This window comes from Puma concolor, chromosome C1 (assembly GCF_028749965.1).
Source record: "Puma concolor isolate L17-30 chromosome C1, mPumCon1.1.hap2, whole genome shotgun sequence".
NCBI classification, from domain to species: Eukaryota; Metazoa; Chordata; class Mammalia; order Carnivora; family Felidae; genus Puma; species Puma concolor.
The window spans coordinates 144,791,750-144,863,838 of NC_141674.1; positions in this window are offsets into that span (position 1 = coordinate 144,791,750).

The following is a 72,089-nucleotide window of genomic DNA, read 5'->3' on the forward strand; positions in this document are numbered from 1 at the left end:
CATTCATGTTCTTTCATAACAGCGGACTCAGCACCTGGAACATAAGAAACAAGCCAGAAATAAGCAAAATATGTCACCAAACCACCAGAATAAATATATGCATTTAGGTATTTAAAAAAGCCAACTTTTCTTCCTGTGTTTTTACTATGCGTATTTTGACTTAGTCTTGACCATACGGTAATGCAATTTAGACTTTACTTTTTCCCTTTAATCCTATATTTTCCCATGACATTAAAAAATTATCACTTGCACATTTTTAATGAGCATATAGCACTTCATTATGTGAACATACCCTTGTTTATTAAACAATTGCCCTATAGCTGGGCAGTTGCCTTACTCTCAAATACTGTTACTGAACCAATTACATACGAGGAACATTTTTTGTTCACAAATGTCTTCTATATTTAGATTACAAGGATAGGAAATTTACAAAATTGCCATTTTTACTGAAAATTATGTTATTTTTTAAAAAGCAACACACAACCAAATTGTAAAAATGGTTGTAACCAATCTGCACTCACATTTGAAAAGCATATGAATACCAATTTATCATGTCCTCTATACTAGGTGTTAAAAATGTTTAATATCCAAATGGAATCCGTAAAGATTAATTCATAATTTCTGAGGGCAGGACCCAAGCATATGTATTTCTTAAATTTCCCTAGGTGATTCAATAGTCCACACATGGTTGAGAACCACTGCTCAGAGTAATATTTTCAAGCTTGCCTTGAGATCACCTAGGACAGAGATGGGAACTTTCTGACTCCCAGGTCCTACTGCAAGTCAATTGAATCAGAATTTTTTTAACTTGCTTCCTGCATCCTTCCACTGGGACTTTGCTCTGGTAGGTCTGGGATGGATCCTATAAATTTGTATTTTTAGCAAGTCCCCCAGGAAATGCTGTTCTTGAGCACCAAATATTATGATTGAAAAAATTAAATTACCATTGCAAGTTTGAAATTGCATGTTCTCATTGTGGACGGATAATATTTTCACTTATGTGTTATGGAACTGTATGCCCTACTTTGTAATCTTCAGGTTCAGATTCAGGTGCTTTGTCTATTTCTCATTTGACATTTTATCATTTGTATTGATTTACTGATTTATAGTAAGTCTTCTGTATCAAATATATTAACTGCATATATGAAATATTTGTAAATATTTTTCCAGTTGATTTGCCTTTTGAATTGGGCTGTAGTCTTCTTGGGTATGTGGAATTTTCATGCATCGACATTTTTATCTGTGATTTTTTTCATTGCTTTATTTATTTAATTTTTTTAAAGGGGAAAGCACATATTTATTACCTTACCAGAGAAAGTTCTTTCACATAAGACCCACCTTAGGGACACAGGTTCAGACATGTCTCCAACACAGCTGCTTTTGGTAGGTTGCTCACTGGGGATGTACACTCCAACCTGGCTCTGCCTTAATCTTGTAGAATGCTGCCATAACATCTGTCAGGGCATTGAACCAGGGTATGAAATTGTTGCAAACTCTTCCATAAGTTTTTCATCTAATAAACAGTCTCGAGTTGCTATCATAAAATTAACCGTTTCCCTAATAAAATACAACATCTACATTTTACATGCAACATCAGACAGGATTGCTTTCTCTTCCTCACTAGGTGCCAGCTACAGGAAAGCAGTTCTGAGTCTCAGATTATATAGATTATACACCCATCTACCAGAAGACATTTAGAAAAAAACACCCCCTACCCCCCCCCCCCCAGGAGACCTTTCACATCCACCTTGTAAATTGCCTGGTTAATTCTGCAAAAGAATGGTGAGCAGCGGATGGTGGAGGCTGATCATCCATTCACACTGGCGAACACATCTAACTCTCATTCTTTTGGTCAGCCATAAAACCCTAGCATAAAGAAGGAAGCAAAATGAGATAAAAAAATTTCTGTGAAATACAAAGTTAAGCCAGCCCTATCAATACATAAAACCCACTTGGACTAAGTGAAATAAGCTACTCACAGAGGACACATACGATATGTATACAAGGTATCTAAAGTAGTTAAACCTATGGAAGCAGCAAATACAATAGTAGCTGCCTGGGGACCCGGCATGGTGAAAATGAGTGGTTCAATAGTTACAAAATTTCAGTTATGTGAGATGAGTATCTGTGGCAAGGCATAGTGCCTATAGTTAGCAATATGGTAATGTGCACTTGGGAATTTGCTAAGAGGATAGATCCCATATTGAGTGTTCTTACCACAAAACAAAAACCAAAAACCAAAACAAAGGGACACAAGAAAACTGTGGAGGGGGGTGGATATGTCTATTACTTTGATTGTGGTGATGGTATCATGGGTGTTTTTATATGTCCAAACTCATCAAATTGTACACATTAAACATGTGCAGTTTTTTCTATAGCAATTGCACTTCAATAAAGTTTTTTTAAATTTTTTTTTTTTTTCAACGTTTTTTTATTTTTGGGACAGAGAGAGACAGAGCATGAACAGGGGAGGGGCAGAGAGAGAGGGAGACACAGAATCGGAAACAGGCTCCAGGCTCTGAGCCATCAGCCCAGAGCCCGACCCGGGGCTCGAACTCACGGACCGTGAGATCGTGACCTGGCTGAAGTCGGACGCTTAACCGACTGCGCCACCCAGGCGCCCCAATAAAGTTTTTTTAAAGAATGAATTAGTTGTCTGAGAGATAGAAAGAAGAGTGTCTTCCAGAATTCACTGCAGAAGGAAAAGTAGCCTGAAGTGCTTTGCATATTAGCCCCTTACCCTATCCAAAAATATTATCTGGGTTATCACTCCCATCAGTAAAGCTAGTATGTGCTATGTATTCAGAAAGCTATGGACTAAGGAGGGATTTTTTTCTTTGCTTCTAAACTTAGAAGGTTCATCCTCATTCAGAATTATACTTGTATATTATTCTTTATTTTTTAAACATTTTAAAAATATTGGCATTGCTTTACCTTTAACACAATGCTCTATCTGGAAGTTATTTTGGCACAAGGTAAGTTTGCCCCTACCTTAAGTAGTCCACTAATAGGTAAATAATAATACTGACCAAGTTTTAGAGTTTAGAACTGAAATAAGAGATTTCAGGTATCGATTTCTTTACAACAGATAATATGTAAACATTCATATTTAGTAAAATATTTAAACTTTAAGTTTCTAAAGTATAAAGACTGCATCTGTCTAATTTATCTTTTGATTTTTGCATCGATTTTGTTATAGTTCAGAGGAAAAACAGCCAGCAGTAAACAATAAAAATTAAACCAAGTGCTTGCGTCTTCCTCTTTTATTTAAATGGACTCCCTGGATTTCTGACCTGATGCCATCTGGTGACTGTTGACTTCTTTCTGTAGGAGGAGAGTGAACACTGTCCTTGTGACCTCTTTGAGTCAGAGCTTTCTGTCAGTGCACAGGCACGTGGAAGAAGACAATGAGTAGCAGCCATTATGTTCTCATCTGTTAATACCTTTTTACTGTTGTTGAAATAAAGGTCCAGGAAAAGCATGTAATAACTCACCCCCAAGTTTGATTAAAAAGCCCTGACCACTGAACTTGCCGAGAAGTTTTCAGAATGATACATTATAGACCTATAGCATCCTATTTTTAGATGTGCAGCATAGACAATTTTTGCCTCCATGAAATTTTTGTCATTATTTCATACTGATTTTTCTGCCCACTCTTTAAAGCCTGTGTGATTTAGATTTTAAAGTGAAAAAAGCACCGAGCTGCATAAAGCCTTTAGTGTCACTGGTGCATCCCTTCCCACATTAAAGAAACAGGACTTGCACCAGCCTGAAAATGGGGAGAAGCAGGTGGCTGCAAAGACGCATGAAAGATGCAATTTCTCCAATTTCTCAGCTTCAGCTCAGTGACTCCACGTCATGATTATATCTTCTGTTTCTATAGGACAAGTGCTGTTTCCCTCAAATATTTATATAAAAATATGAAGGAGAAATCATTCTGGAAGCAAAGGAGGAAAAGAAGTCTTGCCCATAGCATGTTGAATTTAGACTTGTGTATTTAAACTCACGAAGAGATGTGTCTCTGGCAAATTCGTAGACACTATGGAGGGAAGCAATGAAGGTCACTTATTTTCAGATAACAAGCAGGAGTGGTAGTGTTTTTATATTTGTACACTGATAAGAGTGGCAACAAATAGTCCAACGTTTACTATATGCATATCTGTGATTCTGCAGTTGACAAATCTATCTTTAAAGATGTTTTTAAAAGTCAGTGTGATGATGTAATTGGGCAAGTTACCTACTAACATCACTGCTCAAATCCATTATCCACCAACTGTTTCTCCTCCTCCAAGATTTTTATGACAAGTAATTAGAAAATTTATTCAGGAAACATTTATGGACCATTTTTTTAATTAATTTATTTTTTAAAAATTTACATCTAAGTTAGTTAGCATGTAGTGCAACAATGATTTCAGGAGTAGACTCCTTAAGGTCTTTAACCATTTAGCCCATCCCCCCTCCCACAGCCCCTTTAGTAACCCTCCATTTGTTCTCCATATTGAAGTCTCTTCTGTTTTGTCCCCCTCCCTGTTTTTATATCATTTTTGCTTCCCTTCCTTTATGTTCATCTGTTTTGTATCTTAAAGTCCTCACAAGAGTGAAGTCATATGATATTTGTCTTTCTCGGACTGGCAAATTTCACTTAGCATAATACCCTCTAGTTCCATCCACGTAGTTGCAAATGGCAAGATTTCATTCTTTTTGATTGCTGAGTAATACTCCATTGTATATATATATATGCCACATCTCCTTTGTCCATTCATCCATCAATGGATATTTGGGCTCTTTCCATACTTTGGCTATTGTTGATAGTGCTGCTATAAACATTGGGGTGCATGTGCCCCTTCGAGACAGCATACCTGTGTCCCTTGGATAAATACCTAGTAGTATAATTGCTGGGACGTAGGGTAGTTCTATTTTTAATGTTTTGAGGAAACTCTATACTGTTTTCCAGAGTGGCTGCACCAGCTTGCATTCCCATCAGCAGTACAAAAGAGATCCTCTTTCTCTGCATCCTCACCAACATCTGTTGTTGCCCGAGTTGTTCGTGTTAGCCATTCTAACAGGTGTGAGGTGGTATCTCATTGCGGTTCTGATTTGTATTTCCCTGATGATGAGTGATGTTGAGCATTTTTTCAGTGTCAGTTGGCCATCTGGATGTCTTCTTTGGAGAAGTGTCTCTTCATGTCTTTTGCCCATTTCTTCACTGGATTATTTGTTTTTTGGGTGTTGAGTTTGATAAGTTCTTTATAGATTTTGGACACCAACCCTTTATCTGATATGTCATTTGTGAATATCTTCTCCCATTCTGTCGGTTGCCTTTTAGTTTTGCTAATTGTGTCCTTCACTGTGCCGAAGCTTTTTATTTTGATGAGGTCCCAGTAGTTCATTTTTGCTTTTGTTTCCCTTGCCTCTGGAGATATGTTGAGTAAGAAATTGCTGTGGCCAAGGTAAAAGAAGTTTTTTCCTGCTTTCTCCTCGAGGATTTTGACGGCTTCCTATCTTACATTGAGGTCTTTCATCCATTTTGAGTTGATTTTTGTGTATGGTGTAAGAAAGTGGTCCAGGTTCATTCTTCTGCATGTCACTGTCCAGTTTTTCCAGCACCACTTGCTGAAGAGACTGTCTTTATTCCATTGGATATTCTTTCCTGCTTTGTCAAAGATTAGTTGGCCATATGTTTGTGGGTCTGTTTCTGGATTCTCTATTCTGTTCCATTGATCTGAGTGTCTGTTTTTATGCCAGTATCATACTGTCTTGATGATTACAACTTTGTAATACTGCTTGATGTCTGGAATTGTGATGCCTCCAGCTTTGGGTTTCTTTTTCAAGATCGCCTTGGCTATTCGGGGTCTTTTCTGGTTCCATAAAAATTTTAGGATTGTTTGTTCTAGCTCTGTGAAGAGTGCTGGTGTTATTTTGATAGAGATTGCATTGAATATGTAGATCGCTTTGGGTACTATTGACATTTTAACAATATTTGTTCTTCCTATCCAGGAGCATGGATCTTTTTCCATTTTTTTGTGTCTTCTTCAATTATCTTCATAAATTTTCTGTAGTTTTCAGTATATAGATTTTTCACCTCTTTGGTTAGATTTCTTCCTAGGTATTTTATGGTTTTTGGTGCAACTGTAAATGGGATCAATTCCTTGATTTCTCTTTCTGTCATTTCATTGTTGGTGTATAGGAATGCAACCAATTTCTGTGCATTGATTTTATATCCTACAACTTTGCTGAATTCATGAATCAGTTCTGGTAGTTTTTTGGTGGAATCTTTTGGGTTTTCCATATAGGGTATCCTGTCATCTGCGAAGAGGGAGAGTTTGACCTACTCCTGGCCAATTTGGATGTCATTTATTTCTTTGTGTTGTCTGATTGCTGAGGCTAAGACTTCCAATACTATGTTGAATAACAGTGGTAAGAGTGGACATCCCTGTCTTGTTCCTGACCTTAGGGGGAAAGCTCTAAGTTTTTCCACATTGAGGATGATATTAATGGTGTGTCTTTCATATATGGCTTTTTTGATCTCGAGGTATGAGCTTTCTATCCCTACTTTCTTTTATCAAGAAAGGATGCTGGCTTTTTTGTCAAGGATCATGTGGTTTTTGTCCTTTCTTTTATTGATGTGATGAATCACACTGATTGTTTTGCAGATATGGAACCAGCCCTGCATCCCAGGTATAAATCCCACTTGGTCATGGTGAATAATTTTTTTAATATATTGTTGGATCCGGTTGACTAATATCTTGTTGAGGATTTTTGCATCGATGTTCATCAGGGAAATTGGTCTATAGTTCTCCTTTTTAGTGGGGTCTCTGTCTGGTTTTGGAATCAAGGTAATGCTGGCTTCATGGAATGAGTTTGGAAGTTTTCCTTCCATTTATATTTTTTGGAATAGCTGCAAGTGAATAGGTGTTAACTCTTCTTTAAAAGTTTGGTAGAATTCCCCTGGAAAGCCATCTGGCCCTGGGCTCTTATTTTTGGGGAGATTTTTGATTACTAATTCAAAATCTTTACTGGTTATGGGTCTGTTCAAATTTTCTCTTTCTTCCTGTTTCAGTTTTGGTAGTGTATATGTTTCTAGGAATTTATCCATTTCTTCCAGATTGCCTATTTTATTGGCATATAATTGTTCGTAATATTCTCTTATTTTTGTTTTTATTTCTGTTGTGTTGGTTGTGATCTCTCCTCTTTCATTCTTGATTTTATTTATTTGGGTCCTTTCCTTTCTCTTTTTGATCAAACTGGCTAGTGGTTTATCAATTTTAATTCTTTCAAAGAACCAGCATCTAGTTTCATTGATCTGTTTTACTTCTTATTGTTTGTTTGTTTGTTTTTTGGTTTCAATAGCATTGCTTTCTACACTAATCTTTATTATTTCCTGTCTTCTGCTGGTTTTAGGTTTCATTTACTGTTCTTTTTCCAGCTCTTTAAGGTATAAGGTTAGGTTGTATATCTGAGACCTTTCTTCCTCCTTTAGGAAGGCCTGGATTGCTATATACATCCTTATTATGACCGCCTTTGCAACATCCCAGAGGTTTTGGGCTGTGGTGTTATCATTTTCATTAGCTTCCATGTACGTTTTAATTTCCTCTTTAACTTCTTGGTTAGCGCATTCATTCTTTAGTAGGATGTTAGTCTCCAAGTATTTGTCTTCACTCTAAATTTTTTATTGTGGTTGATTTCAAGTTTCATAGTATTGTGGTCTGAAAATATACACAGTATAATCTCAATCTTTTGTACTTGTTGAGTCCTGATTTGTGTCCCAGTATGTGATCTATTCTGGAGAAAGTTCCATGTGCACTTGACAACAATGTGTATTCCCCTGCTTTAGGATGAAGTGTTCTGAATATATCTGTTAAGTCCATGTGGTCCAGTGTGTCATTCAAAACCATTGTTTCCTTGTTGATTTTTTGATTAGTTGATCTGTCCATTGCTGTGAGTGGGGTGTTGAAGTCCCCTACTATTATGGTATTACTATCGATGAGTTTGTTTATGTTTGTGATTAATTGATTTATATATTTGTGTGCTCTCACATGTGGCGCATAAATGTTTACAATTGTTGGGTCTTCTTGGTGGATAGACCCCTTAATTATCATATAATGCCTTTCTGCATCTCTTGATACAGTGTTTATTTTATTTTAAAGTCTAGATTGTCCAATATAAGTATGGCTACTCCGGCTTTCTTTTGTTGACCATTAGCATGATAGATGGTTCTCCATCTCTTTGTTTTCAATCTGAAGGTGTTTTTAGGTCTAAAGTGGGTCCCTTGTAAACAGCATATAGATGGATCTTGTTTTCTTATCCATTCTGTTACCCTATATCTTTTGATTGGAGCATTGAGTCCATTGACGTTTAGAGTGAGTACTGAAAGATATGAATTTATTGCCATTATGATGCTTGTGGTTTCTGATGCTGTTCTCTGGTCCTTTCTAGTCTTTGTTGCTTTTGGGCTTTTTTTCTTTCTTTCATCTTTTCTCCCCTCAGAGTCCCCCTTAAAATATCTTTCAGGGCTAATTTAGTGGTCACGAACTCCTGTAATTTTTGTTTGTCTGGGAAAATTTTCTCTCTCCCTATTTTGAATGACAACCTTGTTGGATAAATAATTCTTGGTTGCATATTTTTCTGATTCAGCACATTGACTATATCCTGCCACTCCTTTCTGGCCTGCTAAGTTTCTGTGGATAGGTCTGCTGCAAACCTGACCTGTCTTCCCTTGTAGGTTAGGGACTTTTTTTCCCCTGCTGCTTTCATGATTCTTTCCTTGCCTGAGTATTTTGTGAATTTGACTATGATATGCCTTGTAGATGGTCAGTTTTTGTTGGATCTAATGGGAGTCCTCTGTGCTTCCTGGATTTTGATGTCTGTGTCTTTCTTCAGGTTAGGAAAGTATTCTGCTATGATTTGCTCACATAACCCTTCACCCCTATTTTTCTCTCTTTCTCTTCTGGGACCCCTATGATTCTGATGTTGTTACTTTTTAATGAGTCACTGATTTTCTAATTCTTGAATCATGCTCTTTTGCCTTATTCCCCCTCTTTTTTTATGCTTAATTATTTGCCATAAGTTCGCCCTCTACACTGCTGATTTGCTGCTGTGCCTCATCCTTCCTTGCCACCATGGCATCCATTTAAGATTGCAGCTCAGTTATAGCATTTTTTATTTCATCCTGACTAGCTTTTACTTCTTTTATCTCCACAGAAAGGGATTCTAATCTATTTTCAACCCCAGCTAGTATTCTTATTATTGTGATGTAAATTCTGGTTCAAACGTCTTGTTTGTATCTGTGTTAAGTTCCTGGCTGTCATTTCTTCCTGCTGTTTTGGAGTGAATTCCTTTGTTTCATCATTTTGGCAGAAGAAAAGGAATTAATGAGTCAAAAAAAATTAAAATTAAAACATTAAAAACAACACACACACACACACACACAAATCAAATAAATGATGCTAGATCCTAGGTGTGTTTTGGTCTGGTTGTTGAAAGTATTAGAGAAAAAAGGGGGGTGGGGTGGAAAGGAAAACTTTGAAAATTGGAGAAAATAAATACAACGAAATAGAATAAAATGAAATCATGGAAGTAAAATAGAAAATGAAAAATTTACAAAATAAAAAAATATAATAGAAAAAAATAAAGAAAAATATTTTAATAAGAATTGAAATTAAAAATAGATTTTTTTCTCTTTATTCAAGAAAAAGAAAAGAAACAAAAAAGAAGAAAAAAAAAGAAAAATTGAAGAGATGAACCAGTGAATAGACTGAAATATGATTGAAGTTACATCAGTTTCCCCTAGAAGTCAAACTATGAAACACTTTATAGTCTGTAGACTAAGCAAGGGGAGAGATTTGCGGTGTTCCTGAACAGCGAGGTTGGCCCAGTTGGGCGGGTCTTAGTGTAACGCATGTGGGCACGCGTTGTGCAGGAGGGGTGAAAATGACGTCACCCAGCTACCCAGTCTCTAGTATTGGAACTATGCCTTCCCCGACCAGCAGTCGTGCACCCGTCCTTTGTCTGTGGCTTCTGTCCATTCCTCACTTTTACACTGTCTGTGACCAAGCCATTAGGTTGCATTAGGTTGCCAGGTAGCACCTCCCTCCTGAGTTTTATCTCAAATATGGCTGTGTCTCCCGACCCCTCACTTCTGAGGGACTGCCGCTTTGACCTGTCCTGACCCCCTGCTGGTGAGTCTCACCAAGCAATGGCCAGGTGCTGGCCACACCCAGGAATGTTCACGGGACCCTGCTGCTGCAGATGCCCTGAGACTGCAGCTGGGTACCAGCCTGCCCCAAAAAAGTTCACGTGATTGTGTAGCAGAAGCGTTTCAGGGATTATGGAAAATCACAACACACATCTGGCACCAGGCTTCACCCTTAATGACCTTGTTCCAGCACCACCGAATGTAGTTGTTCTCTGGGGTCTGCTGGGACCGGGTGGCCACACAGCCTCTACCAAATGTCTTTCTAGCAGTGGAACCGCTTCTCCCTGTGTGACCTGAGAACTTCCCAGACCCCACTCTGCTCCTGGGGATTTGCCCTTCCCACCAGAGCACTGATAGGTATTGAGCTGTGGAGTTTCAGGCACTGCACTCCTCCTGTTTATAGAGTATTAATGAAATTTAAACCCTCTCCTTTCTCCTTTTTCCCTTTTTAGTCCAGTCCCTGCAGCTAACACTTTGGGGGGGGGTGCTTTTCCCATATCCTCCCTGCCACCACCCCAACTCTGTCCTCTCTCCACATGCAAAAGTAGCTCCCTGACCTCTGCGGCTTCTCTCTCCCCCAGTTCACCTCTCTGCACCATGCACCTGCTGAGTTCTGTGGTTCAGGTTGTGCAGGTTGTTGTGTTAATCCTGAAATCAACTTTCTCAGTGTGCAGGATGGTTTAGTGTTGATCTGGCTGTATTTCACAGATGCTAGATGCAAAGAAAACTTCCATGCTGTTCTGCCGTCTTGGCCCCCTCCCATTTATGGACCATTTTGTGTAGATTATACCATTTAGGGGTATAAAGCTGCTGTAGATTGAATGTTTGTTCCCCCTTCCAAATCCATGTGTTAGGAGGTGGGATCCTTGGGAGGTGATTAAGTCATAAGAGGTCTATTCTTATGGATGAGATTAGTGCCCCTATGAAAGAGACCTCAGAGAGCTCTTTCACTCCTTCCATTCTTTGAGATTATGTCAAGAAATGGCTATGAACCAGGGACAGACCCTCACCAGGCACTAAATATGTTGACAACTTGATCTTGGTCTTCTCAGCCTCTCACATACCAGGAGAAATAAATGTTGCTTCAGTCACCCAGTCTATGGTATTTTTGTTATAGCGACCTGAAAAGACTAACATAAGAACCAAGAGATGCAGTCTGTGCCCTCCAGTAATTGGGAAGGCCGACTGACAGAGACATTTGTTGTAGATTATGATAAATCTTTGGGAGATATGTAAAGAGCATCTAATCCAGATTGGGGCATTGGAAGGGTGGTGATGAGCACATGATACTAAACTTAATTTGAAGGATCAATAGAAGGGGATTTAGCCGGGTGAAGCATGTTGAACGGACCAAGGTGTGAGAAAAGGTATATTTTATTTTCTTCATCTGCAAGTACTTCTTGTATTTTTAGAGTATTGACTACAAGATGGAGAATGATTAAAGAGTTTATAGAGGCCAGACCATGAAAAGTTGCTTATATTGTCTTACGGAATTTAGATTTCCACTTGAAAGCCATGGGGAGAAATGAAAGAGGATTAAGCAACAGACTGAAACAGCCAGATTTGTGTTTTAGAAAGAATCTCTACAGCAGCACTAAAGGTTATTAAGTTAAATGAAAACTCCTTAAGGAGTATAGAATCCTGTGTCTTAGCTATTGAATAAATCATATGACAGATGCCTGGGGCCCACTGACAGAGATTGCTCCTCATTTCTAGAACTTCGTTTTGTAATTCACTCAAGACAGGATCTAGAACATAAACACACACATTTTGGTTTTCATTTCTTCAGTTGTGCTGGACACTTCTGTGATAGAGGCCATTGTCCCCACAGTGAACCTGACTGAAATGACCACAGGAGACATTTCCACCCAGTGAACTTGAGTTCTTTTTCTGGGATGACCACCCTTCTTTGTGCAGTGTTACTGCATTCAGCATGTCACATTCAATCATACTAAGCAGAGACTCTGAGTCCTTCTTGCTAGGATGTTCTTTTAGGCACTACTTGTCTCTCAGCACCCCAGAGCTACAATACTCTGCTTCAGGTGGAGATTTTGTGATGCTTGGTAAATAAATTTTTTTTTAGGCTACTACGTGACCTACTTTCACTTCCATAGTCACCAACCAGCTCAATGTCCTATTAACTAATGATGTCCTTAATGATGTGCTTGATGCTTCAATAAACATAAGAATGCAGATATTTCTTCCAGGTAGTGAATTTACTTCCTTTGGGTACACATATCCTAAAGTGAGATCACTAGATCATATGGTAGTTCTATTTTTAATTTTTTCAGGAAATTCCACACTGTTTTCCATAATGGCTACACCAATTTATATTCCTACTAACAGTGTACAATGATTCCCTTTTCTCCAGATCCTTCCAACACTTCTTATCTTTTGACTTTTTGATAATAACCATCCTAACAGGTATGAGGTGATATCTCATTGTGGTTTTGATTTGCATTTCCCTGGTGATTAGTGATATGGAGTACATTGTCTCATACCTATCAGTCATTTGTATATCTTCTTTGAAAATTCTCTATTCAGGTCCTTTGCCCATTTCTTTATTTGCTATTGAGTTATAGGAGTTCTTTGTATATTTTAGGTATTAAACCTTAATCAGATATATTGTTTACAAATGTTTTCTCCCATTCCATAAGTTGTCTTTTCATTTGTTGATTAGTTCCTTTGTTGTGCAAAAGACTTTTAATTTAATGCAGTTACACTTGTTTTTGGTTTTGTTGCCTTTGCTTTTGGTATCAACTGCAAAAAAATCATTGCTCTGATCCCATGGCAGGGAGCTCACTGACTCTGTTTTTTTCTAAAAGTTTAATCAATTCAGGCTTTACATTTAAGTATCCTATCTAGTTGGAGGTATTTTTATGTGTGGGGTAAGATAGGCCAATTTCCATTCAAAAGAGAACACATGACCTAGAAAATACCCTGGCATGCTTAGGAATTTGAGAAGATAGAAGAACTAGTACAAATCAATAGGAGAAAGAGTGAGCTATAGAATAAATGGTTCTGGGAAAATTGTTTGGATTAAATTAAATTCATTAAGATTTGTATTACATGTCATATATCAAAATAAATTCCATTCCATAAATAAGTCAATATATCTAGACTAAAATATGAATTGATTTCTCATAATAAAAGAAACAGAAACTGAATAAATAGCATTTGACATTACCATTAAAAAAGTCGTTAGCCCCCCCTTTTTTTTTTACCACAATGCAATGTAATTACTGTAAAAATTTAAAGAATAATTTTATGATCAGTGGGGAAAGCAGAATGATGTTCCTCAAAAATATGTTTGTGTCCTAATCCCTGGAACCCGTGACTATGTTAATTTACATGGCAAAGGGGCAGGTTACAAATAGAACTAAACTTGCTAACCAGTTGAATTTAGGAAAGGGAGATTATCCTGACTTATCTGGGTAGAAAAATATAATCACAAGTGTCCTTAAATGGGGAAGAGGGAGGCAGAAGAGGTCAGAGTGATAAGATAGAAGAAGAACCCTAATCACTGTTCCTGGCTTTGAAAATGGAGGAAGAGGAGGAGCCAAGGAATGTGGCTGGCCTCTAGAAGCTGAAAAGGGCAAGGAAATGGATTCTCCATTAAAGCTTCTAGAAAGGAGAACAATCTTGTCAATACCCTGGTTTTAGCCTAGTGAGGCCTAGTTTGGACTTTAAAACTATAAGATAATAAATTTGTATTGTTTTAAGCCACCATGTTTGTTACAATTTATTATAGCAGCCATAGAAAACTATGATCTAGAGTAGTTTTCAAAATTATAAGAAAGTACTGTGTATAATTCTATGCAAATACATTTTAAAGGGTAGTTGATTTGTTAGATAAATGTAAATCATCAAAATTGACTCAAGAATAAGAAAGCCTGGCAAGTTAGAAATCAGGTACTATATTACAAAAATAATTCAAAATTTTATTCAAGAGAAATACTGGTCCCAAATCATCTTACTCATGAACTAAATCACACTTTGAAGAAACAATGATCTCATGTTACATAAATTGTGCTAGATCATAAATAAAGGTGGAGAGCCTCCTTATACATTTTGCATTTTGAAGATGTGTCTTCACCCTGATACTCCAACTTTAGAATGACAATACCAACAATACACCAAGGATATATATATTGTAATATATATTAATACATCTTAACATATATTAATATATAATATGAATATTATAAATTGTATTTATTAATATAAAAATATAAAAATATATTAATAACTATATATTAATTTTTCATATAATATATGATCATAATTTATCTAATTGGGAGTTTAAATGAAAAAAGCTGAATGGTCAATATGCAATAATAATTTTTCTTTAACCCATCAATAATAGATTATATGTTAGAAATAAGTCACTTCACAATAGCAATGAAACATGAAGCATGCATAAAATAAACATAAGAAATGTGGATCTTTATAAAGGAAAATTTTAAAACTTTGCTAGAAAACATAAAGGAAGTTTTGAATAAACAAATAATATATCACATTCCTGGATGAGGTAATTAATATGTAAACATCTTAATTCTATTTAAATTCATTTGTAAGGTACAGTGTTATATGAGTCAAAATCCCAAAGGGATTTGATTTGCTTTTATTCTTGTGAAAATATCTGAAATAGTTTTGAAGGGGATCCTAATGAGCACCGACTTTCCCTGTAAGAACTAAAACAGTACAGTACTAATGAAAGAAAAAGCCAGACAAGCATGTCAGAGAACTCAGAAACAAATCCAAACTATACTATGTTTATTTCTATATTATTAAGAATTTCAAATCAAAAGATAAATTTTATAATATATGGAGCTAGGAAAACAGGTTGGAGAAAAATTAAGTTCCAATTCTAATTTAAAAATTAATCGTAAAAAGTGACTCAAATGGTATACTACATATAAAGGAGAAAACATAAGTAAAAATATTAAGAGTTTAAAGAATTCTGGGAGGATGATGCTGGTGGTGGAATAGTTTATGTATTTTATCAAATTCCCCTATGAAAACAGAAAGCAATTAAAATATGAAAATCTAACCCAAAGGCAGCATCAACAATGAAACAAGGTGACAAAATATCCACATTAACCCTAAAATACAGGACAAACCACTGATAGCTAGAGACCAATGTAGCATTAGCATGTGCAGGAAGTAGTAAAAGAAAGCAACAGGATGACTGAAGGACATGAGAAGATCAAAACAACTAGCTGGTACCTATCCAAAAACTCTAGCAACTGGAGAAGATAAACCCAAACTTTATGGATTGGTTTGCACAATCCAATTATGGGTAAGTCCAAATGGTCCACAGATAAAACTAAAGGAACTGGCAGGAGAGCCTGAGACCATGAACTCAGATGAATCAGCCAAATCTCCCTTCCCAGAATGGAATAGAAAACAAATTGAGCAGAACAACAAAGAAACAAAGAGAACAATGTTCATGTACACGTGGAGCAAGTGGCAGAGCTAGAATACTCAAAAATTAAGCTACAGTTGAAGTGCCTGGGTGACTCAATGAAGCCTCTGAGTCTGGGTTTTGGCTCAGGTCATGATTACTCAGTTTGTGAGTTCGAGTCATGCTGACAGCATGGAGTCTGGGTTTCTCTCTCTCTGCTCTCCCCTGCTAATGCTCTCTTTCCCTCAAAATAAATAAATAAATAAATAAGCTTAAAAAAATTAAGCTGCAACCATCTTAACCCAATTTATATTTATAGAATACTACCCATAAATAAGTATAGAATATACTTTTTTAGGGCATGTGATACATTCATTAAGATAGACCATATGTTTGGATCCAAAACTAGTCTCATTAAATTTAGAAAGTACTCAAATATTATAAAACACATTTTCTGACTGTAAAATAGCTTAGTATTCAGTTATAATGAAACATCTAGGGAAACTCCAAATATTTGGAAATTTGACAACCAACTTTTAAATAATCAGGAGTAAATGGAAAAACACAAAGAAAATGAAAATTTCAAACTGAATGATAATGAGAAAACCATATAGCAAAATATGTGGGATTGTAGCAAAGCACTGTTTAGGGGGACACTTTAATCATTAAATGTTATTAGAAAAGAAGGGCTCCAAACAAATGATCTACAGTTCTACCAGAAGTTAGAAAAATAAGAGAAAATAGGCCCCAAATAAGTAGAAGTCAGGAGATAATAAAGCTAAGAGCAGAAATCAATGAAATGGAAAGCAGAAGGAAAATTTAATGCAGAATCTGGTCTTTGAAGATATCAACAAAATTAAACCCCAAGCAAAAATAATTACTACTTTAGTGACAGGGGGAAAAATCACCGATATTAGAAATAAAAAATCCTACAAATATTAAAAGAAAAATATAAAATATTGTCAATAAGTTTTATTCCAAAATTTCTATAACTTAAATGGACAAATTCTTTGACAAATATAACTTGTCCAAAATTTATACAATGTGAAACACAAAATCTTCCTAGGCCTATGTCTACAAAAAGTGAATTTTTGAAATCAAAAGACCTTGCCCAGAAAATTTCAGATGATTTCACTGGTGAATTTTATCACAATTTAAGGAGGAAATAAAACCAATCTTACACAAAATCTTTCAGCAAATAGAAGGATAGTAAAGAGGGAATGTTTCCTAACTCATTTTATGAAGCCAGCATAATCCAAATGCTGAAACGTGACAAGGCATTACAAAAATAAAACCATTGCAGACTAATATTCCTTATAAACACAGATGGAAAAAATCTTTAACAAAATGTTAGTAAATCAAAGTCAACAATATATGAAAAGGATCAAGTAAAATTTATCTCAGGAACGAAAACTTTGTTTTAGCATTAAAAAATGTCAATGTGGTTCACCAGGATAATACACTAAGTGAGACCAACATATTATTTTGAGGGATGCATTAAAAGTATTTGATATAATGTGTTAAATCACCAATTTCTAATAAAAACTCTCAGAAACTCAAATTAAATTGGTATCTTCTCTAACACACAACATCTACAAAAAAACTTAGTCAACACTCTTGTGAACATTTTCCCTATGATTAGGAACAAGACAAACATGTATGCTCATGACTTCTATTCAATACTGTACTAGCATTTTTGGCTATTGCAATAGAACAAGAAAAATAACAAAAGTTATAAAGTTCACAAAGAAAGAGTAAAACTATTTCTTGGCTGATGAATTGTTTAGTTTTATAGGACTAGAGAATTTGAAAAACAAGTACTAGAACCAGTGAGTGAATTTTCAGAGGATCAAGGGTTAATATAAAAAGCAAGCAAACAAATTTTTGTGTACTAGCAGCAATCCATACGTAGGGATAATTTAACAAAAGATAAACAAGATCCCTTTACTTAAAAGCAAATGAATATCACTGAGAGACATTAAAAAGGCCTAAGTAAATGAAGAGATAGATATGCCACATTCATGCATTTGAATTCTCAGTATTATTAAAATGGCACTTTATCTAACTTTATACACACACACACACACACACACACACATACACATGTTTCAACACAATTCCAACAAGAATTTCTCACAGACACTTATAAAATATAAATTGATCAGATGCTTCTAAACATTATGTAGAAATCAAAACAACCTAGAATACTCAAAACAATTTAAAAGGAGAACAAATTTAGTAGAAATACACTATATTATGTGTGAAATTGGCAAAAGGATAGACACAAAGAACAGTAGAACAGAATAGAGAGTCTAGAAATAGACCTATATGTATATAGCTAATTGAGTTTCAACGAATGCTCCAGAACAACACAGTGGAAAAAGAAAAGTTTTCAAGAAGTTGTTGCTGGGAAACTGGGTAAATGTATCAAGGAAAACAAATATTGAACCTTACTTTATAATATACCAAAAAACTAACAAGAAATAGATTATTGAACTAAATGTAAAAAAATAAAATCAAAATGTTTCCAAAAGGAAATATCAGAGAAACATCTTTGTGACCTTGATGCAGGCAAAGAATTCTTTGGAAACACACAAAAAACATAAGCCACAAAAGAAAAAACAATGTTATATTGGACTTTATCCAAATTTAAAAGTTTTACTCTCTGAAAGACGCCTTGAGCAAAGCAAAAAGGTAAGCCACATAAAGGGAGAAAATATGCATGTGTAAAATATATGCAATACTTTTACGAGTAAGTAATGAGAAGGCCAGAAGAAACCTAATAAAAATGGACCAAAAATTTGAATAGACACAAGAAAAATGTTCAAATGACCAAAATGTTCAATGGAAGAAGATTCTCAACATCTCAGTTGGGAAAATGCAAATTAAAATCACAATGAGGTATCACTACACAGCCTAATCAGTCATGCCACAAAACAGATACAGTTTTACTTGTTTTTATTGATTTTTTGGCTTTCATTTTCTTTCTTTTCCTTCATTATAATGGCTAAAATTTAAAAAATGGAAAATAGTATTGGTGAAGATGTGGACAACTGGAACTCTTATACACCCACTGGTAGGACTGAACCATGGTGCAACTACTTTAGAAATATGTTTGGCAGTTTCTTAAAATGTTGGACATTAGACCTACTACAGGAGTGATCTCTTCTGTTCCTTGGCATTTACTCAAGCGAATGAAACGTTTGTCCACAAAATGACTAATCCAAGAATATGGAATTGCTTAAGTCATTGTAACCCAAACCTAAAAACAACCCTAATTTCTATCAAGATATGAATGCAGAAATAAATTTTTTTCTATGCATACAATAGAACCCTTCAGAAAACAAAACAAAAAGCACAAAGAAACCTACGGCCACAAACAACAAATTGGACAAATCTCAAAATGTTAAGTGAAAAAACCCATACACAAAGAGTCCATAATATTTGGTTTTATTTATATAAAATTCTAGAGAATGCAAACTAATTCATAATACCAAAAAACAGAACAATGATTTCTTGAGGCCAGGGGGAATGATGGGCTGCAGAAGGGGAATAAGAAATTTTTTGATTTTGCCTTGTTTGTGATGATGTTTTTCTGTGTATCTACCATGGTCAAAACTTACCAAAGGCTGACTTGAGAGAAGCAATGAACTTTCACTGAGGGAAAAGTTAGTGTGAAGTAACATTGCAGGGAAAGTGCCAGGAAAACAAATATCCTGACCTCACTTTGCTTCTTCTCTTGATCTTTTGCCAGATAAAGTTCCCATTGACTCAACTGACTGGAAATCAGAGGTGATGGCAGCCCTATTGATGTTGTCCATACCAATCAGTCTGCAGCAGAAGAAAGCAGGGTGGAGAAGGGCTTGGAGTAGAGATGAATGGGGCAAATGGAAGATACCCAGCACTGATGATCTGCCAGTGTTCAAACAAGATTTTAGAGTTTGACTCTCCCCAAGCTTCATTAACAGTCTCTATTGCAATATATTCTTCACAGCATTGTCCCATTTTCTTTAGCTCAACAAGTTCACATAAACCATGGTTTCGGCTAAGAGAATGCTTTTTGAAGGACACCTTAGTGGCAGAGGGGAATCACTATTTAACTGCCAGGAAATCTGGGAGCGTAGCTTGAAATTTACTGTGCATATGAAATTTCTTCCATGTTTCTTCTGGTTTGTTTCAGCTAAATAATTGATGTGAGTTTTGAATTGTACTGCATAAAACACTTGTTTGTTCTTATATTGAATTAATTACAAAAAGGAAAAATCAAAACCAAAAAACGATCTTAGCTTTTTTAGATAGTCTTTTCAGATCTATCAATTTCCAATAATTATGTAAAATTAAGATCATGTTTTCTTTCTTGAATCTATCTAATATTAGAAGCCATAAATATTAAATCTTCACATTCTTACCATCCACTGCCATGTTTCCTACTACTTCTCAGTAGAACTCTGCTCAGTGAGATACTGGTATTCCTTAAGACGGTATCACTTGTTAAATAAGACACGAAAGGTACTGCATTCCCCTTTTAGTGAGTTACAATCCACATTCAAATATTAGAAACTGAGGAATTCTGCAATTAACAACAAGCCTGTTGATTTTTTAAATAGCCAAATGTTTTTCAAATTCATTCGACCATGGAATTCTTTTCTGCTGAACACCTATTCACATCTCAGAGAGCACTGAATATAATTGATAAATATCACTCTAGGCTAAAGAAGAACAAGCAATAAACCACCTCAAATGTGTATATTTATACATGAGTTTTTTTCAGATGAAGATCAGCTATGTTTCTTTTGGGGCTGATATCCACTACCTAAACCCTTTATGAGCCTCTTCCTCTATATTCCCACAGTCTTTGTTTATATCCCCTTCATGTGTAGATCTCCTGGTGCCTACTGATGTTTGACACATAGAGGCACTTTATAACTATCCTGAATTTGAAACACATTAAGCCCGTTAGGGAATTTTTATTTTCAAGTCTCTCCCAGCATCTTTTAAAAGAGAGACCATTATTTACTCATCAATTGCAAATATTTCTATTTGATATTAGGATTTGGGGAGGGGGGAATTGATGATGAAAAGAAAACTTACAATGTTTTGTATATACTTTAATGTATAGAATTGCTGGCAGAGCAATTCTGCCTGTGAAAAATATTTTATTTTTATGGATGCAATTGACCAAATACAAGCAAAGGGGCCTGCTTTTTGGGAACCATACCTTGAGATTATTTTGTACCTTTGTTAATCTTGCCTATAAGGATTGTAAAGAAACAGATCAAATTGCAGCCAATATTTCAGGTCATGCAGTGACATCTAGTGTGTGTAGGAGACAGTATGTTGTAGTCACATATCTACGTGACTCTCAAAAGAATTTTTCTTCTTTTTATAGTCTTTAAAGATTTTGCCCTAAAGTTTTAAAATAAAGGTAGTGATAACCTTTGCTTATATTTAAGAGTTTGAAACTGTTGTAAATAGTTAGATTAATGTACAGGCAGTACAGAAAAAGCAGGATAAACTATTTAAAGACATTTTGCAAATAAATTGAGTAGATGGAATTTGTTAAAAGGATTGTTATGGAAGGTCATTTAATTGCTAACATGTAAATAAGAGGTATCAGATTTCACCAAGCAATATTTAACTCTGTGTGTGTGCGTGTGTGTATGAGAGAGAGAGAGAGAGAGAGATATCTTTGTTTAGCCAAGGGATTGGCTAACTTTGATTAATTAGTTACAACTATTTTCTTCCTCTCTTGGATTGGATTACAACATGCAAAGCTTTAGCCCCTAAGAGATTCTCAGAATAGACCAGCAAAAGGCCTCTCTCTCTCTCTCTCTCTCTTTTTTTTTTTTTTTTGCTCTGTAGATTATATAAAGTTTTCAAGAAGTCCAGCTTCATTTCATTAGGGTGGGGGGGAGGAGACGGGTAGAGGGGATAGCGTTCTACTCGTAAATTAAAATGCTTAGTTCAGGTACAGAATTGAATTTGGACTTTAGTGACACTTATTTTGCTATCAAATATATCTTGATCTCATTTTCACCTTGCGCTATGTTGTTTGACTTTACTTATCTGATGAATGTTTTCGTAACCATGCTAGGATTTATCCTCAGGAGCTGTGGCCCTTTAGGGTCCCAGGGAATTTAGAAAAGAGACAGAGTATTTAAATGCAAGCAGAAAATGTTCCAGCCCAAAGGTGACTCAGAGAATGCACATCTCACAATGATTTATTTTAAGCCACAGTATTGCAATATCTTTTTTAGTCTTGTCCCAATTACATTTCCCCATCCAAATCAAAGGGATAATCCTAATGAAAGGGGCCAGGGGAAAGGTTTCTGAGGTATATATTGTTTCCAAAAATCTTATCTGGTCCTTTGATGTTCTATTATTTATAATAGCACCACACACGCTATGGCCAGAAGCCTTAGCTCCCCAGCTTGACTTCTATTCAGCAAGTGATTACGGAGTACCTACAACATGCCAAGAACCATGCTTAAAGATCTTGTCCTCAAGGAGTTTGTGCTTTATTTGGGGAGACTAAAAGCAAACATATATAAAGCAAAGATGGGTAATACTGAATGCAGGTTGAGGAAGTGTTATTTTACATAGGTTGGTCAAGGGAAGACCTGGGTGATGAGATGACATTTGAGTGAGTCATGGGAGATACTTGAGAGAAGAAGTTTCCATCCAGGCAGATGGAATGCCAAGTACAAAAGCAAGAGTGTATCTGGCATGCTCCAAGAACAGTACAATACCTGATGTGCTAGAATAGAAACAGAGAGAGAATGGAAGGAGATGAGGTCGACATAGTAGCACGGAGTCGTGTCATACCAGGAGTTCAAGAGATTGTTGCTATCGGACAATTCTAAGCAGTGGTGTGACATGATCTAAATAATGCTGTAAAAGGAACACTCTGCTGTCTTGGTGAAGGGTAGCAGCAAGAAGACCAGTTAGGAACCATAGTAATAATGCAGAGAAAAAAGATAAGGGCTCAGATCAGATCCTAACATTGAAAGTGGTGAGATAAGCAATCAGGTTCTGGATTTGTTTTGAAACAGAATTGGCTGACGGTTTGAAGATGAGATACAAAAGAAAGAGAGTCATATATGATGACTCCAAGATAACATTTACTCTGTGTGGGTCCATGTAGCTGGCAGGATAGAATTGGTAGTTACTGAGTTGGGGATGAAAGCAGAGGGCACATTAGCTTTGGAAACTATGTTATCCATCCCAAAGTAGGTGACAACAGGAAGTTACAAATGAAATTCCAGAGTTCAGGAAAAAGGTTTATGCTAAAGCTATACATTAAGAAGACACCAGGTGTTGGAGTATCTGAAACTGAGAGATTGGATAGGATCACCTACAGAAGTGCAGATGGAAAAGATTCAAGGTCTGAGACAAGCCCTGGGGCCCTCCTGTGTTTACAGCAGTACTTTTCATCCTGGCTGCACATTAGAATCACCTGGGGACGTTTAACAAAATTGCCTAAACCTTTCACCTTGCCTCCAGAGAGTCTGATTTAATTAGTATAGCTGAGACTTGGGCATGAATGCATTTTTAAAGTTCACTAGATGATTCTTTTTTTTTATTGAAGTATGTTTGACACAGTGTTTCAGGTATACAACATAGTGATTCAACACATTTACATGTTATGCCCTGCTCACCACAACTGTAGCCCCATTTGTCACTGTAAAACACTATTACAATACCATTGACTATCTTCCCCATGCTGTACCTTTTATCCCTGTGATGTATTCATCCCATTTCCCTTCACCCATTTTGCCCATCTCCCAGCCCCTCCCTTCTGGTGACCAACAATTTTTTCTCTGTATTTATGGATCTGTTTCTGCTTTGCTTGTTTTTTGTTTGTTTGTTTTTTTTGTTTTTTTTTTTAGATTGCACGTATAAGTGAAATCATATGATATTTCATAAGGTCTTTTATATGGTCTTTTTTCTGACTTATTTCCCTTAGCATAATACCCTACAGGTGCATCCACGTTGCTGCAAATGGCAACAGGTGATTCTTATATCATCCAGAATTGAAAAGCACTGGTGTAGAAGCTGTAGGGAGTGGAGTGTATCAGCAAAGGAAGCAGAAACAGTGTGGTCAGTGAGGCAAGATGCAAACAAGAAAGCTTGTTACAGATTTCAACCGAAGAAAACGTTTCAAGCAAGTTAGGGTGAGGAGTCAAATACTGGAGAGAGGAAAGAATTGACCACTGTAGTTTCAGGCAACATGGAGGGTGCTATTAGACAAGAGCAGACTCATTCCAGAGGTAAGGATAAAAAACTCTCCCTGTCTCCCCATCTCCCCCCATCTCCCCCCATCTCCCTTCCTCCCCACCCTCCACCCCTTTCTCTTTTCATCAGAGCTATTAAAGTGTGTTCGCATGCTCCTGGGGATAATCTAGCAGAAAGGAAGAAATTGATGAGGCAGGGCAAAAGGAGGAATTTCTAAAAGAATGTCCTTGAGTGTAGAGGAGGGACGTTTGTATTTCTTTTGTTTCAATGAAATAGAAAGTCAGAGGAGAATGTGTTTGATGTCTGAGGCAAGAGAATATCGTAATTTTAGGAGAGAAGGAAAATGAATGCACTGGGACCACATGAAATCAGTGGTCATGAAATTAAATATAAGCCAGTTAGCACGGTTGTATATTTTTCACTAGCTACTTTCAGCTGTGTGAGTAGAAGTTCAGAGTAAATGAAATGAATAAGAGAGTTGATTTTTACGAAGGTTGGGTTTGTATCAAATGCATACGACAAAACTGAGTAGGAGCATAAGTTTTCTGAGTGACTACACAAGTGTTCATAAATTTGAACTATGTAATGTCACAGTGGTAATAGGGAAGCTAAGACAGGAAGGAGATGGAGGGTGCAGGAATAGGTGGTCAGATAAAATAAATCAGGTCTTAGTGGTGAAGAGTAATTGGAGTCTGGGTACTATAATTAGAGTGCTGGAAACAGGTTGTGTTATTGCTTGAATGTGAAATTTTGAAGGAGATGCAAAATCAATTGCTTGATATAATAAAATACTTTTTTTTCCAAATTTTTAAATTAAAAAAAAAAATAAAGTAGTGTTCATTCATGGAAAAATAAGAGGAGATGCAGTTATTTGTAATCACTAGGTGGCCTACTATATGAGAGGGTGAGATCTGGTGGGGACCGTGTTTGAGAGGTGGAGGAATTGAACTGAAAGTCCAGGGAATCCTACAGATTATCTGTAAGGATCCTGAAACCTCTTGGACACATGAGTATTGGAGACCATGACAGTGATCCAGGGGCTGAGTCATTAAGGAAAGGAGGAGGACCCTGCAGTTTGTAGTTGACTCCTTCAAAGCAAAGCAGCATGTGGTGGAAACTGATGGTTGGAGCTTCCAAAGTGGGTTTTTAGGGAAGAAAAGGCAGTAGTTTGGAGGACACAGTGTGGCGGTGGGGAGGTGAAAAGCACCTACACAAATTTCAGGCATAATGAACAAAATCTGTGGAAGAAAAAAACAGCCGTTACTTGAGAGGGCTATGGACTTTATACACCAGATGAGAATAAAAGCAATATTTGTAAATTTATTGACAGCAGCAATATGTAATGATGGTTAACAGCATAAGCTCCAGAACCTAATTGTTTATATTCCAGTCACGGTTCCTTTACTTACTAACTCTGTGGTATTAATGCCTTAGTGTTTTGACTTCCTCATCTATAAAATTGGGAGAATAACAGCATCTGTCTCATAGGGTTACTGTGCACAGTAAATGAGTTAATACATGTTAAAAAGACTTAAGATAACACCTGGTATGTATTAAGAACATGTAGTCAAATGTTAGCTGTGATGATTGATGATGATTACTCATTTTTAATTTGCCTTTGAGGAGCAAAGATTATTATTATTATTACGACTATTACTCATTTTTAATTTGCCTTTGGGTAGAGAAAAACAGATGCCTGGCAGAGAATAAGTAAAACTGGTTTCTGCCCAGCTGAGTTGACTTCAATGTTGTTTGAACATTTGGTCTCCATATGATTTATATTAGGTTTCTTCAGCAGCAGCCTCTGTAATATTAATTAATAATTCTCAACATATGTTATTTGCGAACCTAAAAAAAAATTCTATAATCTTCTGAGAAAATCCAAAATAGAATCCAGAGCCCCAGACATGGTATTGAATTTTAATCTATAGGATAAAATATCCATTCAGTTCATAGTGATCAAGATAAATAATTGAATAAATACATTTCCGTTTTGTTTTTAGTCTCTGAATTCTTTTGGGTTAAATATATTTCTCACAGACAACATCTTCCTGGTCCTTCTTCCAATTTGAGAGTTTCTGAATCTTATTTACTTTTATAGATTGATATTTATTGAAATTGCTTCCCTCCTAGAACTTAATTTTGTCTTCCTATTCAGGGAATTTTATTTTCCATAATTCCTCTTTTCTATTTTTTTGCCTTCCTCATTATCTTGAACAAATCAAATTCTTCTGTTTCTTTGGGAGCACACTTTCAAATGTATCATCTGTGGTTATCCCTAAGTTACTCAGATCAAAACTTTATCTTTGTTAATGTCTAAATTTATCAATATCTGTCTAGTGAAAAAGAAAATAATCTGAGCAAATTTTCATGTACCTTAGGTCACTTGTTCTTACCCTCCTCTTAAAAAAACAAAACACTTCATTAAGGTATGGTTGACATGTAAAAAGTTGTAGCTGTTTAATGTATACAACTCCAGGAGTTTAATGATGATACGCCCATGATATCATCACCACAATCAAGATCATGAATGTATCTATTACTTCCCCATGTTTCCTCCCATCCTCTCTATTTCTTACCCTCTTTCTCTGTCATGTTAGTACCTAAGTTTTGGATTTATTTATTTTTCCATTGGTCATTTACCCAGACAACAAAATACCTGATTCAGTTACTCTTTTACTGTTTGTATCTGTTTCTTCCTTATGAACACTCTCCTTTTTGCTAGAGTGCAGCCATCATATGTTTTGTTTTCACAATATACTTTGTAAATTACCCAAACCTTCATGAACCAGAGAATATATTTATTTAACATTTATTATTACTTTTTATTTATTTTTGTTTTACCAAAGTCATTTTTAAAATTTTTATTTATTTTTATTTTTTTAAACTTACATCCAAATGAGTTAGCATATAGTGCAACAATGATTTCAGGAGTAGATTCCTTAGTGCCCCTTACCCATTTAGCCCATTCCCCTCCCACAACCCTCAGTTTGTTCTCCATATTTATGAGTCTCTTCTGTTTTGTCCCCTCTCTACTTTTATATTATTTTTGTTTCCCTTCCCTTATGTTCATCTGTTTTGTCTCTTAAAGTCCTCATATGAGTGAAGTCATATGATTTTTGTCTTTCTCTGACTAATTTCACTTACATAATACCCTGCAGTTCCATCCACGTAGTTGCAAATGGCAAGATTTCATTCTTTTTGATTGCCGAGTAATGCTCCTACACACACACACACACACACACACACACACACACACACACACACACACCACTTCTTCTTTGTCCATTCATACATCAATGGACATTTGTGCTCTTTCCATACTTTGGCTATTATTGGTAGTGCTGCTATAAACATGGGGGTCCATGTGCCCCTTCGAAACAGCACACCTGTATCCCTTGGATAAATGCCTAGTAGTGCAATTGCTGGGTCGTAGGGTAGTTCTATTTTTAGTTTTTGAGGAACCTCCATACTGTTTTCTAGAGAGGCTGTACCAGTTTGCATTTCCACCAACAATGCAAAAGAAATCCTCTTTCTCTGCATCCTCACCAACATCTGTTGTCACCTGAGTTGTTCATGTTAGCCATTCTGACAGGTGTAAGGTGGTATCTCATTGTGGTTCTGATTTGTATTTCCCTGATGATGAGTGATGTAGAGCATCTTTTCAGTGTCGGTTGGCCATCTGGATGTCTTCTTTGGAGTAGTGTCTCTTCATGTCTTTTGCCCATTTCTTCACTGGATTATTTGTTTTCTGGGTGTTGAGTTTGATAAGTTCTTTATAGATTTTGGACGCCAACCCTTTATCTGATATGTCATTTGCAAATATCTTCTCCCATTCTGTCGGTTACCTTTTAGTTTTGCTGATTGTTTCCTTCACTGTGCCGAAGCTTTTTATTTTGATGAGGTCCCAGTAGTTCATTTTTGCTTTTGTTTCCCTTGCCTCTGTAGACGTGTTGAATAAGAAGTTGCTGCGGCCAAGAACAAAGAGTTTTTTTCCTGCTTTCTCCTCGAGGATTTTGACGGCTTCCTATCTTACATTGAGGTCTTTCCTCCATTTTGAGTTGATTTTTGTGTATGGTGTAAGAAAGTAGTCCAGGTTCATTCTTCTGCATGTTGTTGTCCAGTTTTCCCAGCACCACTTGCTGAAGACTGTCTTTATTCCATTGGATGTTCTTTCCTGCTTTGTCAAAGAGTAGTTGGCCATATGTTTGTGGGTCCGTTTCTGGGTTCTCTACTCTGTTCCATTGATCTGAGTGTCTGTTCTTGTGCCAGTACCATATTGTCTTGATTACAGCTTTGTAATACAGCTTGAAATCTGAAATTTTGATGCTTCCAGCTTTGGGTTTCTTTTTCAAGATTGCTTTGGCTATTCAGGGTCTTTTCTGGTTCCATAAAAATTTTAGGATTGTTTGTTCTAGCTCTGTGAAGAATGCTGGGGTTACTTTGATAGGGATTGAATTGAATATGTAGATTGCTTTGGGTAGTACTGACATTTTAACAATATTTGTTCTTCCTATCCAGGAGCATGGAATCTTTTTCCATTTCTGTGTGTCTTCTTCAATTTCTTTCATAAGTTTTCTATAGTTGTTTTCAGTATATAGACTTTTTCACCTCTTTGGTTAGATTTATTCCTACGTATTTTATGGTTTTTGGTGCAACTGTAAAAGGGAATGATTCCTTGATTTCTCTTTCTGTTGCTTCACTGTTGGTGTATAGGAATGCAACCGATTTCTGTGCATTGATTTTTATATCCTACAACTTTGCTGAATTCATGAATCAATTCTTTTGGGTTTTCCATATAGAATATCATGCTATCTGCAAAGAGTGAAAGTTTGACCTCCTCCTGACCAATTTGGATGCCTTTTATTTCTTTATGTTGTCTGACTGCAGAGGCTAAGACTTCCAATACTATGTTGAATAACAGTGGCGAGAGTGGACATCCCTGTCTTGTTCCTGACCTTAGGGGGAAAGCTCTCAGTTTTCTTCCAGTGAGGATGATATTAGCGTTGGGTCATTCATATATGGCTTTTATGACCTCGAGGTATGCTCCTTCTATCCCTACTTTTTTGAGGGCTTTTATCAAGAAAGGATGTTGTATTTTGTCAAATGCTCTCTGCATCTATTGAGAGGATCATGTGGTTCTTGTCCTTTCTTTTATTGATGTGATGAATCACACTGATTGTTTTGCAGATATTGAACCAGCCCTACATCCCAGATATAAATCCCACTTGGTGTGGTGAATAATTTTTTTAATGTATTGTTGGAGCCAGTTGGCTAGTATCTTGATGAGGATTTTTGCGTCGATGTTCATCAGGGAAATTGGTCTATAGTTCTCCTTTTTAGTGGGGTCTCTGTCTGGTTTTGGAATCAAGGTAATACTGGCTTCATAGAATGAGTTTGGAAGTTTTCCTTCCATTTCTATTTTTTGGAACAGCTTCAAGAGAGTAGAGTAGGTGTTAACTCTTCCTTAAATGTTTGATAGAATTCCCCTGGAAAGCCATCTGGCCCTGGACTCTTGTTTTCTTGCAGATTTTTGATTGCTAATTTGATTTCCTTACTGGTGATGGGTCTGTTCAAATTTTCTATATCTTCCTGTTTCAGTTTTGTAGTGTATGTTTCTAGGAATTTGTCCATTTCTTCTAGATGCTCATTTTATTGGCATATAATTGCTCATAATACTCTCTTATTTTTATTTCTGCTGTGTAGGTTGTGATCTCTCCTCTTTCATTCTTGATTTTATTTATTTGGGTACTTTCCTTTTTCTTTTTGATCAAACTGGCTAGTGGTTTATCAATTTTGTTAATTCTTTCAAAGAACCAGCTTCTGGTTTCATTGATCTGTTCTACTGTTTTTTTGGTTTCGATAGCATTAATTTCTGCTCTAATCTTTATTATTTCCTGTCTTCTGATGGTTTGGGGTTTTATTTGCTGTTCTTTTTCCAGCTCCTTAAGGTGTAAGGTTAGGTTATGTATCTGAGATCTTCCTTCTTTAGGAAGGCCTGGATTGCTATATACTTTCCTCTTATGACCGCCTTTGCAACATCCCAGAGGTTTTTGGGCTGCGGTGTTATCATTTTCATCGACTTCCATATACTTTTTAATTTCCTCTTTTAACTTCTTGGTTAGTCCATTCATTCTTTAGTAGGATGGTCTTCAGTCTCCAAGTATTTGTTACCTTTCCAAATTTTTTCTTGTGGTTGATTTTGAATTTCATAGCGTTGTGGTCTGAAAATATACACAGTATAATCTCAATCTTTTGTACTTGTTGAGTCCTGATTTGTGTCCCAGTATGTGATCTATTCTGGAGAAAGTTCCATGTGCACTTGACAACAATGTGTATTCCCCTGCTTTAGGATGAAGTGTTCTGAATATATCTGTTAAGTCCATGTGGTCCAGTGTGTCATTCAAAGCCATTGTTTCCTTGTTGATTTTTTGATTAGATGATCTGTCCATTGCTGTGAGTGGGGTGTTGAAGTCCCCTACTATTATGGTATTACTATCGATGAGTTTGTTTATGTTTGTGATTAATTGATTTATATATTTGTGTGCTCTCACATGTGGCGCATAAGTGTTTACAATTGTTGGGTCTTCTTGGTGGATAGACCCCTTAATTATCATATAATGCCTTTCTGCATCTCTTGATACAGTGTTTATTTTATTTTAAAGTCTTGATTGTCCAATATAAGTATGGCTACTCCGGCTTTCTTTTGTTGACCATTAGCATGATAGATGGTTCTCCATCTCTTTGTTTTCAATCTGAAGGTGTCTTTAGGTCTAAAGTGGGTCCCTTGTAAACAGCATATAGATGGATCTTGTTTTCTTATCCATTCTGTTACCCTATATCTTTTGATTGGAGCATTGAGTCCATTGATGTTTAGAGTGAGTACTGAAAGATATGAATTTATTGCCATTATGATGCTTGTGGTTTCTGATGCTGTTCTCTGGTCCTTTCTAGTCTTTGTTGCTTTTGGGCTTTTTTTCTTTCTTTCATCTTTTCTCCCCTCAGAGTCCCCCTTAAAATATCTTTCAGGGCTAATTTAGTGGTCACGAACTCCTGTAATTTTTGTTTGTCTGGGAAATTTTTCTCTCTTCTATTTTGAATGACAGCCTTGCTGGTTAAAGAATTCTTGGCTGCGTATTTTTCTGATTCAGCTCATTGAATATATCCTGCCACTCTTTCTGGCCTGCCAAGTTTCTGTGGATAGGTCTGCTGCAAACCTGACCTGTCTTTCCTTGTAGGTTAGGGACTTTTTATCTCTTGCTGCTTTCATGATTCTCTCCTTGCCTGAGTATTTTGTGAATTTGACTATGATATGTCTTGTTGATGGTCGGTTTTTGTTGAATCTAATGGGAGTCCTCTGTGCTTCCTGGATTTTGATGTCTGTGTCTTTCTTCAGGTTAGGAAAGTTTTCCGTTATGATTTGCTCACATAAGCTTTCTACCCCTATTTTTCTCTCTTTCTCTTCTGGAACCCCTATGATTCTGATGTTCCTTTTTAATGAGTCTCTCATTTCTCTAATTCTTAAATTGTGCTCTTTTGTGTTCATATCCCTCCTTTTATCTGCTTCATTATTCTTTATAAGTTTGTCCTCTATATTGCTGATTCTCTGTTCTGCCTCATCCATCCTTGCCGCTGCAGCATCCATCCGTGATTGCAGCTCAGTTATAGCATTTTTTATTTCATTCTGGCTACTTTTTACTTCTTTTATCTCTGCAGAAAGGGATTCTAATCTGTTTTTAGCCCCAGCTGGTATTCTTATTATTGTGGTTCTAAATTCTGGTTTAGACATCTTGCTTGTATCTCTGTTAGTTAAATCCCTGGATGTCGTTTCTTTGTGCTCTTTTTTTGGGGGGTGAGTTCTTTGTTTTGTCATTTTGAAGGGAGAAAAGGAATTAATGAGTTAGAAAAATTGAAATCAAAAGAAATTACAATTAAAAAAATTAAAATTGAATTTAAACACACACACACACACACACACACACACACAGACACAAATCAATAGATGATGCTAGATCCTAGGTGTGTTTTGGTTTAGGTGTTGAAAGTGGTGTGAGAGGGGCGCCTGGGTGGCGCAGTTGGTTAAGCGTCCGACTTCAGCCAGGTCACGATCTCGCGGTCCGTGAGTTCGAGCCCCGCGTCAGGCTCTGGGCTGATGGCTCAGAGCCTGGAGCCTGTTTCTGATTCTGTGTCTCCCTCTCTCTCTGCCCCTCCCCCGTTCATGCTCTGTCTCTCTCTATCCCAAAAATAAATAAACGTTGAAAAAAAAATTTAAAAAAAAAAAAAAAAAGAAAGTGGTGTGACAGATTAGAGGGAAAAAAAGGTGGGGGGGGAGGAAAAAAAAGGAAATCATTTGAGAAATTGAAAAAATGAATACACTGAAGTAGACTAAAATGAGATGATGGGAGTAAAATAGATTTGAAAAAATTTACACAAAATAATATAGTGAAAAAAATTAAAAATAGTTTTAACAAAAATTAAAAACAACGAATTTTTTCTTTCTGTTCAAGAAAAACGAAGAAGAGAGGATAAAAAAGAAAATAGTTTAAATTTGAAAAAGTGAATACACTATAGTAGACTAAAATAAAATGATGGAAGTAAAGTAGAATTTGACAAAATTTACATAAAAGTAAAAAAATAGTTAAAAAATATTTTAATATAAATTGAAAGTAAAAATGAATTTTTTTCTCTTTCTGCATTCAAGAAAAGGAAGAGAAATAAAAAGAAAAAAGAAAAAGAAAAAAGAAAATCATTTGAAAATTTGAAAAAGTGAATACACTGAAGTATACTAAAATAAATTTGGAAGTAAAATAGAATTTGAAAAAATTTACACAAAATTAAAAATATAGTAAAAAATATTTTTAATAAAAATTGAAAATAGAAATGAATTTTTTCTCTTTCTGTATTCAAGAAAAGAAAAAGAAGTGAAAAGAGGAAAAAATAAAATTGAATAGATGGTCGTGCTAACAGATTGAAATAGGACTGAAATTACTTCGTTTTCCCCTAGAAGTCAGTCTATGTAGCACTTTATAGTCCATAAACCAAGCAGCCGGTGAGACTTGTCTTCGGGTTGGCCCAGTTGGGCGGGGCTCAGTGTAACAGCTCCGTTCTCCACTAGATGGCACTGCTAGCCTACTGGGGTGGAGTGTTGTGGCGCTCATAAGTGCGTATGTGCATGTGTGGGAGTGGTGAAAATGGCGCCATCCAGCTACCCAGTTTCTAGTATGGAAACTCTGTTCTCCCCGATCAGCAATTGTGCACCCATCCTCGGTCTTTGGCTTTCTTGTGCACCCATCCTCGGTATTTGGCTTTCATCCACTCCCTGCTTCTTCATGGTCTGTGACCAAGCCCCAGGCAGTACCTCTCTCCTGAGTTTTGTCTGTGATGTGGCTGTTTTCCCCTGCCCCTTACTTCTGAAGGACTGTGGCTTTGACCCATTCTGCCCCTCTGTGGGAGGGTCTCATGGAGCAATGACCAAATGTTGGCTGCACCCAGGAATGCTTGTGGGACCCTGCTGCTGCCAGTGCCCCGAGACTGCAGCCAGGTGCCAGCCCGCCCCAGAGAAAGTTCATGAGATAGTGTAGCAGCAGCATTTCAGGGATTATGGAAAAATCACAACACACTTCTGGCACCAGGCTTCACCCTTAACGACCTTGTTCCAGTACCAGCAAATGAGGCCATTCTCTGGGGTCTGCTGGGACCAGGTGGCTTCAATAGTCTCTATCAAATGTCCTTCCAGCAGTGGAACTGCTTTTCCCTGTGTGTCCCAAGAACCTCCTGGACTCCACTCTGCTCAAGCTGCTGAGTTGCAGACTCTGCACTCCCCTTGTTTACAGTGTTAATGGAATTTAAGCCCTCTCCTTTCTCCTTTCTTCCTTTTCAGTTTAGTCACTGCAGCTGTTTCCAATTTACCACTTTCTCTCCGGCTGCTTTTGGGGAAGGGTGCTTTTCCCGTGTTCTCCCCCCCTCCCCAGTCTCTGTCCTTTCTCTGCCTGCAAAGGCAGCTCCCTGCCTGCGCAGCTTCTCACTCCCCAAGTTCACCTCTCTGCACCGTGTACCTGCTGAATTCTGTAGTTCAGGTTGTGCAGATTGTTGCGTTAATCCTCTAATCAGTTTTTTAGGTTTGCAAGATGGTTTAGTGTTGGTCTGGCTGTATTTCATGGATGCAAGACACACTAAAAACTTCCATGCTGTTCTGCCATCTTGGCTCCTCCCCCTATTTATTTAACTTATAATGGAAATTTTAACTCTACATAAAGACCTAAGTTCAAAAATTCTTTTCCTTCAAAGCTATTAAGAGAATACTCCATTAGCCTCTTTTATCCAGTGTTGTTGTTAATAAATTTGGTGATGCTTTCCTTTATAAGTGATCTTCTTTATCTCTGGAAGATTCAGGTGTGTGTGTGTGTGTGTGTGTATGTGTGTGTGTGTATGCATATACATGTGCGTGCGTGGAAGCACTTGTGTGCATTTCAATAGATTCTGGAGAAATTTTAGGTTCACAACAAAGTGTATTGGAAGGGACAGATTCTCCATATACCTTCTTCCCCTACACATGTATAACTATTACCATCCTCCACCAGAGTGATATATTTGCTTCAACTCCTGAAACTTCATTGACACATCATTCTCACCCAAAGTCCATAGTTCACTTTTTGCATTGTACTTTGTGAGGGTTTGGACAAATGTACATTGACATGCACTCACCATTATAGTACCTTACAGAGTAGTTTTACTGCCCTTAAAATCCTTTGTGCTACACCTTTTCATCCCTCCTTCTCCCCTAGTCCCTGGCAACCACTGATCTTTTTATTGTCTCCATAGTTTGCCTTTTCCAGAATAGTAGAATCCTACAGTATGTAGCCTTTTCAGATTGGCTTATTTCACTTAATAACATGTATTTAAGTTTCCTCCTTTCCATGGGTTGATAACTCATTTCTTTTTAGCACTAAATAATATTACATTGTCTGGATGTACCAGTTTATCCATTTACCGACTGAAAGACAGTTTGGTTTTCCCAAGTTCGGGCAATTATTATGAATAAAGCTGCTATATACTTCCATATGCAGGTTTTTGTGTGGACATAAGCTTTCAATTCCTTTGGGTAAATACCAAAGAGAATGTCTTTGGTGGTTTAAAAAAAAGGATACATTTTACTTGAAGAGGGTGAGGGGTGGGGTCATGAAGAGAATGTCTTTTATTAAGTTTGGTATTTGTACTAGATCCAGTTAGTGGACCTACCCAGATTTTCTTGACCTTTCCTGTCCCCAGCCTTTGGCCACTTTTTAACAGACTCTGGATTCTACCAAGGCTGATGACTGTCTCACATTCCCCTGATTAAGGCCATGGCTTCAGCACAGCTCTGAATCATGCCAACTGCGCTGGTTTCACTGATCAGGGTAGGCCTGACCAGACTCGTGGAGGTTATGAGTTTTCCTGTTACTTTCTCGAGTTCAGGGGAATCCCAGAAGTGTGGGGAGTGGCTTCTAGAAGTCACAAAGGTAGGCAGTTGGGGTGGGGAGGGGTACATAACACAAATCAGAGGTTCAGGGATGTTAACATCCTGTGAGGAAAACTTTGACCAACGAAGGACAGAAAATGGGCAGAGCTGGCAGAGAAATCCTATTCCCTGAGCCCACTGCTTCTCTGGTATATGTACAATATATATAACTGAGCACTGAGCTGTGATTTACCTCAGAAAGCTATGGTGAACTTGGAAACATACCACCTTGTATTGGCCTCTTCTCTTTCTTTGGTTCACTTCCCGTTTTCACCTACTCTTGCCACCTTAGAATTGCAGTTTCCAAAAAATATTTAGCCTGTAAGCTTTGCTTCAAGTTCTGTTTTCTAAGGGATATTTGTATCATTACATTACTTCCAATTTGAGATATTTTCTCTAAATCTGGGGAATTCTTTTTCATTATTTCTTCAAATAATCCTGTTTGTTCTTTGTTCTTGCTCTGGAATTCTTAGGCTGCATTTTTATTAAATTCTTATGTATCTTACCTCCATTATTTCCTCCCTTTTATCTTTTGTTCATTCTTTCTTGAGGACTTCCTTGCCCTAATCTTCCAGCTTATGAAATCATTTTTTAGGCCTATTAAATCTTTTTTTTTAACACCTCCACTGAGTTCCTTATTTTGACGAATATATTTTTCCAGCCCACTAACACCAATTGGCTGCACTCAGACTTCATGTTCCTTCTTTGTCTTGCTCATATCTTTCCCCATCTTTGAAAATAAATGGTGATTTTTGTGTTCTTACTTTCTCTGCTCTGCAGTCGTTAAGGTGGTTTTTGCACTGGCTGGCCAAACCTACAGCCTCTTCTTGCTAATAACATTAACTTCGAAGCCTGGGCCCTGGCTTCTGCAACTCCAGGAGAGTTGGGAGGTTGGGAATAAGGTTCATAGATGAGAATTTCTAGAGTTAGAGTCCAGATTCAAATCTCCCTTTTCTCTCTCTTCCTCATCCTTCACCACTCCATTCCCAGAGAACATACAAGGATTTCCACTCCAGTCTTTGCTATTAACAAGGGGCTACTACTCATGTTGAAATTGTCCAAGGAAAAAGAGGTTAGAGTGGGAGAGAGCCAAAGCATAAGAGACTCTTAAAAACTGAGAACAAACTGAGGGTTGATGGGGGGTGGGAGGGAGGGAAGGGTGGGTGGTGGGTATTGAGGAAGGCACCTTTTGGGATGAGCACTGGGTGTTGTATGGAAACCAATTTGACAATAAATTTCATATATTGAAACAAAAAAGAAATTGCCCAAGGATTTGTAAAGGAATCAGGATTAAGAACACTCAGACACTGTTTCTTTATTCTGTTGGCTACTCTCACCATGCTCTTGGATGCCTGCTATGATCCTGAGGTTTCTAGCAGAATACTACCTTCCTGCCCCCAAATCCTGGTCAGTCATCAGTCCAGGGCAATGTGGGAAAAGAAAAGCACACAGATGGAATGCTTTCCCCTTCCTGGCTTGTGGCTCCTTGCCTTCTCCAAGGTCCAAATCTTTTCTCACTCCCCACCACCCTCTGAAGATCTGAGAGTTTCTAAGTGTTATGGTTAGTTGGTAAATATTATCCTAAGATCCATTAAGCTTCCCATCTTTTTGGTCCATTTCCAGGTTGAATGTTGAGAAAGAATATTTTTACCCAAACTGGTTCACTATCTTTGCTTTATTAGCAAAATTATTGGGGTTTAAGTCCTTCAGTGGCTTCCTATAAGGTATACTCTGAAGGGGAAATTGCTTAACAGATCATAGAGCCCATCTTATTCTGGTCCATTTTCTTTCCAGACAGATATTCCCACTTTCTGACCTGCCTCACTCTGTTCATACAGCAGGGGGTCCTTGGCAGTCTCCTGAACATGTGCGGCTATTTCAGGCTTCTGTGCTTTGCACTCACTAGTCCCTTTGCTATGAACATCTTCCTCTATCTACAAAATTCCTAGAAAAATTTACCCCTCTATGTTTTGCCATCAGCAAGCAAGGAACCATTCTGATTGTATATTTAGTGAACAATATTTGCTGAGCAACACCCATGTATCAAACACTTGGATATAACACTAAGATAACAGTGGTAAGCAAATGAGTTAGAACCTCCTTTGGTGAAGAAGTCTGGTCAGTAATGAATGGAAGTTATAAAATGTGATTGGTGTAATGATAAAGTATATGATCCTGCAGGACCACCTAATGCTGGTGCCCAATGTACTTTAGGGAAATTAGGGAAAACTTGCTGCTCAAATTAAGTTAAATGCTGGTTAGAAGTTACCTGGACAAAAGGGATAAAGAAGATATTTTCTACAAAGTGGTATTTTATATTCAGAGATCCTTAGATGAGAGAGAAAAGGAGTGTCTGGGAAATTAAGAGATCTCCTTTTGGTGGGAAGCAAGAGGCTGGATGGATTGACAGGTGCCAGGCACTGTGCCCCCTGGTATACATGTTAAGGAATTTTGTCTGTATTCTACCAATAGTCCATGACAGCAATTGCATGATTAAATTTATTTTTTGAGGAATCATTCTGGATACTGTGTGCAGAAAGAACTGTGAGGTTGGGGTGACCATAAAAGAAAGAATAATTATGACACCATTGTACTTTAGTCTAAGAAAGTGATATGAGTTGAAATAGAGTGGATGAGGGCAAAATTCTCATTCCTCTCTAATACTTCTGAGTAGATCCATACCAATATTCTTTCATGGCATGGTATTTCAACTACGTCTTTATCTGTCTGCACAATTTAGACTAGAACTGCTAAATGTGGCTGTTGTTTATTTTTTTGGACAATGGATTCTCAGTACCTAATGTATGATAAATCATCAGTAAATAGCTGTGGCATGAAAAAATTATTTTACTGGATGATTCATTTGGCTAAATGGATTAAGGAGGCAAAGGGTCTAAGGCAGGGACCTAGTCACTTAGAAGTTGGGGAATTTGCAGCAGTTGGGGGATGGAGGAGGATGAGTGTTGGCCTTGAATGGGAATAGAGACAATTTTCATCATAATAGTTGGGAAAGAGAAGTATGAATATAGTTTTGGCTAGATTGCACTCAGATCTATGGAAGAACAATACAAAGGATAAAATTCAAGGCCCACCAAAATACTTCTAGATTCTCTTTAGTCTTTTCCAATTTTCTCTTGTACCCAGTACTCAGTTGGGGCTCTTTTGTTTTCTCCTCACAGTTAAACAGCTTTCTCTCCTATAGGGTTTAATTTTACCTTCCCTTTCACTCAGTTCTCATTTCTTTATTTCTTTTTAAAACAATTTTTATTAAATTTTTTTATGTTTTTATTTTATTTTTGAGAGAGAGAGAGAGAGAGAGAGAGAGAGAGGGTGTGAGTGGGAAGGGGCAGAGAGAGAGGGAGACAGAATCTGAAGCAGGCTCCAGGCTCTGAGCTTTCAGCACAGAGCCCAACGCAGGGCTTGAACTCATGGACTGCAAGATCATGACCTGGGCTGAAGTTGGATGCCCAACCAACTGAGCCACCCAGGTGCCCCTCAGTTCTTTATTTTTTAATTTAGTAATTATTCTTTTATCCTAAGTTCTTAGCATCTTCCTCTGCCCAGGCTTTGATTCTAGGTCAGAAGAGACTAGAGGTTGATCTTGATAAGAGACAGAGAGCATCCAGAAAAGGAGCTCTATTGGACTTGTTATTGCAGGATGGATAATTTTTTTAATGTTTCCAACTTCATTCTTTATCAGGCCATAGATATAGCAGATACTTTGCTTACTTTTTAGAACACTAGGTCTCAACCATGTAAAAATAATGCTTAAAAAATGTATATGCTTACTCTGTGGCTTTTTAAAAATTCAGGTGTCTAGGCTATGTCTTCAGAAGTTCAGATTCAATAGATTTTGACTGGTTTCAAACCCCTCAGGCAAATCTAATATGTGCTCTGAGTTAAGAATTACTTCTCCAATAAAAGGAAACCACAGCTTCCAGGAGAAGTGATTGGTTTCAGGGCTCAGATAAAAAAAAATATAAAATGAGCCTAGAACCCTTTGTGGGGCCAGAAAACAAAGAAATGCTTTAAAAAAAGGTTTGTTGAAACAACAGGGTGGACAAAAGTGAAGGAAGTAATGGCCAAAGCTGGAATAATTTGAGCAACAAAATAACTAATGACAATATTGAATTTTAGCTGGTATAACAAATCTCCATGAATCCTTAGGCATATAAATAATTGAATACATAAAAATTGAATGAATAAATAAATAAATAATTGAATAATAAATAAAAAATAAGCACTTTCTTACTGTAGAATTTCAATTAATAAATGTAAAAGGAAAAGGAGAATAGAAAATAACCATTAGGCAAATACTACAGTAATAACTATTGCAGATAAGATCCACCAATGGATGCTAAAATTAGTGGGCAACCGGATTTGCACAGTCCCAAAGTACTTCTCAACTAAGAAGGAAAATGTTAAATTTGCACTAGAGCACACAGCACACAGCAACTTAATGAAATAATCACAGGTACCATCACGGGTTATAAGACTGATGGATAGCATGAAATCCTTGCTTTGACACAGAGGAGAGTATATCGTTTAAAAAAAATATTCTTGGGGCGCCTGGGTGGCTCAGTTGGTTAAGCGTCCGACTTCGGCTCCGGTCATGATCTCACAGTTGGTGAGTTAGAGCCCCACGTTGAGCTATGTGCTGACATCTCAGAGCCTTGATCCTGCTTTGGATTCTGTGTCTCCCTCTCTCTCTGTCCCTCACTCATGCTCTGTTCTCTCTCTCTCTCTCTCTCCCTCTCTATCTCAAAAAATAAACATTAAAAAATTATTTTTAAAAATTAATCTTGACAGAAACAAAGACTCTCATTACAGCCCCGAGAAAGAATGATAGTGCCTTAGGGCCTTCACACGTTTTCTCTTTCTGGAATGCACTGCCTCCATTTCCTGACCCCTGCCTAACACACATATCTTGTACTCTTGCTCTGACTGGTTCTTTTCATTTTTCCAGCTTTGTTCCTCCTTAATTTGGACATATTCTCTGACTAACCAGTCTAAATATACCCTCTTAGTAATTTTTTTTAATCTTAGTTCTTGTAGCCCTTATCATAATTAGAATCTTAGTGTCTGCAGTGTGCTCCTTGATGGGAAGGACTATATTTGTTTTGTTTATCAAGCTATACTTAATGCCTGGCATGGTTCCTGAAATGTATACAGAACACATAACAATTGTTGAGAATGGGATTGAATGAATAGACAGCAAAAGTCCTATTTCTGAAATTGAAATAATGTATTTTTCTCAACATATTCTTTTTAAGTGTCACAACACATAGGTTTGAATCATATCTGCTACCTACTTACTTTAAAATCCCTGGCAGGATTTTACTTCTTTGTATTCTAGTTAACCAAAACTATAAAATGAAAGGTTTGCAGGAGTTCCTAGTGTTGCGGAAAGATTACTATTTTTTTTTTTAATTTTATTTAAATCCAAGTTAGTTGACATATAGTGTAACAATGGTGTTGGGAGTAGAATTTAGTGATTCATCACTTACATCACTTGTTGGGCTCATCCCAACAAGTATCTTCCTTAATGCCCATCACCCATTTACTTATTCCTCCCTTTCCTTTAGCAACCTTTAGTTCTTTGTATTTAAGAGTCTCTATAGTTTGCCTTCTTTATGTTTTTACCTTATTTTTCCTTCTCTTCACCAATGTTCATCTGTTTTGTTAAATTACACACGAGTGAAATTATATGGTATTTGTCTTTCTCTGACTTATTTCATTTATCATAATACATTCTAGTTCCATCCACGTTGTGGCAAATGGCAAGATTTCATTCTTTTTGATTGCCTGGGGGGAAGATTATTATTTTAAATGGTAAAATTGTTATTCTAGCTTTGGCTCTGTAAGTATTTAATGGTTTCTAGAACAACACTAGCATGTGTGGACCTCATTTTTCTTTTTCCCCCATCTATATTGAGGTATAATGGACCTATAACATTGTATAAGTTTAAGGTGAATAATGTGTTGGTTTGATATACTTAATACTTAGCTAATACTAAGGTGGTAATCACTTTGCAAACACCTCCATCATATTTGTTTTTTGTGGTGAGAGTAGTTAATATCTACTCTCTTAGCAACCCACAAAATATTTTAACTTAAACTATAGTTTTAAAAGCTGTATATAATACTGCAACATTAACCATAATCACTATGCTGCATATTAGATCTCCAGAACTTATTCATCCCGTAACTGGAAATTTTTACTCTTTGACCAACCTCCCCCATTTCCCCATCCCCTTGCCCATGGTAACCACCATTCTAGCTCCCCACCCCCTCCCCCCAGGAGTTCAGCTTTTTTAGATTTCACGTATACCTTATTTGTCTTTCTCTGATTTATTTCACTTACCGTAATGCCCTCAAAGTTCTATCCATGTTGTTCCAAACGTGAGAATTTCATTCTTTCTCATGGTGGAATAATATTCCGGTATACATGTGTGCATGCTTGCTCATACACATGCAAACAGCTCACACGTGGACACGCAGATGGTAGCCAGTGGGAGTGCGCGGGGCTGGTGCTCTCTCTCAGGTGCAACTAACTGCCTGGGGGGCCAGAGACTGGGCCCAGAGAAAGTGGTTGCAGTCTGGGGTTTGCGGAGTTCTCGGCTGGGCGCACCCATCAGCTCTAGCAAGTAGGTGGGATAGTTCCAAAATGGTACTGCAGGAATGGACCTTGGTAAGGTTGAAAGTCACAAATACGGCATCTGCCCATAGCTCCATCCTTGGAGAAAGTCCTAATGGTTTCCTGTTTCTCTGGAAGGTACTTAGGTGGATCTCCTTTACATACGTTATTGGTGCTTTCAAATTGGTGTTTTTGTGCTGGGTCCCAGGGCAAGTGAATGAGCCCTTTAAGAGCAGGTTCTCTTTTCCCTACAGTTCTTCAGTTTTCCTGGATGTAATTCCTGTTGGTTGTCAAAACCCAGTGTTTGTAGGACTCCACTCTCTCATGTAGGATCTAAGGGTTGGGGTGCCTGAGGTGAAGCATAAACCCTTCATTCCTCAGGGAAAATTTTTGAATTTTTGAGATCCCTCCTGACTGTGGATTGCTGCACCTGAGATGGGGTGTTTTAGTGAGATGGTGTCTCTGTGCCTCTCCTACCAGTCTCAGTGCTTTTTTTTTTTTTTTTTTTTTTTTGTGGAGGCTCTGTTGTTTCAGGTTTCTGCTTTTTTCCCCCCTGAGGAAAATAATCCATATCTAATCTATATTGTTGTATCTGTATGTGGGAGTAAGTTTAGGATCTTACCCACTGCCATCTTGAACCCATCTGTTTCTTAATGTAGGCATTTACCATTAGGAACTGCCTTCTTAGAACTGTTCTTGCTACATCTCCTAAATTTTGGCATATTGTACTTCCATTTTCTTTTGATTCAAGATATTTTTAGAGGCTCCTGGGTGGTTCAGTTGGTTGAGCTTCTGACTTCAGCTCAGGTCATGATCTCAAGGTTGGTGAGTTTGACCCCAGAGTCAGGCTCTTTGCTGTCAGCACAGAGCCGACTTAGGATCCTCTGTCTCCCTTTCTCTCCCTGTCCCTCCCCTGCTCATGCACGCTCTCTCAAAACTAAACTTAAAAAATATATATATTTTTAAAATTTCTGTTTTGATTTTTCTTCCTTGACACATTGGTAGTTCAGAAGTGTGTTGTTTAAGTTGTACATATTTTTGAATTTTCCAACTGTCCCCTGTATGATTTCTGGTTTCATACCGTTGTGGTTGAAAAACATACTTGCTAGGACTTGAGTCTTCCTAAATTTGTTAAGGCCTATTTTGTGGCCTAGCATATGATCTATCCTGGAGAATGTTCTGTGTCCATTTGAGAAGAATGTATATTCTGTTTCTGTTGGATGGAATGTTTTAGAGATGTCTGTTAAGTCCATTTGATCTAGTGTGGTTAAGTTCTAACGTTTCCTTCTTGATTTTTTTCTGGCTAGGGGAATCTATTCATTCACCAAAGTGAGGTTTTGAAGTCCCCTACTATTACTGTATTGTCTACTTTTTCTTTCTTATCTGTTAGTATTTGCTTAAGATGTTTAGGTGCTCTGATGTTGGGTGTACATATATTTTTGATACATCTTCTTGCTGAATTGATCCCTTTAGCTTTATATAATGACTCTTTGTTTCTTGTTACCATTTTTGCCTTAAAGTCTATTTTGTCTGATATTAATATAGCTATGCCTATTCTCTTTTGGTTTCTGCTTGCATGAAATTTCTTTCTCCATTCCTTTACTTTGAGGCTGTATGTCTCCTTAAAGCTGAAGTGAGTATCTTGTAGGTTGGATGTAGTTAGGGCCTGTTTTTTGTTTTTGTTTTTGTTTTCTTATTCCATCAATCCAGTCTATTTGATATATTTTATTGGTATACATTATAGATTTAAGTCTCTTTTACATTAACATTTTAACTTTAATGGCATACAATCTCTACCCTTCCACTCCCTACTTTTGTGTTTTTGAGATAATTTACATCTCTTCCATCGTGTATTAAGGAACAAATTATTGTAGTTATAGCTATTTTTAATATTTCCATCTTTTAGGGGCATCTGTGTGGCTCAGTCAGTTAAGCGTCTGACTTAAGGTCATGATCTTGTGGTTAGTGAGTTCAAGCCCTGCTTTGGGCTCTGTGCTCTGTGGAGCCTGCTTGAGATTCTCTTTCTCTCTCCCTCTCTCTCTGCCCCTCCCCCACTTGTGCGTGTGTTCTTGCTCTCTCTCTCTCTCTCTTTCTCTCAAAAATAAACTTAAAAAAATATTTCTGACATTTCACCTTTTGAGTAGATTTAAGTAGTTAACACACTACCGTATTACAGTATTAGAGTAATCTGAATTTGACTCTAAGCTTACCTTTACCAGTGAGTTGTATATTTTCATGTTTACATGTTACTAATTAATGTCCCTTCATTTCAGCTTGAAGAACTCCTCTTGGTTATTTTTTTTTTGTTTAATTTTTTAAATATTTATTTTTGAGAGGGAGAGAGAGAGAGAGAGAGAGAGCACATGTGCACAAGTGGGGGAGAGGCAGAGAGAGAGAGAGCGAGAAACAGAACGTGAAGCAGGCTCCAGACTCTGAGCTGCCAGTGCAGAGCCTGATGTGTGGCCTGAACCCAAGAACCATGAGATCATGACCTGAGCCGAAGTTGCTTAACTAACTGAGCCACCCAGGCACCCCTCCCTCATTCCTTATAAGGCAGGTCTAGGGGTGATGAAATCCCTCAGCTTTTGTTTGCTTGGGAAAGTCATTACCTCAGCTTCATTTCTGAAGGACAGACTTTCTGGGTAATGTATTCTTGGCTGCCAGTTTCTTTCTTTCAACAATTTGAATATATCATCCCTTTCCCTCCTGGCCTGCCAAGGTCTGTACTGAGAAATCTGCTTATAACCTTATGGGAGTTTCTTTGAATGAGAGAAATTGTTTTTCTCTCCCTGAATTTAGAGCTCTCTCCATGTCTTTGATCTTAGACAGTTTCATTATAACGTGTCTTAGAGAACATCATTTTGTATTGAAGTCTTGGGTGAACTACTGTAGTCATGTACTTGGATGTCCAAATCTTTCCCTAGGGATAGGAAGTCCTTAGCTATTGTTTCTTTAGATATACCCTTTTCTCCCTCTCTTCCTGTGAGACTGGTGTGCACACAGTGAGCTGCAGGTGCCCGCATAGTGGCAAGGGTCAGTTGTAGACACTCGTATAGTGGTGGGCCAACTATGGACTCACTGGCAGCTGCAGGTCTGGGGCCAACTATGGACTCACTGGCAGCTGCAGGGACCCGACTGTTGGCATGCACTCCTGTGCTTGCTGCATCTCACCAGGGACGCGTGGCAGTGGAGGATGGTGTAGGGTTTGGGTTGGGGATAAGCAGGTGCGCAGTAGGAGGGGCTAGCTGCAGGTGAGCACAATACTGCAGGCCACTAACAGAGACGGAGACTGATCTTGGCCCATAAGCATCTACAAAGGCCCTGAGTGTTGGCAATCACTCCTCTGGCGATAAACCTCCCCTGGACATGCCCATTATAGTGTAGGCCAGTGATGGGTGTCAGGCCAGTGGCATATAAGTGCATAGCTAGTGGGGCTGGCTCTAAGCACGTGCATAATGGTGGGGGTGAGCCAGGGTGTCTAGGCTGTGTCTTATGCTGCCATAGCCGCAGAGGATGGGGATGGCTATAGGTTCAGTTCCTAGGCTCCAGTTAGGCGGGGAGGTGGTGAAGACTCAGGAGGCTGGTGTTAGTGGAAGTGAATGCCTGTGGGGTGAAAGCTGTCGAAATCTGCAAGGGATCCATGAAAGCAGCTGGCCATTGGTTTCTTCAGTGGCAAAAGCTGCTAGATTGTAGGCAGAACAGGTCATGGTGAACTGTGATTACTTTTGCTGCATGGCTAGTGCTGGTATCCCCTGCTTTTTTTTTCTTATTCCTAGTTGTCTCTGTATGCCTTAGTTTGCCAGTCTGGATGAGGTGAAACTAAATCAGTGCCTTTGTGTGGTGCCCCAAAAGGCTAAGGAATCTGGCTACTCACCTTCCTCTTTATTTCCCCTCAAGGGAAACTCTTTCTGGCTGGGAAGTTCATTGACCGCACCAAGCAATGCCAGTGTGGGAGCTGGGATGATGCAGGCAAAACGAAGCTGTCTTATTTCTATTCTTGTGTGCTATTCTCAGTTTTTTTGTTCTACTGTATTGCTAAAGTTTCTTAAGTGGACTCTAGAGCTCTCCCAGAGCTGGTTTTTGATAATTGTCCAATTGTTGCTCTTTGTAGGAAAATGAAGTCTGGTCTCTTAGGTGGTCATGTTGGTGACATCACTCTAGGTCTTATTTTTCTTATTACTAGGAATGGAAAATTGGTTTCATCTGAAGCGAGAGCTTATTGAAAAAGCTTTTATTCGTTCAGCAAAATACAGTTCTGTAATTGGTTAGTGATTTCTGCCTCAGATACATAAGGGTATGTAAGATTCATATGTTAGCTAGATGATTTTCATCCTTGTAATAAATGACTTATGGTTCTTCAATTTATGTTAATCGTGTCATTCTATACATGATAGATTGCTTATGTCTATAACTGCTCCTAAGACCTATATGAATGGGATTGAGGGTGAACCTGTTGGGTTCAAGGCTCCTAAGACCATTAGAGACTCATTCAGCCTAATTTTACACCCAAGTGTTGCTATTCTACACATTTTCACATTTAAATAGGGTTCTTTTTTATGAACTCTAAGATAGACATTTTCCAAAGTTAAATGGCTTTATTTAATAACCCACAGGGTTGATAGCATGTTTGTTATGAAATATTGATTGTTGATATTGTTAGCAGAGTTAATCAATAAGTCCTGTGGGTGTAACAGTTTACTTCCCGTTGATGATTGAAAACAGTTGGGCACAGCATGACATAATGCACCAAAAAGACAGGAAAAATTCAAATAAGAAATTAGAGGTAAGTAAACAGTATAGTAGGAGTAGTTCTTAAATTTCCAATTGGCTAACAATGATGGATTGCAGCGCCACCTGCTGGCAAGAAGCATTGTTTTATTAATGTTTTGTGAGTTTGTTGCCCCCTCCTGGGCTTTTTCTGTGTATTTTACCTGCGTATGCAGGGTTATTCACATAGAATTTTTTCAGATGAATAAGCTGGCAATAGAATGGTTTGATTTGTCATTTTTTTGCTGTACAATATACAACAATAGGCTTGAGTGGGAAACATTTCATGTGACAAAAATTCTAAATCCTATTTTTTCTTCTATCTTATATTACAAACAGAATGCTCGTATCCAAAGCTGAAGGGAATAACAAGGCACTGTTGGAATCTATATTACATTTGTTCGTTCTGGGTTTGTTTTAGCACTTCAAGGATAGTATTATTCCTTAGATGAATCTAGAGTAATGTGTTCTGGATCCATCACAAATGCATTCCAGCATCACATAATGTGGCCTGAAGGTCTTTGCTTTTTGGAGTATGACTGCCTTTATTGGCTATTACTATCTGCAGATGTGGCCCATCTTTAATCTCTCTCCCTACAGGGTTGGCCACAAAAGCAGCAGATGCTAGATTAAACGATTAAACATGATCATGTTAGCATGAGCTGGACATCCACCTGTCTTACTAGAAAAAAAAATCACTCATTTTAAAATGACATATAACAACATATTTGAACTATTATACGTTTTAATTACCTTGATAGGTATAATGAATTTTATTTCAGGCAGTAAGGTACCTAAAGGAATGGAATTGTTGCATTTTCCCCCCAGAGGTTATAAGAATAAGTTGGACAGTAAGCAATTTAGGCTGGTTGAGATGCTGATTTGTTGGGGCGCCTGGGTGGCTCAGTCGGTTGAGCTTCCGACTTCCGCTCGGGTCATGATGTCGCGGTCTGTGGGTTCGAGTCCCGCGTCGGGCTCTGTGCTGACAGCTCAGAGCCTGGAGCCTGTTTCAGATTATGTGTCTCCCTCTTTCTCTGACCCTCCCCTGTTCATGCTCTCTCTCTGTCTCAAAAATAAATAAATGTTAAAAAATATTAAAAAAAATAAAATTTAGAGATGCTGATTTGTTGGGATGATTAGCAGATAAATTTAGTGACCTCAGAAGAGTAATTTGAAGTTTATAATTCTCCAGAATTTTCTGGTGATGAAAGAACCGAGCTGTTTTCTCTAGTTCAGGCTCTGTGAACTGTGGATTGTTAGCTTCACCGAAAAATTACAGATGTATATGCAAACATGTAACCTGAATGAATCTGAACTCTGTCCTCAAGAATGCTTCATTTCTTTCTTCTGATGACAGGAGAACTCATTAGTGGTTCCAAGCATGAGTTTCATCTCCATGCTTAAAAAATAAATGTAAATCTGAAATATTGGTACAGTGGCACCTCCTATTTTCTTGGTATTGCTTCCTTGGTGCTTATCATTTGTCTTATTAAAGACTCAGTTCAAGACCATTTCTATGTTGATAATTTTCAAAATAGTTTAAGAACACATGTAGTGACACATTATTATCTTGATGGGGGAATTATTAGAATGTAATCATCAAATCTGAATAATCCTGTGATCACAGACAGAAGTATATGGACAGAAGAGACGATGAGATATATGTAAATCACAATTAAGTTATTTTGTTCATAAATATGAACTCATTGAGATAATTGAATGGAAATTGCTTTTAAACTGCACATTTTATTAGTGGACCTTTATGACTTCCATTATAGCTTCAAAATTTTTCTTTTGGTGCACAACAGATTCAAGTATAATCTTGTTCTATAGTTTTAAGTATGCTTATTTTCTTTTAAAGGAGTACGGTGACATTTAGGAAATATACCTAAAACCACTATGTGAAGGATGCTTGTATGTTATATTTGGTATATGTTATAGGTGACTGAGGGCATAGCGCTTCTTATGAAAGAGTTCCAAGCATATTTTAAAACAGTGTAACTAATACACAGGGACACTATGCAATGTGGGTGATAAATACTTTAGATTATTTTCCTAATGGAAAAGTTATAGCAGGATACTTAAGCTCCTTGCCTTGTTTATAGAGTTCAAGGGCATAAATTGCATACATTTTTAAACTGAATAAAACATCTGTTTTGTTATTTATCGCTATTTGTTTTGATATTTATTTTTTAAATGTTTATTTATTTTTGAGAGAGAGACAGAGAGTGAGCAGGGGAGGGGCAGAGAGAGAGGGAGACACAGAATCTGAAGCCGGCTCCGGGCTCTGAGCTGTCAGCCCAGAGCCTGATGTGGGGCTCGAACCCACAAACCACAAGACTATGACCTGAGCAGAAGTTGGATGCTTAACCGACTGAGCCAGCCAGGCACCCTTGTTATTTCTGTTTTTGACTGTGATAATCCTTTCCACTTTATTTTGTCACTCATTCACTTATTCCATTATTTTACATTGGGCATATAATAGTATAGAACTTTACATTATCAAATAAGTGATGTTTCTATTCTCTGGGTACTTTTACTTTAGGAAGACACACAGACGTGTGAGTCAAATTTTTAAATAGTGTGATAAAGGTTTTTAGTTTGAAGATATATATAAATATGTATATAAATATATAAATATATATGTGTATACACATAAACATATATAAATATATATGTGTATACACATATATATATAAATATATATGTGTATACACATATAAATATATAAATATATATGTATAAAAATATATAAAAATAAAAAAATATATAAAATTATGGACATAAGACACAATAAAAATATGTAACATGAAAGAATTATAAAATACATTATATATAATAACATGAATAAATATATTCTTATGAAACAGTATGGTGAAGGATTTGACAGTATTCATGTTATGCACATTTGGTTGAAAGCTAACTAGATCTGACTGAGAAATCGCAACACAAACTGCCCCCCCCACCCCAGCTTTGTTGATACATAATTAGTATATAACATTGGTATTGGTATTGAGCTGCTTTTCAAAGGACAAGTAGGATTTAGTAGGCAAAGTAGGTGAAGGACAATTCAGTAAAAAATCAGTGTGAATTCCCAAAAGTGTGTGTTGCCTGCTGTGTTTAAGGAAATACAGGTAGTTCTCCCCTGGTGAGTGAGAGGGAGAGATGAGGCTGCAGGGATGGGTAGGGCATGAAAATGAACACTAATCTCGCACTTGAACTTTGGGAGATCATTAAAGGATTCTTAAATGGTAGTTGGTTGGATTTTCCAAGGAACACTCCGGCAGAGAAAAACCTGTTTAATGCTTTCGCAACTACCAGGCAAGAGCCTGAACTAAGACTGTAGCTGTCTGGGCATTAGAATCTCTTTGGAAGATAAAAGCATCAAGGTCTCTTTGGTAAGTGAGTGATTGTGCAGGTGCAATGCATCTTCTCTCTTGGGTGCCTGGTGAATACTGGTGTCATTTACTGAGTTGGGGAATGCATCAGGAGGAACATATCTGGCAAGTAAGATTATGACTTTTATCCTACTACCTGGAGAGGTAGCACATATGATTTTTATTTTGCATTTTATACCTCATCACTAAACATACATATCTAATGAAGTTTTGAAATTGCAACCAACTTTATATATATATATATATATATATATATATATATATATATATATATATGATGATGATTTACATGATGTGGGAAACAATGACAGAAGGAAATATAGGTAAAATTAAATTTTGTTGTAACCTGCAACCTACTGACAAATACTTGAGGCTGGCAGATAAGACATTCTTCCAGGAACTCCCAACTGTCTTAGTGTTAAGCGCTTTGCTAGAGGGTAAAACAACTTTAGCTTGAAGATAGCTAGGCCTCCAGGAGTCAATGAGTCTTCCTTAGCATCTGAATATCCTTTTGGAAACTCCCCTTGCCTTTACCTTCTCCAGCTCCCAAGTATATAATCAGTCACTCCTCACAATGCTGCTTTCTGCCCATCGGTCCTGTCCTGGTGCTTCAATAAAACTGCCATTTTGCACCAAGGATGGCTCAAGAATTCTTTCTTGGCCATTGGCTTCAAACCCCAGCACTTCAAACTACATCATTACATACTTTTACAATTTTGTGTGTGATGTACATTATTAATAGAAATCTTAAAAGGCTGAGACTGAAAACCATCCATAGATAGAAGTTCTGGTACTTTCTTTCCACACACCATTAATTGCTTTGTAACTGCAATTTGAAAGTCCCTGCTTTAAAACAAGTCTATAGATGAGGTCACCCTCATCCATCCACAGGAGGATCAATTGTTGAGTGAAAAGTTTGGGAGGGTGAAGGTAGATCTCACACTTATGAACACACTTTAGATATTAAACAGAGGATGGGGTGCCTGGGTGGCTCAGTCGGTTAAGTCCAACTTCCGCTCAGGTCATGATCTCATGGTCCATGAGTTCAAACTCCACACTGGGCTCTGTGCTGACAGCTCAGAGCCTGGAGTCTGCTTCAGATTCTGTGTCTCCCTCTCTCTGCCCCTCCCCTACTCATGCTCTGTCTCTTGCTCTCAAAAATAAACATTAAAACAAAACAAAACAAAACAAAAACAAACTGAGGAAAAGGAGACTACAAAGGATAGTGAGATGGTGTGGCCAGAGAGGTTAAGAACAATATCATGGAAGTTAATGGAAGACCAGGACTCTTGTGTTTATTGTGCTGATCCACACTTCAATTTATTGAATGTGTGCACTGTGGCAGGCACATTCCGGGGCCTGGAGATTCGGGGTAAAATAAGACCTTGTCCTGCCTGAGAGACGGAAAAGGAAATGCAAATATTACAGGGTGATAAGTATTTTAATAAAAAATATACACATTGAGTCTTAAAGTGCATGTTTATGTGTCAGGGAGGTTGGATATTTAATGTTTCTCAGAAGAGGTAGTGGCTGAGCTGAGTTTTTTTCTGCTGTAGTTATTCAGCCAAGTGTTCAGTAGAGAAAGCTTAAAATGTTTGTGACTTTGATTCTCCAGGAGAACAAAAGTTTCAGTTAGGCACAAGGAACCATCTTTCTGGTGTCTGTCATCATCAGGAATACATGCAAGTACTGGCTCATTTATATTCCTGAAGGGAATTACAATTTTCACAAATTGTTACAGGTAACAGTCCTCAACATTTAAATGAAAACTTTTAAATACCTCTCTCTATTTATAGCAGGAAAGGAAAGAAGTTCCCCAGTTCTGCTCCCTGGAGGCATTCATTAGGGGAAGTTTAATGAAGCAGGCAAACAGGTGCTTTTCATGCTTTTTATAAAGGGTTGCAACAGCTTTTCCCATCCCTTCAGCTTCCAACTGGGAGCACACGTCATCCACTAAGCTAATAGCTCACAGCAGGGTCCTTTCGTGTGTTCCACATAAATATTCAGTTTTATCTTCCTCTGCCTGGTGATCGATCATAAGCACAATAGACAGAGAAAGATGGAAAAAGTAAATACAGAAATGTATGATTTCTGAGTCATAAATCCAAAGTTAGTGTTGGTAAAGGAAGATCTAAGAAATGTACACTGAATATAATGTTGGTACGTGAGTTAATAAAAACCCTGTGATTATATTTAAATATTTTTCTAAATCCCCAATATCTAGGGAAAAATAAGTCTAACTAGTAGCCATGTTTCTTTTCTGTTGCATGTTTTAAAGAGAGAACAAGTGGGGAGAGGGGCAGAGAGAGGGAGAGAATCTTAAGCAGAGATCAAGACCTGAGCTGAAATCAAGAGTCAGGCACCCCTCTTCCATTGCTTTTTGATCTTTCTCCCTTGCTAACAATTCATATGTCAGTGGGCACTTTCAACATTTACAAGCATTCTTACCAGGTTGGACATAACGTAAATATTGTATGAAATCTTTGTTGGTTTAATTATTTGGGTGCTTGAATACTTGTCAATTTGGTAGTACTGTTTCCTTCTAACAGTAACAGAGTGGAAAATCACTTTAATTCATTTCATAAATGCTCACTTAAAAAATAACCTGAATGAGAAAAATTAACAACAATGATTGTCTAGTTTGGATGGCAACTCATGTTTCAAGTAAGGCTTCTCATCGTTCAGGATTTATTTGGAAAACTTTCCCGAACAATTTCTACTAGGTTACAAGAATGAACTGTTCTATAGCTGAGAGTTCAATCTCCGTGTTCTGGTAGAGACTGAACCAAACTGAAGTATGTAGTTACTCTTAAGTGGTAAGCAATTATTACCTCTTACCAGGAATCCTAAATTAGTAAGATCATTTATGATCATTTTGGGTTATATAAAGTAACAAAGGTATGGCAAAATGTAAACATTGAGGAATATTCTCCAGTGGTTTAAAGGCAAACAGAGGTGGAAAAGAGGTCTGGGGATTGGATAAGTTATCACCCCAACAAGGATCAGTGGTAAATGAGGTAGCATAAAAACCTGATTATACTTTTTATGCTGTACTTAGGATACAGTTTGGCTGTGAGAAGGAGACTCAGAAAAGAAAGACTTGAAACAAGTTAGGTGTGTATATATGTCTTTCCCTTAAGATTGGTGGTGGGCAGTCCACAGCTGGTCAGATGGCTCTGTGCCATGAAATCCAGAGGAACACAATTCCTTTGAGCTCCTTGCTCACTCATCCCTGAAGTATGGCCCTTGTTCTTAAGGTTCAAGACGACATCTGGAGCTCCAGATATGCTATTCATGTTCTGCACAGCAGAAGAAAAGACAAAGAGGCAAAGGATGGGTACAGATGTTGATTCGATTTATACATCATTAGCCACTCTTTAGTCACCCCTCATAGTTAGCTGCAAGGCTGACTAGAAAATGACTACTTTATCCCAAATGTCCTTGTGCCTAGCTAAAAGGCGAAGGTTCTGTTACTATAGAAGAAGTGGAGAATGGATATTGGAGGGCAAACAGCAGTCCCTGCCCAGGCTGCCTCCATAGTAAATGATGCATTAGTAAGCAAAACTATTCCATGGGCATGGGACTGGCGCAGTGCATAAGTCCCTATGGATGGGTTCTGGGTTGCTCACTTCTTTATCTCCTGGAATCCTGGACCCCGTCTGGCCTTGCCTTCATCCCTACCGGCCACCACTACTACCCTGCCCTCCAGAGAGGGCCTGGGTGTGGGTATGGCAAAAATTGGGGTCATACTCTTGCATCTGGGGAGAGGAAACCTGGTGGCAGCCATCCCCACCCTGGCCTGGCAGCTCCACAGGAGCCTCTCACCCAACCCTGACCCGATGTGGGTACCCTGCACTGAGGTTACAATGGCCTTGGTTGCGGTGTGTTGGAGTGTTAGCCCTTAGGGGGAGGATGTGCCTCAACTTCCCTGGCTGGCTGGAAGGAGAACCCAGCTGTGGTCAGGTATCAGCACCTGTTAGCTCTGGGATGTGAGCCAAGCTCCTGGTAGCTGTGAGGGTCCGCACTTGCCCCATGAATATACAAACTGATGTTGGGGGACATTTTCTTCCTGAATCTGGCTTGAGTTTTTCTCTTCTGGTCCTCTCTGTGCACTCTTAAGGGACAAGCCACAAAATTAGTCTTAATCTCAGTTGTTCCTAATAGGAGTTAAATGCTCTGTTAATTACATTTAAAACTGGCATTTCATCATACAAAGATAAATGGTAAAATTCATGCTAATAATTTAAAATCTTAACATTCTTAGAATGAAATTAAGTAGTAAATATCGCATCATCATGACAAATTGGAAGACAGTGCAGAAGAGAGTAAAAAGCTTTAGGTTTTAATGCCTTTAATGGCATTTCTTCCCCTCTTCCCTCCAGTTATTTGGAACAGGAAACCTTGCATTTTCATTTTGCGCTGGGCCCTACAAATTATGTAGCTGTTTCTGTAGGTGAGTTTCTCTATTTCAATAAGAATATCTTGCTTTTGAAGTTTTGGAGGCAAGTTTGTAAAATTTCATGAAAGGATTAATTAGAACAGCTCCCCTTTGGCTGTGCAGGTGTGCCCTTTTTGTCAGGTGTCAAATAAGATTATGCAGTCCCCTTCATCTCATTACCTAGTTAGCCATTTGCTATCCACAGTCAAATAAGATATTCTCATTAATGCCAATAAGACTTGTGTGCAGATCAAGATTGGTATTAGCATTAGATGCAGAATAACTTTGTCAATAAATCAGTGTGGATGTTGCCTCAATAACCACAATGTAATTTTCAGCATGTCTGATATAGATTTATATCCTTTTATTATATAAAATAAATGATGAAGGTCTTCTGTGTTTTCCTAAATATTTTTGAATAATTGTACCCTTTCCTACCTCTCTCTGACTAATTCTGACAATTTCTGTATGTATAAATGGATAAGACAATTTCTCCTCTAAAAGATGAGATTATATAAATGAATGTATTCTCTTGTTTCCCTTCAGCTATGGCCCACCTACTCAGGGTTCTATTTATAAAGCTAGCTTGGCATGTAATTTGGTTGCCTAATGGAATGGAGGTGAATAACAAGTGGTCCCACTGTAAAATAATCATGTGAAAGATGGATGAAGTAGAATGTTTGGTTTCAAGAATTTCCTGCACTATTAGTCCCTTGGGTAATACATCTTAACTTCTCCCAATGCATATTGTGTCCCTATTATGCTGCACATTTTCAATTTTTGCAAAATGCACCAATGTGCCAGGCCCACACTGACATTTCCACATTGATGTTTCCTAATAAAACAACAACTGACAAGATACATTTTTTGCCCCAATACAGCTCCTTCAAGGTTGTACTGTGTCAAAATGCTCTGTGATAAGATGGCATGGTGAGGTGTTACTGCTCATATAGAACACCATATTACTTCTGTTTTCATTGAAGATAAATGCATCAGTACCACAATAAACCAGCCATTAGTATTCATATTACAGGTAAATTCCAAGGTTGAGAAATTGGACGAAAAATGAATGAAGATGAAATTTCTCTCATTTTAATAAGCTATGGTTAGGGTTTTGATGTATAAATTAGTTTGGTCATTCAACAAATTTAGTGAGGCTTAATGTTTGCTAGGTACTATTCTAGATACTGGAGATATAGCAGTGACAAGGACAAAAATTCCTACCTTCATTTCCTGAAGCTTGTGTTCTCATGAATAGATAAGAACACATGTAACTAGTTAAGGAAGCATAGATATTATACAGAATAGATCTTGTGTTTTTTTTTTTTTTAATGAATTAGATTATGGGAGTATTATTTACAGAAATTACTGAGCAAGATAGAGTAGTGATGTGGAGCTTGAACTCTAGAATCAGCTAAACGAGAGTTTGTCTTCTGGATCTTTTAAAAGCTGTGACTATTGGCAAGGAGCTTGAGCTCTCTGAGTTCTAATCTTGATACCTGTAAAATAGGACAAAAGTAGTTGATTGCCATAAGAATAGAATGAGAAAATTCTTGGAAAGCACTTGGTGTAGTGCTTGAAACATAGCTGACATCCAGTAATTGTTTTCTTTATTGTTGGTAATATTATTTAATGTCTCTATTCTCATAGGTAGACTTTGGAAGACTGAGCCTCCAGCGTTAAGTTCTATCCGAGCTCGATAAAATTGCTATAGGGCATTGCCTCTCCAACTTTAATGTGCATGCAAATCCATGGGGGCGGGGGTCTTGTTCAAATGTAGGTTCTTAATGATGTAGATCTAGAATGGGGCCTGACATTTGACATTTCTAAGAAGCTCCAAGGTGATACCTGTGCCGTAGCTACTACTCTGTGGATCATGCTTATGCAGCAAGGTTTATAAAGCACCTTGATTTCACATTGATAGGAGAAATAAGAGATATAGGGCACTATAGGGCAATATGAAGCAAAGGGTATGCTTCCAAACAATAGGGGATGTCAATGACCTCAACTGATGATATATATTAATAACCCCAAAGAACAGTAAGGAAAATACCTTGTTTATTGTAAAACACACAAATGTAGGTGATGGGTTAGGGATCACTGCTGCTGCCTCTGGAAAATTGTCCTGTCTTAACTATCTTGGACAATAGGAATGAGTTCAAATTTCCTGGGAAAAGGGCTCCCAAACCTTTCCATTTGACCTACCCTACCAGAAACCTGTATCAAAGTGGACTTTTGTTTCTACTTTTGTATCTTTAAGAATGTATAGAACACATTGGTATGCTTCAATCAAGCAACCATATAGTGAAAAATACTTGATATAATATTACATCCAATAATTCCACTTCTGATACATACCCAAGAGAATTAAAAATATGTACACACAATTTGTACATAGATATCCATAACAGCAGATTCACAATAGTCTCAAGTATAAGCAACCCAAATGTCCATAAATTGATGAATGAATAAATAAAATGTAGTATATTCCTACAGTAGAATATTATATTCAGCCATAGAAAGGAGTAAAACACTGATATATTTTACAATATGGATGAACTTTGAAAACATTGTGGTAAGCCAGACACAAAAGGCCACATATTACATGATTTAATTTATGTAAAAAATCCAGAAAAGGCAAATCCATAGAGACAGAAAATAGATTAGTGGTTGCCAGGGGCTGTGGGAAGGGGAGAATGTGGAGTGACTATTAATGGTTATGAGGTTTCTCTTTGGTGTGATAAAAATTACATGGTGGTGGATGGTTGCACAACTGTGTGAATATACTAATAATCACTCAAATGCACACCTTAAAATGGTGAATTTTATGGTATATGAATTATGTCAATAAAAATGTAGAAAATAAAAGCATATCAAATGCCAGATGCTTCAGCAGCTGGAGACCTATAAACAAAAAACTTGAAGACCTTATACATATTCTTTAATTGTGGTTTTAAGGATTCAGTTTCATTATATAAGTCAGTGGTAGATGAAAAATAGGAATAAATTCTTTGTGATTCCTCAGTTCCTGAGGTGGAGTCCATTTTGCCACTCTTTAAAACTGGGATGGTCTCTTGGCTTGTTTTGTCAGTAGAACATAGCAGAAATTACGTGTGAGAGCTCCAGGCCTGGGCCTCAAGAGCAATTGAAGTTTCTACTCTTGCTTTCTTGGAACACTACAGGTGATATGGAGAACAAAGGAAAAAGAAATCTAGAAAAAAAAACTAAACCTCCTTATAACTTACAGCCAGCCCATTGACAAGGACTTGAGACAGGCAGAGTGACCTTCCTCAAGTTGCTTAGCTGCATGAGAGAGACTGTGAGAACAGCCTCAGCTTTCCTAGCCATCCCAGCTGTCTCAGCTGGAGGCCCAAATTCTACAATGGGCTCAGCATAGACAAACTTTCCAGTTTGTCTGAGCCCAGTCCAAATTGCCTACCCATGGAATCTGGAACAAATGCATAATTGTTGTTTTTAAATCACTAAGTTCTGGGGTTGTTAGTTACATAGCGAGGTCCATTTTGTGAAGTAGCTATCGTTTCTTAACAGGACTTTGCTGATGACCACATTAAAATAAGAAAGACTAATATATTTGGTAGTATCTAACCAGAGTTTTCTTGGTATCCCACTTTCCATTTCCAACCCCCCCCCCCTTTTTTTTCAAGACCTCTCTAGCTTTGTCTTCTTCTGAGTTAATAAAGGCCTGACCTCTGAGAGACTGTGGCAATATTTAAAAGACTTCATGGGATAGGTCCAAATGGGCACTTGGTCTTGTACCAGAGAGAAGAATCTTGACTGAAAGGTCATTGCTTTCCTGCTTCATGTTTCTGGGAATACCATTTATGAGCCTGGCTGTACGAGATACCACCTAACTAGTAGCAAAGTGATTTCTCAGTTCTGGGTTATTTCCATACATATTTGCATATTGACAATGTATAAAATGCCTTGGTTACTAATCCCCTAAGTTTTGATTTAGCTGTTCAAGTATGCAGAGCACTCTTCACTGGTCTTTAGAGCATTCAGCAGGCATCACTATAATGCCCATCACTATTACTGTCACTAACAACAGGCACTTCCTAAGTGCCTAGTACATGTAATGAACCTTGTCTACATCCAAGTCAGTCTCCAAATACTTCTATCATTGATAATCCTCGACTTTGCACAATTTATATAATTCTTTATCTTTAATGACAGCATTGTCATTGCATATATTGAACAGTGTGATTGGTATGTAAATGACTTAATTCACTAGTCCATTTAACAAATATTTATTAAGTGACTACCAGGTCTTGGCAATTTTCTAGACACTGGGGATACAGCAATGAACAAAAAGATCTGCCTTCATGGAGAATATATTCTATTCAGGGCAGGGATAAAAATTAAATGTGTAGATTATAAAGTATGCCAGACAGCAATAAATACTATGGAGAAAAGTAAAGCTGAGAGGGTCTAGAGAGGGCTGTTGGGTAAGATATTGTAATTTTAATTGGAGAAGACAAATTGTAATGTCCAACAAAACCTTGACCAAGCCAATGGGGATCCCAGAACAAACACAGCTCATCAGAGTTGTCTTATATCAGGCCAAAATGACTGGGCCTTTCTACACCTGCTTTGGTTAGTTGTTAGATGCAGGTGAAGCAGTTTTTGCACCTGATGTAGATCCTGAGGGAGTGACAACAGAGGCTGTCAGATGACCACACTCGACATTTGGGAGGCAGTTTCCTGATTGAAAGCGCGTCTCGTGGTACATCTTATATTTACCCCAGAAACCAACAGAGCTTTTGGACCGAGGAGTAGTGGCTATAAGTGATAACATAAAACAACGATACTGGATGAAGTGTTGTGAATGGACTGTGAAAGAGACAAAGGAAGGGGATCCTGGGTGGCTCAGTTGGTTAAGCATCCGACTCTTGATCTCGTCTGATATCATGATCTCACAGTTCGTGGGACTGAGCCCCATGTTGGACTCTGTGATGACAGGGTGGGGCCTGCTTAGAATTCTCTCCCTCTCTTTCTGCCTTTCCCCTGCTTGCAATCTCCATCTCTCTCTCTTTAAATACATAAATAAACTTAAAAAATAAAAAAAAAAAAAGACAAAGTAAGCCTTAAGGAAAGACCAAGGCTGGGTAAAGGAGACAGAGTAGAAGACTATTGTAATACAGAAGAGATTTGATTAGGGCTTGGACCAAATAGTATCCATGGTTTTGGTAAGAAGGAGTAAAATTCTGAATAGATTTTAAAGTTTGTGCTAACAGTGTTCACTGATGAATATCAGATGTGAGAAAGAAATCAAAGATAACTTAAAATTTTTTAATGTGATGAGCCACTGAAAAAAATGCAGTTTTCATTATTGAGATAAGGAAGTTTGTGAGGAGGATATCAGGAAATAAGTTTGGGACACATCAAGTTTTGTCCATTCAGTGTCAGTATATGATCTTAGGCTGGTCGTTGGACATATGAATCTGGAGGTCAAAGCATAATTATATTTTGTAGATATATGCTTTGGAGTCAATATATAGATGGCCTTTAAAGACATGAACTGACTGAATCAAGTCAGAGTGTAGACAGAGAAGAGAAGCGTGAGAACTCAGCCCTGGTGTGCCGCACTCTGAAATGCTTATGGAGACGGGGAGGAATCAGCAGAACCTCAAAAAGAGAGGCCAGTGTAGTAGAAAAACAAACAGGAGAGTGGAAGATCCTGCGAGCCCAGTGAAATAGTGCTTCAGGGCAGAATGGTCAGTCATGTCAAATGTTGCTGGTAAGTGAAATCCAATGTCAGTTTTTACAGAAATAGAAAAGTACTCTTAAAATTTGTAAGCACAAAAGACCCCAAATAGCCAATGCAATCTTGAGAAAGAACATAGCTGGAGGGACCACACTTTCTGATTACCAAACTATAGTAATCAAAACAGAATGGTAATGACATAAAAACAGACACATAGGCTGATAAAACAGATTCGAGAGCCTAGAAATAAACCCATGCATATATAGTTAACTAATTTTGACAAGAAATGAGTGAAAATGAGTGAAGCTTGTCAAAAGGTACAGACTTCCATTTTTTTCAATATATGAAGTTTATTGTCAATTTGGTTTCCATACAACACCCAGTGCTCATCCTAAAAGGTGCCCTCCTCAATACCCATCACCCACCCTCCCCTTCCTCCACCCCCCCCCCCCCCCCATCAACCCTCAGTTTGTTCTCAGTTTTTAAGAGTCTCTTATGCTTTGGCTCTCTTCCACTCTTACCTCTTTTTTTTTTTTTTTTCCTTCCCCTCCCCCATGGGTTTCTGTCAAGTTTCTCAGGATCCACATAAGAGTGAAACCATATGGTATCTGTCTTTCTCTGTATGGCTTATTTCGCTTAGCATCCACACTCTCCAGTTCCATCCACGTTGCTACAAAGGGCCATATTTCATTCGTTCTCATTGCCACGTTGTACTCCATTGTGTATCTAAACCACAATTTCTTTATCCATTCATCATTTGATGGACATTTAGGCTCTTTCCATAATTTGGCTATTGTTGAGAGTGCTGCTATGAACATTGGGGTACAAGTGCCCCTATGCATCAGTACTCCTGTATCCCTTGGGTAAATTCCTAGCAGTGCTATTGCTGGGTCATAGGGTAGGTCTATTTTTAATTTTCTGAGGAACCTCCACACTGCTTTCCAGAGTGGTTGCACCAATTTGCATTCCCACCAACAGTGCAAGAGGGTTCCCGTTTCTCCACATCCTCTCCAGCATCTATAGTCTCCTGATTTGTTCATTTTGGCCACTCTGGCGTGAGGTGATATCTGAGTGTGGTTTTGATTTGTATTTCCCTGATAAGGAGCGACGTTGAACATCTTTTAATGTGCCTGTTGGCCATCCGGATGACAGACTTCCATTTTAAGATGAGTAAGTTCTGGGGATCTAAACTACAGCATAGTGACTGTAGTTAAAAACAAACAAACAAACAACAAAAAAACCTAACCTGTGTTGTATACTTGAGAGTTGCTATGAGATCTTAAAATTTCTCAACTTCCTTTCCTCCTAGAGATAACCATGTGAGGTGATGTGTTAATTTTATTGTGAACATTTCACAATATATACATACACCAAACCATCCTATTGTACAACATAAACTTACACAATGTGACATATCAGTTATATCTCAATGGATGAAATGTTTCTGATCAAATAAATATGACCAAAAATTTATCACCGGATTTAACAACATGGATGTTATTTGTGGACACCAGAGAAAAGTTTCAGTGGAGTTGTGGGGCAAATGCCTGTTTAAATGGATTCAAGAACAAAATGAGAGCAGAAGACTTTAAGAGAGTAACAGAACTCTGAGGTTGGCTACCAAGGATAGAAGAGAAACAGAGCAATAAGTAAGGGAAATGTGGGTCGAAAATATTTTTAAAATGAGAGAAATTTTAACACATTGATGTGTTTCTGGGAATGATCCAGTAGAGAGGAACAGATTGAAGGTGCAGAAGAGAGAAAGGACAGTTTCAAGGGGGGTGTTCTAGAGCAGGGGAGAAGAAGCAGGATCACGCACCGAGGTAATTGAAACTGACAGAGAGGGAGCCAGAATGGCCAGCTTCTTAGTCTCTGGGGGGTAGTCAGGGTTTATAAACACAGATGCAGGCAGGTGAGCAGTGGAGGTGGAGGGAACTGGTGAGGGTCTTCTGTCTAATTCCATTTGTTTTTCCTCCATGAAATTGGAATCAGTCTCATCAGTGAGAATGAGGATGATAGAAAGAAGATGTTTGAAATGAAGGAGAGAGCAATGGCGTAAAATGGTTTTCTAGGAAGTAGGGAAACCATGGTTAAATAATTCTTGGATTGGAGTGTATTAAAAAGAGAAAATTGGAAAAAGAAGGAAATAATGGCCAGTGAGTAGCATGTTGGAAACTAAGATTATAGAGGTTATGTTTATTGGTAAAAACCAAGTTTAGATTGATCATGTGTGTGAAATTGGGTGTAAAGCTCACTGGAAAAGACCATATCAATGAACAGCCTGGACTGTTTACAGGATGTTAAAATCATCAGGACGTATGATAAGGATATTCCTGGAAGGTATGAAAGTGAATGTGAACCTTGTCAAGGAATTGGGAAAAGTGCGCCTAATGGTAGAATTCAAATGGATGAAATAAAAAACTAGGTTTTAGGAAAGAGAAAGTGGAAAGATCTGGAAATGGCAATGGGGAGCCAGGATAACAGCTACCTACTTTAAGGATTAAGAGGATGATGGGTCGGGGAGCCTGGGTGGCTCAGTCCGTTAAGCATCTGACTTCGGCTCAGGTCATGATCTCACTGCTTGTGAGTTTGAGACCTGCGTTGGGCTCTGTGCTGACAGGCTGGAGCCTGTTTCAGATTCTCTCTCCATCTCTCTGCCCCTTCCCTGCTCACGTTTTTCTCTTTCTGTCTCTAATATACATATATATGGATGATGGGTGGGGGAAGAAAGAAGCTTCAGGTGAGCGTATTCTGGTGAAGCAATGTCCTTTGGGGAGAGTCAAGCTCCAGACAGGGGAAGCAGGTGAAAGGAGCTTCCATAGATGCTGAAGATATAAGAGGCTCTGCCCAGGATGCACTGAGTCTCCATGGGTTTCCCAGATTGGGGAGTGGATGAGGTATACCTTAGGCAGCTTGGGTTTCTTATGGTGTTTGACATGAAGAGGGATACAGGAGATAATGAGAGCTAGCTACTGTGTCTTCCAAGAACTAACTTGAAAATCAAAGTTTTTGTGATACTCTCAAGTTAAAAGGAAAACACAAAGCTTGGTCAGTTGCCTCAAATGTGGCAGTTGGTGCCACACAGATGGGAATGGCAATAGTGACAGAAGCTATTTATGCTCTGTCATGCAGTTTCTTCTCTCCTTAACTCAGCACTTTGTAGATGCATTTTTCCAAAGCATATTTGAAAGAAATGCATCTGGAGTTTAAAACAGTTCCTAACATTACAAATCAGTCTTTATGTTGAATCATATATTATTGTCTCAGAAAGGGCTTTTACCACAACCAGAATCCTGGAATGCTGTGTGCGTGTACTTATGTGCACGTATTGGGTAATATACACATACCATATCGACTGTATACACAGACTGTCTTTTGTGTACTTTCTGGGAGGACTGAAGTGACCTTTTCACCATGTGTTAATTCTTAGCTCTAGTCAAGTCCTCCTACCATATGATATCCTATGCTTTCCTTTTGTGATCCTTTTTCAAAATGTAAAATTATTGTTTGTGTGTGAATGTGAGAGACAAAGACTGTGTGTGTGTATGCGTGTGTGAGCAACAGAGATAGTATTTGTTTAATGTGTATCTCTTCATTTGCATATAAGCTGTGTTAGGGCAGAGACTGGTGTGTATCCCCAGACACAAAATATCACCTAACACATAGTAGACACTCAATAATATTGGTTGAGTAAGTGAAAAACATGATTACAGTCTGTGGTGCCTTTCAAAAATTTCATTTGATTGTGTGTTTCTATAGCTTACATGGGTGGAATGGATTGTATTCTCCTTTCTTGATCTTTTTGGGCTGTTATAACAAAATATTATAGACTAGGTAGCTTGTAAATAACAGACATTTATCTCTTACATCTCTGGAGGCTGGAAGTCCAAGATCAAGGCTCAGGGAGATTCACTGTCTGATGAAGAGTTGCTTTCTGATACATTTTGCTCAGTTCTCACTTGGTAGAAGGGGATTCTCTTCAGCCTCTGTAAAAAAGCACTAATGCCATTCATGAAGGGTCCACCCTTGTGATACAATCACCTCCCAAGGCCCAAACTGAAAGTAACATCTCTCTGGGGATTAGGTTTTCAAAATATAAATTTTGAGAGGACGTAAACGTTCAATCTGTAGCATCTCCCAAATATATTTTGGTATTCTTTTGATTATAATTTCATGAGTGGGAAACAAAAGCTTTGGTTTTAAATAATAATAACAAAAGTAATAGTAACAAACACTGATTGTTTGTTACCTGCTAGGCATTACTGTAAGCACTCTCAGTGATTAATTTGATTCTCATGACGAACTCCATGAGGTAGTTAGTGTTATTATCCTATTTTACATATGGAGAAACTGAGACATAAACTACTGAGACTCAAACAGTGGGAAAGCAGCAATGTTTGACGCCTGAACCTAGGCAGTTTGGACCTGCGCTGTGCACGCTCTTAACCACTTTGTTATGGTGCTTCGGAATGATTGTTCTTAAGAACAGATTTAATTTTCTTTTAATGTATAGTTGAACCAATTACAGTATTAAAGGAGAAAGATGATAATTGCATAAGATTATAAGAAGATTATTAGCACGTAACTTATTTGAATACTCATTAATTCAATGCATTAAATACAGCATAATGCCTTTGCCTAAAGCTGGGGAAAATAAATTTGTTGTGGAAGGACAAATGCCACTATAAATTTTTATTATAAGGGTTGCAGATGAATGATGATCCTTTGTCATCCTAATATTTCTTTCTGCAGTTATAGTGAAATAACTTTTTTTCAGTTAAGTGCTTCCACACATTTTCGATATTTTTCATTCCTTATTCTCTTTTTATAGATGGTGATGCTGGAAATTATATAATGACTTCCCAGTTTTTCAAAATGGGACCATGCAGGAATGAAGAATTACATATGATAGCCTAATGAAATAATTTCTATTATATTTAGGCTATTGTAATTAGAAAAAAATGACAGTAAGATGCATTGTAAGTTAAAAGAAATTTATACCTCATTTAAATGTCTATTTCCTCATTAGAGTATAGACTTTATATCCTTAACACATCAGAGACAAATGAAATTTAAAATGAATATTCTATAGTGCTTAACGATCATGGGTCAGATAATGTAAAATACATCTTTAAGCAAATATCATTTTCAGAATTTTATAAATTTTTCCATAAAGACATAATACTTTTTAAAAAAGATTTCTGTCCTAACCCTTAGCATTTCAGCCATTTTCTCAATATCTTTTGTGGGCTTCATGGGTCTCTACCCAAATGTTCAGTATGTAATGAAATTGTTCAAGACTACCCTACATCCTCTTCTTTTCTCCAGCCATGTTACAAAAACCGAAATGCCTTTAAAGCAAGCAGGTATTGCAAATGTACTAAGAGGCCTGGTAGAAAAGAGAGAAAATTGTTAAACTGGAAAATGCATGTAATATAGAAATATTCTTAAGTTCAGAAAAATTGAAAACATTTGGCTGGTAAAAATCAAATCAACCTTCCCTGTTGACTTGATTCAGCTCACTGAGGGCCCTGCTCTGGACTGTCTCCCTTTAGGATATCTTGTTTTTGCTTCTGGCCTCATTTACCATCTGGCTAATGCCTCTCATATTTCTAGACATTCCTTTGAGCTATATATATTTGCATTCATTTGTCCATTTGGCATTTCCAATAAAGTGTCCTGTATTCAACCTATCTCAGACCTAACATCTCCAAGCCTAATTTTCTTTGAATGTTTCTAATCTCCACAAATGTGGCCTCCACCTATCCAACTGTACAAACAAGACACATAAGGGGTTTCCTTGACAACTCCCTCTGCCTTACATCGCTTGCCCCATTCCCCATTCCCCCGTCCCCTACGTAATCCCTTCCCAAGTTATGCCTTCTTAACATGTCTCTTCGGCTTTCTCTTCACCTCCACTGCCACAAACTTTGTTTTATTTACTGTAATATCTTGCTTGGACATTTGCAACACCCATTTACTATCTTTCTATGTATTCAACTTTCTTTACAGTTCATTCTCCATACTAAAACTAGAGTGATTTTCTTAAAATAGAGACTTGATCTTGTTACTCCTCTGCTTAATATTCCTCAGTGGCTTCCAATTGCTCTTAAAATAAAATCCAAATTCCTTAATGTGGCTACAGAGTTTTTAAGAGTTAGGCTTACCTCATTCTCATCTATACTCCTTCTCCTTGTAGTTCTGTTATGGCCCTTCTGTCCTCCTGTAGCTGCATGTTTACTCCTTCAGTACCTCTGCCTGGAAAAGTTTCTGCCATATCAACTTTTCCCAGAGCATACTTTTTCTTCCTTCAAACCTCAGATAATTGTCCTTCCCTGGGAAAGCCATTTTGGAATCCCTAGCCAACTAAAGGATCCCTTTGATACATACTCATAAAAAAACAAAACAAAACAAAACAAAAAAAACAAAAAACTTATCACAGTTTGTGATTTTGTGTTCCTCATGCTCATTAGTGTGATTATTTGATAAAAATATGTTCCCCCACTTGACGAGAAGCTCTACCAGAGCAGAGTTTTTCTGGTTTTGCTTAGAGATCACAGGTATCATAAATATGTTTAAGTGCACAGATGTTTAAATAAATAAAAGTATAACCTAATGCTCAGTGCAAATAGCACTTAGAAAGACTTCCAACTTAGAATGTAGGAACACCTAGCAAACATCTGAGTCCCTCATATGTTTACTGTTTGGGGATGCTGTTATTTTCTACTGCTCTGCGTGAGCCTGAGGCAGCTCCATATATCCTTAGTGGGCAGAATTTGCAGATAGGCCTAACGGGGCTTCACTGAAAACAGAGCCAGCAGCAACTCATGAAGAGTTGTTCTGTCATTTGTAATAACTCCTCCAGCTGTAGCCCACATATTTTAGAGATGGCATCATAAACATCCGCTGCTGACCTCCTTACTGTGGTTTCTAAAAGTGGTTTGTACTTGAAGTAGCAAATTGAGCCCTGCTGTCTTTCCTACCCAAGGTCCCTTGTAGGTTGACATTTATAAGTGTACATCTAATTCTATTGTTTTTGACAATAATCCCGAGACAGGTGCAGAAGCAATCAACTGCCTTCAGGTGATGACCCTCCCCAAATCAGAAAATAATTCTACACTGTTCCTGTACATAGCTACCTTCTGTTAAAATATACTGGTTGTGTACTCTTCAAGTTATGTGTTACAGCTCCACTGAAAAATCCTAAACTCTTGAGGGTCAGGTGATCATCAGTTTTGCCTTTGCTTCTTTCCCAACAGACAAATGCAGTGTTCTGAAGCAGTGGATATTTTATAAATATCAGTATGTGAAAAGTTAGGAAAAATGGCCAATGACACCAATAAGATGTGGTAGTGTGTCTGGGAAGTTGGATATTTTGGCATACAGAAATTTCATTATATTTTTGTGGTGATAAGAATGAATATTGGCAACTCTGAAAATCTCACAGGTATTGATTGCTTTGTTTTCAGGGTATATACATATATATGTATATATGTATATATGTTATATATAAGTGTGTATGCGTACACACACACATTCAAGTTTATTTATTTTTAATGAGAGAGGGAGAGCACAAGTGGGAAAAGGACAGAGAGAGAGGGAGAGAGATAATTCCAAGCAGGCTCAGCAGTGTCGGCATAGAGCCTGATGCAGGGCTCTATCTCAGGAACCAATAGATTATGACCTGAGCTGAAACTAAGAGTTAGACCCTTAACTGACTGAGCTACCTCGTATGTCCCTGTTTTCAGAAATATATTAAGGCAACTCCCAGGTATTATGTTATTTCACCCAGAAATACATGAGTATGCTTCTCTAATGAATAAAGTCATTTATTTTTGTAATTTTGTAACATAACCACCATTATTACAGCTGACAAAATTAGCAATCATACCCTAATTCTATTTAATACCCTATTCATTTTGAAATTTTCCTAATTGTCTTAGGTCTTTTTACAGTTGGCTTGAGTATAAATCCAAGAAGGATGCCACAATGCTTTTGATTTTTGTGTCTCTTAAATATTCTTTGTGCTCTAACAATCTCTCGTCCTTTTGCTTTCCATACCACAGTTGAGTTGGAGAAATTGAGTGCAACACCCTCTTTGTCTGATTGTTTCCTTTTAGTATCATTTACCATGTCTCTCTATGCCCTTATTATAAAAATTGTAGAAATATATAGATGGATAATTAGATTTGGATTCAGTTATTTGACAAGACATCCTCATCGGTGTGCTCTATACTTCCTGGTGCATCACATTAGGAAGAACAAAAATGTTCATTTCACTTTTTACTAATGCTTACATTTAAGTATTAACAGCCTGATCCCTCCATTAAAAGATTCCCATAAACTTTTTACTTAGTAATTTTAGAATCCATGGATTGTTGTCTGTATTCATTATTTAATTAGCATTTGCAAAATGGTGATTTTCCAATTTTACCACTTTAGCTGTGTTGATTAGCTATAACTCTCTCTAAAGAAGAACTGACTTTGTTGTTTTTCAGTAAGAAAAAAGGATGTCTTTTAATTTTTTATTAAAAGATCAATTTTCAAGCTAGTAAGTTGTTTTCTAGCAAATTTTATAGTATCTAATCAGTTTGTAAAATATTATTTCTTACAGATTTTGCTGTATCAAGTGTTCTCATCCATTACAGTGTCTATACTTTTTGATGCTCTGTGTCCTGTAATTTAGGACAGTGGGAGTCCCACCAAGTTGACACCTATAATCTTTAGACATGGTGCCCTAGTGTTATCTTGTACACTACTCGCCTCAGACCCGGTATCAGCCATTTCTTCAAAGAGTACTAGTACCCTTTGGTGGGAAAAAATAAAGACCATAATATGAGTCCTGTAAGTATTCTCTGCTAGTGGGCTGACATTGCTTTAGGGCTTTCCAATGGACAAAGCTAGGAAATAGATTCATCTTTTAAGGGAAAAGTTTCCAGTGTATATAGATGTTACTAATCAAGTGTACAATTACAAGGTTATAAGGTGTATACTTTGATTTTTTTTTTTTCTTGTATCTAATTCCTTTAATGCTCCATGGATGGATGGATGCATGGATAGATATATAGAAAGACTTTTTTTTCCTCCCAGATTAAAAAACAAATTCACCAGTTTTCCAGTACTTTTGTAAATTTATTTCTTCCTTCCTTCCTTTCTTTCTCTTTCTCTCTTTCTTTCTTCCTATTATTTATTATTTTTAAAGTTTTTTAGAGAGAAAGAGCAAGTGTGAGTGGGGAAGAGGGGCACATGGGGAGGGGAGAGGGAGGGAGGGAGGGAGGGAGAGAGAGAGAGAGAGAGAGAGAGAGAGAGAGAGAGAGAGAGAATATCTTAACCAGACTCCATCCCCAGCACAGAGCCTGGTGTGGGGCTTGATCCCATGACCGTGGGATCATGTCCTGAGCTGAAATCAAGAGTAGGGCACTGAATGACTGAGCTACCAGGTGCCTCATAGTTTTATTTCTTTATTTGGAAATCTCTGATTCACTTGGAATTTATCCTAGTGTATGATAGGAGGAATGGATAAAATTTTTATAAGTTTTTGTATGCTTATCCATTTGTCCCAATGCCATTTATTAAAAATCTGTCACCCCTTGACTTTAGATAACACTTTTATCATTACTAAGTTCTATACATGCTTGATGTTTTGGATATACTATTCATTTCCATTGTTTTTTCAGTGTATTAGTGAAATAATACCATGTTGTTTTAATTATTGAGCCTTTAAAGTGTTTTTTTTTAATTTTTTAAATATTTTTTAATGTTTATTCACTTTTTGAGAGACAGAGTGTGAGCAGGGCAAGAGCAGAGAGAGAGGGAGACACGGAATCCGAAGCAGGCTCTAGGCTCTGAGCTGTCAGCACAGAGACTGACGTGGGGCTCGAACTCACGAGATGTGAGATCGTGACCTGAGCCGAAGTCGGATGCATAACCAACTGAGCCACCCAGGCGCCCCTAAAGTGTTTTATATTAGGAATGATAATTAACCCCACCACATACTTTTTCAGCATCTCCTTTGCTGATTTTGCTTGTTTATTTTTCAATGAACTTTCTGATCAGCTTGTCTTATTCCAAGGTAAAACATTATGGTATTTTTATTGGGACTGATTACATTCCAAAATTAACTTAGAATTGACACCTTTATGAAGTGGAATTTTCATATTCAAGACTAAGATACACATTTCTGTTTGACCATGTATCTTTCACGTCTTTCTATATTTTTCCTTTTATCTTTTATTGCACTTTTTTTTAAAAAAAATTTTTTTTTCCCAACGTTTATTTATTTTTGGGACAGAGAGAGACAGAGCATGAATGGGGGAGGGGCAGAGAGAGAGGGAGACACAGAATCGGAAACAGGCTCCAGGCTCCGAGCCACCAGCCCAGAGCCCGACGCGGGGCTCGAACTCACGGACCGCGAGATCGTGACCTGGCTGAAGTCGGACGCTTAACCGACTGCGCCACCCAGGCGCCCCATGCACATTTAAAAGTTTGTACCTAAGAGGTTAGAGTGGGAGAGAGCCAAAGCATAAGAGACTGTTGAGAACTGAGAACAAACTAAGGGTTGATGGGGGGTGGGAGGGAGGAGAGGGTGGGTGATGGGTATTGAGGAGGGCACCTTTTGGGATGAGCACTGGGTGTTGTATGGAAACCAATTTGACAATAAATTTCATATATAAATAAAAAAAAGTAATAAAAAAATAAATGTTTGTACCTAACAATTAATAATAATTAACATTATTATTATTATTATTATTATTATTATTATTATTTCACCATAGAGAAAGCCTTTCTTTCATTGTATCTTGAAAGTGGTGTTGTTATTGCTTGTAAATGCTAAGACTTTTGATTTTAGAATGTTAATTTTATATCCCACCATTTTATGAAATTCTTACTGTTTAGAGTAGATTCTCATTGATTCTGCAAATGAAAATCTTTCAAATTTTTATGCCATATCTTTCTAAAACCACTTGGGTTTACATAAGGCCTGCAATTTAATGTGAAAAACAACTGAAGATACACCTAACTTGTTCCAGACTTCATTGGCAATGCTTTTAGAATGTTCCCATTGAGTTTTGAGTTGAAATAATGCAAATGTCTGTTTTCTTAAATCTATTAATGTGAATTATGTTAAAAAATTTCCGAATTTTGAATCAAACATAAAACAACATTTTCAGGGGTGCCTAGGTGGCTCAGTCGGTTAAGCGTCCGACTTCAGCTCAGGTCATGATCTCACTGTCCGTGAGTTGAAGCCCTGTGTCGGGCTCTGTGCTAACAGCTCAAGCCTGGAGCCTGCTGCAGATTCTGTGTCTCCCTCTCTCTCTGCCCCTCCCCTGCTTGTGCTCTGTCTCTGTCTCTTTCTCAAATATCAACAAACACTACAAAAAAAAAAATTAATGAAAACAACATTTTCCGCAATTATATAAGAAACTCCTATTTTCCTTTTACCAGTATTCATCAATGTTTTTTACATTCTGCCTCTTTATCATTCTCTGTCTCCACCTGCATGTGTGTACATATTAATGCATGTATCCAGGGCACATGCATATATTTTTTTCTGAACCATTTGTGATTAAGTTGGAGATACTGTGCCTATTTTCTGTGTGTTTGCTTTTTTCTAATAATTACCTTAATATATACAGTTAGTCTATTTTAATGATACTGTCTACCACTTTCATAACAATGATGAAATGAATAACTTCCTTTTTATTCTTTTTGTTTCTCTCAGAATTTAATTAGATATGATAACCTCTTATACCAATTGGCATCCTCTGAGTTAGTGAACCATACACTCTG